We start from the raw sequence: 72,089 nt of genomic DNA, 5'->3' as shown, positions 1-72,089 counted from the left end.
ACCCTTTATCATATAATTTAAAGTAAACGATTGGGAATACAAAATAAACAAAAGTCAGGCCCACCTCACTACTATTATCCTCCCGGTGGGGAATACAAAATAAAATAAAGGTAAATGAGGGGAAGACGCATGGATTTCCATGCGTCTTTGAGGAGACGCTTGGACTCCAATGCGTCTTCAAGAGGTTTCGGTAAATCGCGTCTTCAATGTTTACTGTATCATTTACCCTATTTCACGAAATAATCTATCAAGTGCATTATTCGAGCAAATAATTTTTTCCACTGCATTATTTGATAAATTCAGCTAAATTTCAACAATCTTAAGGACTTACATTCTATTAACACTGTTGATATTCTTATACTTACAACCTTGTATTATAGTTAAAACACATTTTACCATTGCAGTTTGTCGATTTTTATTATTAAATTTTTGTATGTAGTCATAATAAAAAATGAGTTAAAATTTAAAATATTGACATCTAATAATATTAATAGACTTATGTAATTGGAATAATAATAAATGGATGTCCCTTGTTCCCATATGTAATGGGGTAAGGAGAAGGTAAGATAGTAGACTGCCCTCAACACTAGGTTGAAAGCAGTTTCCGTAAGAAGACCTCCGAATTATGAAATGCCCGCCATGAGACTCGATCCCTCGACCTCAAAGTTAAGAATCTTGTGCTCCACCAACTGAGTTGAATGGTCATTTCAATTGGAATAATAATAGCAAGTCTAAATAATTGCGTTACTGATGAGATTAAATAGAAAAAAGCCTCTTCCAATTTTCTCTGATGAATGCTGTTGATTCCCGTCACCAAAAAAAGCAACGCCGGCCTGACGAAGAACTGCCTGGAGCCTAGGCCACCCCTCCTCACTCCTCTGGTCCATCCCTCATGGACTGTGACTTGCGCCCCCCTGATCGTCAACCTCCTTCCTACAAGGATTTGGTCACTGGGAACACCTTTAGTCAACCTGATGCCAAAAGCTTTGATCTTGATGATGAAGATATTTACTCGATGAAGATATTACTATTGGATCCTCCAATGGTCTCACCACTATTGATTTCTCTGACCGAGTCCAACAACTCGCAGTTAAGAGCATGGATCTAACTTTGATAGTGAAAATCCTTGGTCGATGAATTAGCTACAATGCCCTGCATAATCGTATCTATAGCCTCTGGAAACCCTCTCATTCGATCATACAGATAGATATAGAGAACGATTTTTTCTTAGTCAAGTTTAATGATAATGGTGACTATCTCAAAGTCCTTATAGAGGGACCCTGGCAAATCTTTGGTCACTACTTGACAGTGGAGTCATGGTCGATCGATTTTCAACCTTCCCAAGCTTATTCTTGTTGTCTCATGGCTTGGATCCGTCTACCAGGTCTTCCGGTCACTTTGTACAAACGGAGTTTCATTGAAGCAATTAGTAATCAAATAGGCTCGGTGGTCAAAATTGATTATCAAACGGATAATAGATTTCTTGGTAGATTTACCCGGATGACTATTAATATCAACCTTCACAAGCCTCTGTTCTCCAAACTTGTCATCAATGCCCGTATTCAGATAATCGAATATGAATCGTTGCCTACGGTTTGTTTCCACTCTGGTCACTACGGTCATCTCCAAGATATTTGTCCGAAACTTCACAGTCAAGAAGAAGCAAATTCGATCGCGGATTGTCAGCCCCCACAGCCTCAAGTTCCGGTTAATCCGGCACCGGAAGAACCCTTCGGCCCTTGGATGAACGTTGAGCGGAAAAAGCAAAAAATCAAGCCTCAATCAGTGGATCCTCGAGGCTCAAAAAGAAAGGAATTGATTCAGCCTCAATCGAATCCCATTTTTGAAAAGTTGCCGGGGATTCTTTTCCATCCACAATGGGGCCCCTTCAGCAATTATTTCCTATGATTCTGCACCCATTATTTCTCCACCGCCGATTGCTCCCTCAATTCCAGGCACTAGTTCTGGTAAGGAAAAAGCTATTGGTAAAGTGGTCCCCACTATTAAAAAATCTCCAGCAATTAACATGGGCATTAAAAAATCTGGTGCGGTTTGCTCTTCTTCAGGTAAAGCTCGGTTGGAATTGTCTACACGTGGATGCTGCGGTTTGTTCTTCTTCAGGTAAAGGCTCGGTTGGTGGTATCTTCCGTGACCATGCAGGCTCTTGGATCCTTGGTTTCAACAAGGCGATTGGCAACTCTAAACCCCTTCTAGCAGAGCTCTGGGCAATTTTCGTCGGACTCCAAGTTGCTTGGAATCATGGCTTCGAGCCCCTGATGGTTCAAACGGACTCCCTAGAAGCTGCCAAACTCATTAACAATCATGATGCGGCCTCCAGCTCCATCCCTCTTGTTCGTGCAATTGTTAAGCTTCGACAGCGTGCTTGGGCAACGACTCTCCACTGGATTCCTGGGCAAGATAACTCCTCGACAGATGCCATTGCTAAACTCTCAACAGTCTCAAGCCCTCTCACTTATGATCTAAGATTCTTTGAAGACCCCCCCCCCCTTCTGCCATCTCATGTTTACTGGAAAATGACAAACTCAATCTCAGCTTTTCGTAAAAGACAATTTTTTCCACTTCAATTTTTAAAAAAAAAATCTGGTTCCGTTAGTGGCAGACCTGTAATTCCCTTGGTAACGACAGGTCGTCTCTCCATGCATGGCTCACGTAGTCAGGTTAATGCTTCTAAGACTGCAGCCCCTAATAAAGCAGTGATTCTCGAGCCATCAAAGCACCAGGACATCTCTGTTCCTGATGACTCGCACCCGCCCATACCAATCGAAGCTATCAGAGGTCCTACGTCCAGTGAGGGTCCCTCGGATATGAGAGAATGATTTTCCTAGTCGACTGTCTCTCCCATCCGATAGTCTTTCTCATGGATATTAAAATCTTCATGTGGAACGCTCAAGGATGCAGTCATCGGTCCTTCCTCCGTAGTACAAATGAATATTATAGAGACCACCGCCCTGATATCATGGGTTTTGTGGAACCTCGTATCAGCTCTATCAAAGCCGATAAAGTGATCGCTGCCCTTGGTTCCTCTCTCTCCATCCGTGTTAAATCTGATGGATTCTCAGGCGGTATTTGATTATGTTGGACTGATTCGGTCCATATTGAAATTCTCTTCGCCCATTTCCAATTTATTCATTGTCGGGTTTACTCTACCTCCAGAAGAAGCTCGACCCTTGTTACTTTTGTTTATGCAAGTCTGAACTCTTCCCGTCGGAAACACTTATGGAATTATATTGCTTTCTTGGGCAGGAATATTCATGAGTCTTGGTCTGTTTTAGGCGACTTTAACGCCACCCTCTAAAGTGATGACCGTAAAGGTTGCTCCGCCTCTAGCTCTCCGGACCAAGACATTATTGATGCTATTTTCGTCGCTGGTTTGCATGACATGGGTTATCAAGGCCCTGACTTCACTTGGTATAGAGGAAATTGCGCTGTCCTTTTAGACTGTGGCCTTTAAAACGACTCTTGGTTAGAAGTCTTTCCTGACTCTATTATCCTCCACCTGCTCCGTATGAAGTCGGATCATCGGCCCCTTCTCTTCACCATTTGCCCACCAACCTCTCGTCATGCATGCAATCACTTTCGTTATTTCTCTGGTTGGACTTAGCATCTCTACTTTGAGCGCTGTCAACCATTGGAATTCTTCTGTTTTTGGATCTATCACCAAACGGAAAAGGAGTCCTATGGCGCGGCTTAGAGGTGTCCAGTGTCGATTGGATCAACACCGTTCTTCTCATCTTGTCCGCTTGGAATCTTATCTCCAGCTTGAGCTTGAACAAACTCTAGACCAGGAAGAACTCTTATGAAAACATAAAGCTCACTCCGACTGGATTAATCTTGGTGACCGCAATACGCCTATTTCCATAAGAAAGCTACTCTTCGCAAGCGTGCTAACTGTGTCACCTCTCTCAAGCTCAGTTCTGGTAAAGCTCTCTTCGCAATACCGCCTATTTCCATAAGAAAGCTACTCTTCGCAAGTTGGTGTAATGACCAACAAATCTTGCGTGAGGAAGTTTCCTCTTTCTTCCAGCATCTCTTTGAAGTCGAAGGCCCCTCCCCTGGTAAAGCTCCCTTTTCGGGTCTCTTTCCACGCATCGACTATTCGGACATGGAGCCTCTTGAACGTATTCCCGATCCCTCCGAAATCCGAGATGCTCTCTTTTCTATGGCTCCTCTCAAGTCTCCTGACCTCGATGGCCTCCACGCCCACTTCTTCCAAAAGCATTGGCACATTGTTGGTGCTTCTATTTGTAAGATGATTCAAGACAGTTTTCGGAACCAATTTATTGATCCTCAACTCAATGCCACTTCTCTGGTTCTTATACCAAATGTGCCGAGCCCTTCAAGCTTCAAAGATTTCAGGCCTATAAGCCTGTGCTCAGTTCTTTACAAATTGGTAACCAAGATCCTTGTGCGACGAATAAAACCCATTATGCCGTGACTTATTGCTCCCAATCAAACAAGCTTCCTCTCCGGCAGGAATATTTCTAAAAACATAGTTATCAACCAAGAGATTATTAATTCGTTGAAATCAAAGAAAGGGAAGAGTGGTTGGATAGTTCTTAAAATTGATCTCAAAAAGGCCTTTGATCGTTTGCAGTGGGACTTCATAACCGATTCCCTCCAAGAGGCCAACTTCCCACCTATTTTTATCCGGCTGATTCACAATTGCATTTCATCGACAACTATGCAAGTTCAATTCAATGGCATTCTTAGTCGATCTTTCAAACCTTCTAGGGACATTCGTCAAGGTGACCTCATCTCTCCATACCTCTTTGTTCTAACCATGGAGAGGCATGGTCATGCCATCTCAACTGCGGTGGATCGAGGTGCTTGGAAGCCTTTTCGACTTGCTATAGATGAAACTCCCATATCGCACCTATCTTTTTGCCGATGACTTGTTTTATACGCTAGAGCAACCTTTGATCAAGCTATTCTAATTGACTCAATCTTATCCGATTTTGGGAAGTACTCCGGGCACAATGTTAATAAAGCTAAAATCCCAAGTTTTCCTCTCTCCTAATTCAAATGATGCCACCGCCCAAGCCGAAAGCACTAAGCAGGCACCTCGGCTTCCTTAGAGTTGCGGATCTTGGTACCTACTTGGGAGTTCCTGTATATTAGTTGTCATGCAATTTGCGACATCAATAATGGTTCATAGTTGAATAATGCATTGAAAGTTGACAACAATAATGGTTCATAGTTGGCACCAATAATGGTTGAAAAGTGACATAGGAAAGTTGCACATTTTAGTCATTGTACTTTAGGATATTTACAAGATTAGTCCCTAAGCTTCAACTATAAATACTCTAACTCATTTAGCTTCAAAACCATCCCAAAGCATTCTAGCTTTCTCCCAATACTAGAGAATTTAGAGAGTTTCTTGATAGTTGTTTTCTCCTTTTTATCAAAAGAGAAGTTGTAATTCATATTTTCTCATAGTGAAATTCTTCTACATTTGCCCGTGATTTTTACCATATATTATTTAGGGGTTTTCCATGTAAAATTTATGTCTTCTTTATCTTTATTTTTTATTTTCTCAAATTATCAGTTGCGATTTTGCTCTATCCGATAGTCGTATTCCGTAACAATTGATATCAGAACCAGATTAAAGTGTGTAATATCTACTTATTGTCTTTGTGGTTGCTACCAAAAGGTGGATCCTCCAACCTAAGAAAGTAAGAAGGTATTACTCATTCTTTGAAGGTTCTAGAGAACTATTCACGATAGTGAAATAGTGGGAGCTATTTGTATTAGAAGCTATGACAACGAAATTTGATATTAAAAAGTTTAATGGGAAAAATTTCTCATTATGGAAATTGAAGATGAAGGTCATCCTGAGGAAAGATGGTTGTCTAGCAGCTATCAGTGAAAGGCCGATAGATTTCACAGATGACAACAAATGTATAGAAATAGACGAGAATGCTATGACAAACTTTTATATAGCATTAGCAGATGAAGTATTGTCAAGCATCGAGGAGAAGAAGACAACTAAAGAGATATGACATCATCTCACCAAACTGTACGAGGCCACATCTTTGCACAATAAAATTTTCCTTAAGAGGAAATTGTACACTCTCTGTATGCCAGAATCTACTTCAGTGACGGAGCACTTAAACACGCTGAACACTTTATTTTCTCAGCTTACATCCTTAATTTGTAAAATAGGAGAACAAGAATTTGCTGAACTTCTACTTCAAAGTCTACCAGATTCGTATGATCAACTTATTATCAACTTGACAAACAGTAATGTTACCAGTCTAGTCTTCGATGACGTTGCAGTTACTGTTCTACAAGAAGAAAATCGGCGCAAGAACAAGGAAGACGGACAAGTAAATATGCAATAAGCAGAAACGTTGACAACAATGAGAGGGATATCAACAGAACGTGACCAAAGTAGCAGTCATAAACATGGTAGATCAAAGTCGGGAAGCAAGAAGAATTTAAAGTGTTAAAACTGTGGAAAGAATAGTCACTTGAAGAAAGATTATTGGAGTCTAAATGAAAACTCCAATCCACAAGGCAATACCGCAAACACTTCAGATGATGGAGATGTTCTATGTTGTGAAGCGTCAACCACCGTGGAAGGTAGAAAAAGATTTACAGATATATGGCTCATTGATTCAAGAGCAACATATCACATGATCTCAAGAAGAAAATGGTTCCATCATTATGAAACTATCTAAGGAGGATCTGTGTATAGTTGCAATGATCATGCCTTAGAGATTGTTGGTGTGAAAACCATCAAATTGAAGATGTATGATGGAACAATTAAAGTTTTTCGAGATATACGACACGTGAAAGGCCTAAAGAAAAATTTATTATCCTACAGATTGTTGGATAATAATGCAAGCAAGATTGAAACATAGAAAGGAATCATGAAGGTGTTCCGTGGAGCGCTTGTGGTGATGAAAGGCGAAAAGATAGCAACAAACTTGTACATGTTGAAGGGAGAGACTTTTCTAGAAGCAGAAGCCTCTGTTGCCTCATGTAGTTCAGATTCTGCAATGCTATATCATCAGAAACTTGGACACATGTTAGAATAAGGAATGAAAGTCCTTGTGGAGAAAAAACTACTTCCAGGCTTAACAAATGTATCACTTACTTTGTGTGAGCATTGCATAACAAGTAAACAGTACCGGTTGAAATTCAACACGTCAAATTCTAGAGGCAAAAGTGTTCTAGAATTTGTTTATTCTGACGTATGGCAAGCACCAGTTACAACCCTAGGTGGAGCAAAATACTTTGTCTCATTTATTGATGACTACTCCAGGAGATATTGGGTGTATCCTATTAAAAAGAAGTCAGATGTGTTTTCAACTTTCAAAAACTTCAAAGCACGGGTAGAACTTTGATTCTGGAAATAAGATCAAGTGTTTCAGAACAGATAATGGAGGAGAATACACAAGTGAAGAATTTGATGACTTTTGTAAGAAAGAATGCATCAAAAGACAGTTCACAGTGGCGAATACTCCTCAACAAAATGGAGTGGCAGAGCGGATGAACAGAACCTTGTTAAAAAGAACAAGAGCAATGTTGAGGGATGCATGCCTAGAAAAATCATTCTGGGCAGAATCAGTCAATACCGCCTGTTATTTGGTGAATCGAGCTCCATCAACTGCAATGAGCTGAAGACAACAATGGAGACGTGGACTGGTAAACCAGCTAATTATTCAAACCTCCATATATTTGGAGGTATAATGTACGTGATGTACAACTCCCAAGAAATTTCAAAGTTGGATCCAAAATCCAGAAATGCAAATTCTTGGAGTATATTTATGGTGTAAAGGGGTATTGCTTGTGGGATCCCACTCTGCAAAGTGATCATTAGTAGGGATGTTATATTTGTAGAAAATAAACTACAAAGAAAAGAAGACGATGATAGCGTTGAAAAGTCAGAGACTACACATATACATGTGGAAAAGGAGTTGAACAAGGAGATTCTTCTGAAGCTGAACCAGCACATGATGCTTTATTGTGGATGATGGCGATGCAAGAAGAAATTGAAGCCATTCATAAAAATAATACATGGGACCTTGTGCCACTACCACAATGAAGAAAGCCAATTGGTAACAAATGGGTCTTCAAAATCAAGCGAAATGGTGATGATCAAGTGGAGAAGTATCGTGCAAGACTAGTGATCAAAGGATATGCTCAAAAAGAAGGTATTGATTTTAATGAAATCTTTTCTCCTGTGGTTCGACTAACAACAGTTCGAGTAGTTTTGACAATGTGTGCTACATTGAACTTACATTTAGAGCATCTAGATGTTAAAACAACTTTTCTTTATGAAAATCTTGAAGAAGAGATTTGTATGCTCCAGCTTGAAGGTTTTGAAGAAAATGAAAAGAAGAATTTGGTTTGCAGGTTGAACAAATCTCTGTACGGTCAAAAGCAGGCGTCGAGGTGTTGGTATAAGAGATTTGATTCCTTCATTATGTGTCTTGGATACAACAGACTTAATGCAGACTCTTGTGCTTATTTCAAGAGGTCTGGTGATAACGATTTGGTTATATTGCTGTTGTATGTGGATGACATGTTGGTTGTAGGACCTAACAAAGATCATATTGAAAATTTGAAGGCAAAACTGGCTAGGGAATTTGAAATGAAAAACTTGGGATCAGCAAACAAGATTCTAGGGATGCAAATTTACCGAGACAGAAGTAATAGGAAGATTTGGCTTTCACAAAAAAATTACTTGAAAAAGATCTTGTCAAGATTCAACATGCAAGATTGTAAGCCAATTTCTACCCCTTTTCCTATTAACTTCAAATTATCCTCCAGTATGAGTCCTGGTAGTAAATAAGAGAGGATGGAGATGTCTCGAGTACCATATACATCAACAGTGGGAAGTTTAATGTTCGTTATGATATGCACAAGACCAGACATTGCACAAGCAGTGGGAGTGGTTAGTCGGTACATGGCGAATCCAGGAAAAGAGTATTGGAATACAGTAAAGAGGATCCTGAGATACATCAAAGGGACCTCAAATGTTGCATTATATTACGAAGGATCAAACTTACTTATCAATGGGTATGTCGATTCTGACTATACAGGGGATTTGGATAAAAGCAAATCTACTACAGGATATGTGTTCAAAGTTGCTGGTGGAGCTGTAAGCTGGGTTTCAAAATTGCAATCAGTTGTGGCTACATCCACAACAGAGGCAGAATATGTAGCAGCTACACAAGCCAGTAAAGAAGCAATCTGGTTGAAGATGCTATTAGAGGAGCTTGGGCACAATCAAGAGTATGTCTCTTTGTTTTGTGACAGTCAAAGCGCCTTGCATTTAACAAGGAATCCAGCATTTCATTCAAGGACAAAGCGCATACGAATTCAGTATCATTTCATTCGTAAAAATGTGGAAGAAAGGACAGTAGATATACAGAAGATCTATACCAAATACAACATAGCAGATTTCATGACGAAAGCGGTCAATGCTGATAAATTTACTTGGTGTCGATCCTCTTATGGCCTGTCAGAGACGTAAACAACATGATGGACAAGGTAGAAAGAATGGTGTGAAGATATGATTGTTCCAATCAAATCTTCAAGTGGGAGATTATTAGTTGTCATGCAATTTGTCAAGCTAGTTGGCATCAATAATGGTTCATAGTTGAATAATGCATTGAAAGTTGGCAACAATAATGGTTCATAGTTGGCACCAATAATGGTTGAAAAGTGACATGGGAAAATTGTACATTTTAGTCATTACACTTTAGGGTATTTACAAGATTAGTCCTTAATCTTCAACTATAAATACCCTAACCTATTTAGCTTCAAAATCATCCCAAAGCATTCTAGCTTTCTCCCAATACTAGAGAATTTAGAGAGTTTATTGATAGTTGTTTTCTCTTTTTTATCAAGAGAGAAGTAATTCCTATTTTCTCATAGTGAAATTCTTCTACATTTGCTCGTGGTTTTTATCCTATATTATTTAGGGGGTTTCACGTAAAATTTGTGTCTTCTTTATTTTTTCAAATTATCAGTTGCGATTTTGCTCTATCCGATAACTGTATTCCGCAACACTGTAATGCATAAGTGAGCCTCCTTTGAATTTTACAATTTCATGGTGGACAAAATCAGTCGGAGACTTGATGGTTGGGACAACCAATCCTTATCTTTTGCCGGAAGAGTTAGTGTTGCAAACTCAGTCTTGTCTGCCATTCCAACGTATTTCATGCAAACATCTCGGCTGCCTTCTCGTATATGTAATGCTATCGAAAGTTTAATCAGGAAATTCATTTGGGGTTATTCCAGCCATTTTCAAGGTATTCCGCTTGTTAATTGGTCCACTATTTCGCAGCCTCGACCTCATGGTGGATTAGGTATCCGCTCCATCGAGAACCACAACACTGCATTTCTAATGAAAGTCTGCAATAGTCTCGTTAATAACACTGATGCTTACTGGATTTCTCTCCTTCGCCAAAAGTATATAATGGTTGATTAATGCCCTACCTCCCTCGACAGACCGAAAAGCTCCCATCTTTGGAGAGCTCTTTCTAATGTTTGGCCAATGTTCTATGGTTTCCTGTCCTGGTCTATCGGAGATGGAGCTAGCGCTCGTTTTTGGCATGATGTCTGGGTGCCTAACTTGGGACCTTTAACTTCTCACAAAGATCCCAATGTTACAGTCAATGATAACTTTCTCGTTTGTGAAGCTCTCTCCACTAATGGTGATTGGAATTGGAACATTCTGAACAATCTCTTGCACCCTCGGCTGTTCTTCACGTTCTAATTATCCCTCCCCCAGCTTCACATTTGGGTCTTGATCGCTTATGCTGGGTCGATGGGCAGAATGAAACCTTCTTCGTTAAATCTGCTTATCGCCGAATTTCCAGCTCTGACTGGAACCCCAAAAACCCAACCTGGTCTTCCTTCTGGAAACCCAGGGTTCCTGAAAGAATACGATACTTCACCTGGCTCGCCTATCGTGACAGATTACTCACTAACGTCAATCGGTGCAAAAGAAATATCGCAAGCAGTCCTCTTTGTGATATCTACGGTACTAGTGATGAAACTACTCTCCATATCCTCCGTGACTGCACTGAAGCAAGAAAGCTCTGGATGTCCATCATCCCCCCCAATGCTGCGAACAGATTCTTTACCCTTTCGTTGGAGCATTGGCTTCTTGATAACATTAGCTTGAATCATCTTCTCCATGGAACCACCATCCCTTGGAAAATAGCCTTTGTTTCTTTGGCTTGGCAACTTTGGAAACGTCGTAACTCTTGTATTTTTAATGGCGAGGGCCCCTCAAATGCAAATCTTAAACGTGAAACTAACTCTGTGGCTCACAATCTTGCTAAATTCGCTTCTCACTCCAATGGGGTTGTCTATGAAAAAGGTGGACTAATATACTGTTAATACGTAGTATTATCGGATATATTAAAAGATATTTGATAAATTTAGTTTAGCGTTACTGGAAATATCGAGTAATAATAATGTAATAGGTGGAAATCATGAAGAAATATTAAAAAATTTGACAACCGGTAAACTTAGCTTGTCGGTTTGTGTTGATACTTTATAAAAATATATTGATCCATAACAATATAACAAGTAAAAAAATGATAAAACCGATTTATAAATGACAAAACAGGTAAAGCGCTACCGGATATATTGAAAGTGTCGATACTTTATAAAAATATATTGATCTATAACAATATAACAAGTAAAAAAATGACAAAACCGGTCTATAAATGAAAAAACAGGTAAAGCGCTATCGGATATATTGAAAGTGTCCATACTTTATAAAAATATATCGATCCATAACAATATAACAGGTAAAAAATGACAAAATCGGTCTATAAATGACAAAACATGTAAAACGCTACCGGATATATTGAAAGTGTCGATACTTTATAAAAATGTATCGATCCATAACAATATAACAGATAAACAAATGACAAAACCGGTCTATAAATGACAAAACAGGTAAAGCGCTACCGAATATGTTGATAGTGTCGATACTTTATTATAAGTATCGACACTTTTAAAATTTAAAAGAGAAGAAGTTATAGCGCTAATAAAGTGTCGATACTTAATAAAGTATCGACACTTTTGGAATTTAAAAAAGAAGAAGTTATAGCGCTAATAAAGTGTCGATACTTTATAAAAATGTATCGAACCATAACAATATAACAAGTAAAAATATGACAAAACCGGTCTAGAAATGACAAAATCGATAAAGCGCTACCGGATATGTTGAAAGTGTCGATACTTTATTATAAGTATCGATACTTTTAGAATTTAAAAGAAAAGAAGTTATACCGCCAATAAAGTGTCGATACTTTATAAAAATGTATCGATCCAACAATATAGCAGGTAAAAATATGACAAAACCGGTCTCGAAATGACAAAACGGATAAAGAGCTACCGAATATGTTGAAAGTGTCGATACTTTATTATAAGTATCGACACTTTTGTAATTTAAAAGAGAAGAAGTTATAGCGCCAATAAAGTGTCGATACTTTATAAATTATATCGACATGTAAAAATATGACAAAATCAGTCTCGAAATGACAAAACCGGTAGTAAAATTGTGTGCATGTGTGGTCATATTTATTTCAGATTTTTTATTTTTTAATACAAAAAGTTGTATATTTTAAGCAAAACCCAATAAGAAATCCACCATGTTATAAGTTTCTCAAAGAACAAAAACCCAGAAACCGACATCTCTTAACTCAAACTTATGTTATACTTTTATTATCTCAATAGGATAAAGTTAGGTCAGTTTTAGTTTTATTTTTTTGGTTAGGATTTTGTGTCATTGAAACTGTTGATTGAAGAACTCAAACTGGTACACGCATAAGTGTCTATGCATTTATAAAAAGTATCGATCCAAAAAACATCGAAATCGATAATTATTATATAACAGGTAAATTTATAATATAACCGGTAAAAATATACTGGTTAATTAGCAAATAGGTTTACATTATGTATCGACACTCTTTAAATATGTGTCGATATTTTTTTCCCAAAATGAAAACACAACGAAATGCACGCATAAAGTGTCGATACATTTAAAATTGTATTAATCACAAAAACATCAAAATCGATAATTATAATGTAATAGGTAAATTTACAATGTTACCGATTTAAATATATCTGTTTAGTTAGAAAATAGGTCAATATAAACGCTACCTATTACATTATATAAGCGCTACCTAATATATTATTATACTTGATAATATTTTCGATTAAATGATATAATATAACTAATTTAAATTTTAATCAATCATTTATTTAACAGATCACACTATTTTCAACCTTTTTTTTAAATGTCACACAGCATAAGTTCCCTCCTATGGATCTGTTCACACACTTCAAGATTTACCATCCTCGATTTCCAGTCTGCTCTATCGTGACACTCACGGCCCTCCCTACTTAAGCGCCATCGCAACTGCCATGTAAAGGCTCTGTCTCCTTTATTAAAAAAAAGATTATAGAGGTCACTAGTGATTTATTCTTTTTTTTATTTAGACAAATAATCGTAATGGGTGAAAAATGAATTTTGGCTGATGTTAAAGAATTTTGTTGTATTTTAAAAAAATAGGTAAAGGGTGACTTTCTAATATAGAGATAAGGTATACCTAAGGCTTAATTAAAATTTATAGAAGATTTTACAGAATATCTACCAAAAGTGATGGTGGTGTGATTTAAATTTAACCTTATAAACTTAAATTTCTGAATCTATATCACTTGTACCAACATTAATTGACAATAACTTTACTCTATGACAAGATAGAACATAACAAAATTAAGGTAATAACAGAGTTATGATGAAATGGTTCCATTAAGGTTACATCCGGTCTCTCATTATAATAAAATTAATACAAATTTTAAAAGCTATTAATATTATTTTAAAATAATTAATATTACAATTTTTTTTATCTTCAACACTAATGTTAGGTACAATCAATATGATATAATATATTTTCGCGTATAATGTTTGTAGGATATTGGTGAAGTGGGTATAATAACACGATTTCATGGGTTAAGAAAGATAATTATAAAATATTATTCGTTAAATTTTTTTAATTATTTTATAATATATATTCAAACATTATTTTAGATAATATATTCAAATTTATCTAAAAATAATAATCATTCTTTTTAATTGTCTGAGTGCTTGGTGCGTATTAATATAATAATTAATGTTATATAAGTTCTAATATTTTATGTACATTATATCTTTATTATATTTTTACTGTATAATCATGTATTTAGAAAAAGAATAGGAAAAGAAAAGCATCATTGAAGTTGGGTGAAGTGCGGTCCCTTCAAGTTATTAATCACTAGTGGAGCTTCCACTAATGCCACTTTCCGAGAAAAAAGAAAATTGTTGTGTAACACTATAAAGTGCACTGCTAAACAACCATAGGCTAAATCCACCATCATGAAATCTTCACCTCTTCTTCCTTGCATTCTGTCGCAACCGTCTTTCGATTGAGTCCTGAAATTAAGCTTCGACTTGAAAAATATAGATTGGAGTCACCACCGATTATTTATTTAAAACAAATGAGTTGATCGGATACCCTATTTCTTACCTGATCTGCGTCTTTCCAAAGATGTGTCGGGTTCGGGAGTCGATTACGGTCAAGGAATGATTAACACCCTTGAACCATCCTTTCGGTACTACGTAATTTCCAGTTGTCTTTGATTAAAAAAATTACAAGTTAAATTAAAAAGGTAAAATTTGATCCAAATTACTTACTCTTAATGAGTTTACAGAAATACCTTTAAAAAATAAAATTTTAAAAGAAAATAATAATAATAAAAGAAAGTAACAAAACTAAAGAGTAAACTAAGGAAATAAATGAAACCAATAATAATAAACATAAAATAATTGGATAAAAAAATGAAATTGAATAAAATAAAATAAATGAAAATAAAATATATATACAAAAAGAATAAAAAAAGTAAAGTATTTTTTTAAAAAAGAAAAATAATAATAAGAGCAAAGAAACTAAAAATATAATGAAAATAAATAAATAATATAAATAAAATAATAGAAAAAATATATATAAAAATATAAAAATGTATGTATAATATAATAAAGTACTAAATAGTAATAATAATAATAAATAAATAAAAAATAAATAAATATACATATAATATTAACTAAAAAAATAGTAATCATAGAAATATAAAATAAAATAAAGTAAGAATATATATATATAACGTTAGGAAAATATAGTAAAAAACATAGTAAATAAGTAAACATAGATAAAAAAATATATAATATATATATATATATAATAATAGGAAAATAATATAATATAACGCAAAGAAAAATAAAAAAAAATTATAATAAATAAATAAAATATAATTAAATATATACATATATACATATAAATAATAAGGGTTAAATTAAAATAAAAAATGAATTAGAGGTCAAAATTAAAAGCAAATCGAAGAAAAAAACGACAAAACACGCGGATCCACACGACTCGTTTATAAAAATCCGAATAGTTTTTCAAAAACACAAGCCTCGAGGACTAGATCTACAAAAATAGATCTCGAAAACACCCCCGTTCATCGGCCAAAAACACTTCTCTCAATTTTGTTTCGAAATTAAAACACAACAAGGGTAAGGAAAAATAACATGCGAAGGTATGAACTTTACCTTTCAAAATATAAATGCTTCGAAAAATGGCTACGAGTTGCTTGTAATTTTTTGCTTGGTATTTCGTATATCCTCCTCCGAATGTGTTACAATGACTATTTATAATGCTTGTGGATCCTATCTTTAGGAGTTTAAATAATAGTATAACTCTATCCTATTTTTAGGAGTTTGAATCCTAGCAAAATTTTATCCTATTTTTAGGAGTTTGAATCCTAGTAGGACGAAAAGGTGTGTTGACAGCTGCCCCTCTTTGCCCATAGTCGTGTAACGGGGATAGAACAAATATTAAAAGACACACTTTTCGTTCAGTGGAGTTGAAAATTGACTCTGATGTTTCAATAACTCCCTATCGAATTGAGTTACGGATGACTCCTCCATTGTGAAGTCGAGTTCATCTGGAAATGATATGAAATTGAAGCCGTAGTTCGGAATTTGAATCAGCACGTGGCTTCCCGTTGCCCTTCGGACTTCTTCTCGGTTTAAAGACCTTGGATCGGAATCAAACTCAAAAATCTTCATTGACAGATAGCTTTTTCTTGACTTAAGCTATGCTGCTTAAAAATGGTTGCTTGTCACTCAGGCACGGCTAACCCAGGTCCTCTTCTCGGCTTGAAAACCTCGACTGCAACCGGAAAGTAGTGCGATTGATGTGTCATTGAGCTGAATGGAATCGAACTCGATAATTTTGATGGCAGATAACCCTTCTAGCCTTGAGTTATGCTGTAAATGATGTGCCTTGGAGTTGAGCGTAGTCGAACTCGAAGGTCTTTGTTGACAGATAATCCTTCTTTGAGTTAGATATCCCTCGTCGTGAAGTTGAAATCCAATCTAAAGATGGATGATGCTTGTGTGCACGATTCCCTTCGTCGTGAAGTTGAAACCGCGGGTGACCCATTCGTCATGAAGTTGAGCCTGGAATTGGATATCCTTCGTCGTGAAGTTGAAATCCAAGTAAGTAGCATTGTACCGAGTCCAATATCCTCCGTCGTGAAGTTGAAATTGGCTCTGGAATCAGGAAATTGTTTGTTGACAACCAACCGTCCCTTCGTTGTGAAGTTGAACTTGTGTTGTCTCGAGTCCAATATCTTTTGTTGTGAAGTTGAAATTGGCTCCAAAATCGGGAAATTGTTTGTTGACAACCAGCGGTCCCTTCATCATGAAGTTGAACTTGCGTTGTCTCGAGTCCAATATCCTTCGCTGTGAAGTTGAAATTGGCTCTGAAATTGGGAAGTTGTTTGTTGACAACCAGCGGTCCCTTCGTCGTGAAGTTGAACTTGCGTTGTCTGGAGTCCAATATCCTTCGTTGTGAAGTTGAAATTAGCTCTGAAATTGAGAAGTTGTTTGTTGACAACCAGCGGTCACTTCGTTGTGAAGTTGAACTTGCGTTGTCTGGAGTCCAATATCCTTCGCTGTGAAGTTGAAATTGGCTCCGAAATTGGGAAATTGTTTGTTGACAACCAGCGGTCCCTTCGTTGTGAAGTTGAACTTGTATTGTCTGGAGTACAATATCTTTCGCTGTGAAGTTGAAATTGGCTCCAAAATTGGGAAATTGTTTGTTGACAACCAGCGGTCTCTTCGTCGTGAAGTTGAACTTGCGTTGTCTCGAGTCCAATATCCTTCAATGTGAAGTTGAAATTGACTCTAAAATTGGGAAGTTGTTTGTTGACAACCAGCGGTCCCTTCGTCGTGAAGTTGAACTTGCGTTGTTTGGAGTCCAATATCCTTCGTTGTGAAGTTGAAATTGGCTCTGAAATTGAGAAGTTGTTTGTTGACAACCAGCGGTCCCTTCATCGTGAAGTTGAACTTGTGTTGTTTGGAGTCCAATATCCTTCGTTGTGAAGTTAAAATTGGCTCTGAAATTGGGAAGTTGTTTATTGACAACCAGTGGTCCCTTCGTCATGAAGTTGAACTTGCATTGTCTTGAGTCCAATATCCTTCTCTGTGAAGTTGAAATTGGCTCTGAAATTGGTAAATTGTTTATTGACAACCAGCGGTCCCTTCGTCGTGAAGTTGAACTTGCGTTGTCTGGAGTCCAATATCCTTCGTCATGAAGTTGAAATTGGCTCTGAAATTGAGAAGTTGTTTGTTGACAACCAGCGGTCCCTTCATCGTGAAGTTGAACTTACGTTGTCTGGAGTCCAATATCCTTCGCTGTGAAGTTGAAATTGGCTCTGAAATTAAGAAGTTGTTTGTTGACAACCAGCCATCCCTTCGTTGTGAAGTTGAACTTGTGTTGTCTCGAGTGGCACGATATCCTCCATCGTGGAGTTGAAATCACGGATGGCCACTTCGTTGTGAAGTTGAGCCTTGACTTGAATATCATTCGTCGTGAAGTTGAAATCCAAGTATTGTATGTTGTGGGTGGACACAATTCCCTTCGCCGTGAAGTTGAAACCGTGGAGACCCCTTTATTGTAAAGTTTGACTTCGAGCTAGATATCCTTCGTTGTGAAGTTGAAATCCACTCTCGAACAAATTGTGTTGTTTTGAGATAAACTTTCAATCTGTCGAGTTGGTCGAAGTGTAGCTTCTTGCTGCTGAGTTAAACAACCAACATGAATCTTTAAAGGTGCTTTTGAATCGAGTATCCTTCGTCTTGAAGTTGAAACTTGACTCTAAAAGCTATAAAAAATTATGTATGTGGAAAATGATAAATATGATGCTCTAAAATGTATGCATAAGATGCATGTAACATGAATTGATTATATTTTATCTCCTGAAAAAGGTCTGATAATTTGCATTAGGATGTTGAATCCCCAAATAATGCCCCAATATCCAAAAATGTCCTAATATTTGATGTTGAATCTCTAAAGATGCCCCAAATGTTCCTCATTTCTTGCTTCAGCATTGATTCTGAGCATGAGTTTTGTGTTTAAGAGTCACATGTCATTTACCAAGATCCACTCTAGAGAGACTGTCTTGTTTGAAAAAAAATGTTTTTCTTTCTCTTTTATTTTCAAAGTTCTGAAAATATCAATAAAGAGTTTCGAAAAATGTTTAATCAAAATTTTTGAAAATATTGTCTCTTTCACGGTTTTACAATTGAGACGAATCATAAAACTAGAGTTCATTGGATATCAAATGTTTAATTACAATGTTAATTCTTCAATAAATTATAGCTATTTGACAAGTGCTAAGATCAAAGCTATCTTTGGGAAATGGTTAAGTAAGGAAAGGATAAAAAGGTCTCAGGTTATTGTGTTTGGTCAAAGGTTTGGCATTTGATGCTCAAAGGCTTGATGGGGTAGCTTGCATGCTCCTCTACTGGAAGTGTTCTCCGACTCCCAGCTTTCATAGTCACATTTGGATTGTGCGATGCCTTATCAAGGAATTTGTGTGATCGCCTCAGTTGCACAATTTTTATATTCGAGCCACCTTTTCAGGTTTTCAACTCGAATCCTCCTTTGGTTTCAAGACATTATTCAGGATTTACGTCTTGAACCCCCATTTGTTATTTTTCTCTTCCATGCATCAATTACATTGTTTTTTGCAAACAAAGATTAATCCTGATGGGGGGGATGAAATATGAAGATATTCTCTTCTGTTTAGAAATCCATGTATGATTAGAAGGGACTTTTAAGGCACGTAATGTAGGTCAGGGTTCATGGTTATGAAAGAAAAGGATAAATAGTCTCAAACAAGTGTTTCAGGGTATTGAACCAAAGATCAATTCATTCTGATACCTTCAATCTTGCTCAAAATGTTTCTCTCTCTTGATGCTTTATAATCTTCGAGTGAAGTGATTCAGTGATTCGGGAATGATTGTGCTTGATCAATCTCATAGTTTGAAGCTTGATGTACCAGTCGTCTTTAGGGAATCTTTGCATATGATTTTTTGTCCATTTTTCTTTTTGATTTTTGTTCTTTTTTTTGTTTTCTTCTTTTTTGCTTCTTTTCTTTTTTGTTTTTGCCCTTTTTGTTCTGATTGAATATTCGCACTTGGCATTTGGTTCACCTTTTGGTATCTCATCTGAATTAATGTCTTCGCTCATGTGAGCATATTTCTTCCACCTTGCCCCCCCGTGTGGAGGGTGATCCTTGGTTAGGGTTGAATCAAGGGATATATTTTTTCTCCTGTTGTGAAGGGATAAAGAAAGAAAGCCGTTCATAATTTCATACATGTAAATCTTCATACAAGAGGTATCCCCAGGGGATAGATTTTCAAGATTAATTATATTCACATGAAAACAGTGTAATTAATGTATGATAAAATTATTTCGAATGAATTCTTATTCTTTTTCCCAGATGTCTCAATGTTCAGGCTCCCCGTGAGATACCCCAAGTTGGTTTAATGGTAAAAAAGGTTATTTTTGAGTCAAAAAAAGACAGTGGTGTGATCTTATTGACTCAAAGAAAGGTATGAGTGTATCAAAAAGATAAAGCCAATGTTCAAGAATTTCAAAAGGAGGTAATGTCAAAATTTCATCTTTTGATAATGACCATGAGTTGTTTTGGGCAAAGAATCAAGGTATTTTATTATGGGGTTTGAGACAAGGTAAGAAAGGTCTAATCTTTCCATATGTCAAAAATCTATAATTCTTGAAGAATTAAAAGAATCATTAATTCATTTAATATTCGAAGAACTAAAGATTAAAATTTATTCAATTGCTCCACCTTAGAAAGTAGCATAAATTCAATCATTTAAAAGATTAAGCAAACATGAAAGATCAAAGACGTGTTCAAACAAAACAATCCTCTAAGTGCAAATGGTATATGCCATGCCCCCTTCTTCGGCAAGCGTCTTACAGTTTTTAGAGGAATGTTTGGGGATTCTTATGTGGTAAGAGCTAACAGCTTCAACATCGTAGCCCTTAGGATATGGGGATTCTTTTCTTAGATCATCTTGGCAGGCTTTGTCCTACAATCAGCTGATCAGGCTCCCACTGTATTGTTTTCAGTTTTTTTCTTTTGATGTTACAATCTTGCTTCCATGTGGTGTCATGTGGTTAAAAAACTTCATCGAATCCTCCATGAAGAAATTTCATGTTTATGAAAATGCTTAAAAATGAAATGTAGATGCACAACACAAAATGAAAAAAATGCATGAAATGTTCGAGGCATTGATCCAGAAAAGTGTCCATTATTATAAATAATCCTTATTTCGACAAAAATATTTTATCTTGTAAAAGACATAAAATAATTAAAGGTACATTCGGACTAAATCCTCTAGACCCCGAACAGCTTCCAGCAGGTTGACAAGTCTTCTGTTTTCATCTGTCACTGGTTGTATGCCTTGTTGGACCACTCCAGCTTCCCTTGCCAGGCAGTGTAGATGGCGAGCTGCCTTCTGTACTTGATCTAGGAAGTCTCGGATGACTGCGTCTCTGGCCTTCACCCTTTGTTGTGCTTGCTCCCAATGGAAAAGCCACTGTAAACCTCTGTCGAAGAGCACTATCTAAAGCTCGCTCACTTTCTTCTTGAACCCATCTACAATAGCTTCTAACTCAGCTATTGTTTTGTCATCTCTCTCATGTTGTTTCTCCAGATTAGCCATCTGGATTCTCAAGCATTGGTTTTGATGCTGACTGTCTGCTAAGCGCCTCTGGGCAATCTTCATCTGTTCCTTCCAAGCTCTCTCATCAGGCCCTTTGAACTTTCTTTTCAGGCTATGAGCTTCTTCTTTCTAGTATTCAGAAGCCACTTTCAACTTGGAGTTATCCTTAACTTTATCTTGATACCCATTTCTCAAGTCTTCGAGCTCAAAACAAACTTTTTTCTATTCTTTTTCAAGTTTAACTGCTCGATCTTTCTGAGAGTCGGTATCTAGCTTCCACTGATAGCGCTCAGCTTCAAGTTCCTTTACCCTCTGCTTCAGCTCATTATTCACAGCTTCAAACTCTATCTTAGCTATCTCGAGTTCAAAAAAGACAGGCCTGAGATGTTCTTCCAGGGTTCAGGTGTCCTCACAGTCTGGCACCGGGATATTGTCATTTTTTCTCAATCTTCGCCACTCCACATAGTCCGGAGTAAGCATGTTTCTGGCAGCTACAACATCCATCCGGAATACTTTCTTCCATGAATCGACTGCTTCTTTGATCATCTTCTTATAGTTGTCATTGTGATACTCAAACTTTGATTTAGCTAGTCCGCATTTTGCTGGGACAAATTGACGTGCCCTATAATGTCTAAGTGCTAACAATGGAGCATACCCAACTGTATCCCAAAGTTCAGGTAAGGTCATAGTGTCAGAGTCCCCACATTGGAAAAGAACGTCACTGAGGAACAACCAGGGGGCTCTCCAAGTAATATATCGGTCTTGATAAATGAGTGAAGACTTTCATCTACTTCTCTTTTGAAGTTCCTTCATGCCATTTCATGGTGATGAACTCTCTCAAAGGTGAATACGTAGTGCTAAATCGGCGGTAGGCAACCCAATTAGTCTTTCAGAAGTGGCTGTGAATCCAGACTTGAAGGAGCTGAACACATCCAATGAATCTACCTCCGTCAGCTCTTCGGCAATGGTTGAGAGACCGAAAGGTCTCGGCTAAGATGGTTGGTGCTGGGTTGACTCGTTTCGGAAGTTGCTCAAACAGTTCCACCACGGTTGCGTCAATGTATCCCAAAATCTTCGGAAAGATGATCAAGCCATACAGACCTAGTGCAAAAAAGGTCTATAGTCTTCCATTCATCAGAGTGATCATTCATTAGTTTCCTTATGTGGATCCACTAAATTCTTTGCCCGTTACCTTTGTTTCGGAGTTGGTCAGTCACCCACTTTTCATCAACTCCTGCAATCTTAGCCAATATGTTCTTGAAAGGCTGACTCTTGATGTGTTTGATGTAGGCTTGCTCCAGTTTAATGCTTTCACAGTGCAATAGTGTATTATACTCCTCGATGGTAGGTACCATGTCCTCTTGGTTAAAAGTGAAGCAACTGTATCTCGGGTTCCAAAATTGAACCAAGGCTCTGATTAGGGGCTCACCGGTCTTAACATGAAGCAAAAGTGCAATGTCACCATACCGCTGACTAAACTTCTGTTTTCGATCATTCTTCCAACTGTCCCAGATGTCTCGAAGTTCTTGCAAATTGTTCTGTTTTAGGCTGATAGAGGCATAGCTAACAAGCTCTGACACATAACTTCCTTAAAGACTGTCTCCCTTTTCTTTCTGAGTCTTCTCGGACCATAGTCGTATATCGGGGTTTTTAATCTCCTGTATTACAACACCTTTGTCCATTAATGCAGATTATTTATGGTTAACGAACACGTTTTCTTGGTGGATCAACACCTCTTTTGAATGATACAGATGATGGAAATAAAATAAAAGAGAGGAAAAAATGAAAAGAGTTAGTAAGGTAAAGATAATAATCAAAGCAATCATGAAAATAAAAGTCCTACCCCACATGATATCTACCCCACATGCTTATTATTCCTACCCGGACATGATCTCTATCCCGCAAGTTGATTTTGAACAAGTCCTAACCCCATAAATTTCTAGTTCACATGTTTTGAACAGAAAGTAAAGCAGAAAATAATTTTGGCATCCTAGGGTTTAAAACGAGGATTTAGGGTGGGGCCTAACTCCTTGTAGTCTCCGGGTTTAGGTTCTAAAAAAAGGTACTCGAGTTCTCCTTACCGGTGCCCCCTTGGGCTTACCAGACCCTTAGTCCTAAACCCATCACAGGCTTGTGTGGACTAAGTTAAACTCGAGAGGAAACATTCTCTTATGCCCATACGGAGAATAAATTCACACGAAGGCATAAGGTATATGAATCCCGAAGGTTACTTGCTAGGCCCATACGATGAATAAATTCACACGAAGACATCGCTTTCACCCCTACTTAAAACGGGTTCGGAGCTCAGGTATAGAGCCTTTGGATGAAAAATCTTTAAGGGATGAAATCATTAAAAAACGGCCAGTACAACTATTTACTCGAAAATATAATCAAAAGTAAGTAATAAGGATCGAAATGTTACCTTAAAATTTAAACTTACCCTTTTCATTAAAAAAATAACTGGAAATTACCTTAGCCTGACTCACTTACTTGTGTCCCCAGTGGAGTCGCCAAGCTGTCGCAACTGTCTTTCGGTTGGGCCCCAAAATTGGGCTTCGACTTAAAATATGGATTGGAGTCGCCACCGATCATTTATTTAAAAGAAATGGGTTGATCGGATACCATATTTCTTACCTGATCTGCGTCTTTCCAAAGATGTGTCGGGTTTGGGAGTCGGTTACGGTCAATGAAGGATTAGCACCCTGGAACCGTCCTTTCGGTACTACGTAATTTCCAGTTGTCTTTGATTAAGAAAATTGTAAGTTAAATTAAAAAGGTAAAATTTGATCCGAATTACTTACCCTTAATGAGTTTACAGAAATACCCTTAAAAATAAGATTTTAAAAGAAAATAATAATAATAAAAGAAAGTAACAAAACTAAAGAGTAAACCAAGGAAATAAATGAAACCAATAATAATAAACATAAAATAATTGGATGAAAAAAAAATGAAATTGAATAAAATAAAATAAATGAAGATAAAATATATATACAAAAAGAATAAAAAAGGTAAAATGTTTTTTTTAAAAAGAAAAATAATAATAAGAGCAAAAAAACTAAAAATATAATGAAAATAAATAAATAGTATAAATAAAATAATAAAAAATATATATATAAAAATATAAAAATGTATGTATAATATAATAAAATACTAAATAGTAATAATAATAAATAAATGAAAAATAAATATACATATAATATTAACTAAAAAAATAGTAATCATAGAAATATAAAATAAAATAAAGTAAGAATATATATATATAACGTTAGGAAAATATAGTAAAAAACATAGTAAATAAGTAAACATAGATAAAAAATAATAATAATATATATATATATATATATAATAATAATAAGAAAATAATATAATATAACGTAAAGAAAAATGAAAAAAAAATTATAATAAATAAATAAATAAAATATAATTAAATATATACATATATACATATAAATAATAACGGTTAAATTAAAATAAAAAATGAATTAGAGGTCAAAATTAAAAGTCAATCGAAGAAAAAACGATAAAACACGCGGATCTACACGATCCGTTTATAAAAATCCGACTAATTTTTCAAAAACACAAGCCTCGGGGACTAGATCTACAAAAATAGATTTTGAAAACGTCCCCGTTCATCGGCCAAAAACACTTCTCTCAGTTTTATTTCGAAATCAAAACACATCAAAGGTAAAGAAAAATAACATGCGAATGTATGAACTTTACCTTTCAAAATATAAATGCTTCGAAAAATGGCTACGAATTGCTTGTAATTTTTTACTTGATATTTCGTATATCATCCTCTAAATGTGTTATAATAGTGAGTTACAATGACTATTTATAATGCTTGTGGATTTTATCTTTAGGAATTTAAATGATAGTAGAATTCTATTTTTTTTTTAGGAGTTCGAATCTTAGAAAAATTTTATCCTATTTTTAAGAGTTTGAATCAGGACGAAAATGTGTGTTGACACATTCTTCTTCACCCTAATCTGTTTCTGCAACGGTGAATTCATGCACTGCAATGGATCCATCGGAGACTGCGATGAAGCCGACGAGATGTTAATGGAATCAGAAACAAGCCGAAGGTTTCTCGAACAGAAGAGGTATATATCTCCCGGCGCTTTGAAAAGAGATCAGCCGGTTTGCCCCGCCGCCTCCGGCGGCTGCCTTCCTCAACCCTCCAACCCTTATAATCGAGGCTGCTCCAAGTACTATCGTTGTAGGTCTGATTCGTGACCGACCGCTTGTTAGACCGGTTATACCGAAAACAGATCCAATTTGAGATTTTCATGTATACCGCTATGTATAATTTGTTTTTTGTTTTTTTTATCATTATAAATATCAACTAATTCTTAAAATAGCTTTACATATTTTGTATGACATGAAATCATCATTCTTGAACTACTCAGCGTTAAACATTCAAGAAAGAAAGTAACTGGGTAGTTTATTGAAGCGCAAAATTAGGGTTGTTAATGAGACTAAATAAATCGTGATTTATTCGAGATCGATTCGGTTAAGGTTCGATAAATATCCGGATCGAATGAATTCGACTCAAGCTCGACTCGAATTCTTAATGAGTCGAAATGAGCAATTTGATACTCGACTCGAAAAGTTCGTGAGCAGCTCGAAAATATAATATATTAAGATTTTATTTTTTTATAAATAAATTATTAATAATATTAATATTTATGTGTTGATTTTTTTTAAATACAATAAGGTTTCTATGTATTTAAGGTTTATGTTCGAGTTTGATGATTCAATCTTTTTAAGTTTAAGAATTTTTTTTTTCATTTCGAGCCTTTTCGAGCTGTTTACGAGCTTCAGTTCTGGATTTTAAGTTCGAGTCGAGTTTAAAAATTTTAAGCTCGCGATTTTTCGAGTCGAGCTCAGTAATACTCGAACTCGACTCGGCTCGTTTACACCCCTACACAAAACTAAGGGAAAGTCTCGGTTGCCACAACCTTAATATATAGGCTAAGAGAATACGCTATCGGAAATATTATTTTTTTAACATATTCAGTAAAAAATTATCTAAACTATTATTATTTCTATCGAAAATATTATTGTTGGACGTTTTATCAAAAATATTTAATATATCCGATAAAACGTTACCTAAAATATTATTTTTCTATAAAAAATATTAATATTTGACAATTTGTCAAAAATATTAAAAAATATTAAAATTTTAGATAAAAATAATATTTTTTAAAATAATATTTTATCAAAAATATTAAAAAAATATTAATATTTTTAAAAACACTTTAATTAACGGTATATTAAATACGTTTACTATAACTATCCTAAATCGATATCACAACTCAGTGCAAGCACTGTTTTTAACCACACAAAAACAGTTCCAGCTGACTAACAGCCAGCCCTAGAGGTCTAACAACCCAACTACTCAATCGAGTAAGCCACACAAACACGTGCCTCGAAACCATGCACGCCAGCTATGCACGTTATACGTTTAATATTCACCCTGCTTTCTTCAACTTCTACAGACTTCCTCCAAATCAAAAACACACAGCTTGTTTCTCAGACCTTTAAACCTGCTGACTGCAAGAGGCTTGGTTAGCACATCTACAACCTGGCTGTCCGTTGGAACGTAGTTTACTTGAACCTCACACGCTGCAACCTTTTCAAGCACAAGATGCAAATCTAACACAATATGCTTGCTCTTAGCATGCAATATAAGATTTACTGCCATAGTTATAGCATTGGTATTGTCACATCAGACTTTGGGAGCTTCAGTAAGGTTAACTGTCATTTCTGGTAATACCGACTTTACCCAGACAACCTCAGAGGTTGCATCAGCTAAGCTCCTGTGCTCAGCTTCAGCTATCGAGCGTGAAACAGCACGTTGCTTCCTCGAGCCCTAAGCGAGAAGATGACTCAAATTGTGAATGCAATAGCCGAACATAGAACGCCTGTCATGCACATCACCTCCCCAGTCCGAGTTAGCAAAGGCATTGATATTCATCATTCCTGGAACCTAGGCGCGTGGAGGTACTGAGCAGCCTTGTTGACAGAGAATGCAATGTCAGGACGTGTATGGCAAGCATACTGAAAATCACCAACTATCCTTCGATACTGTTGTGGCTCGCTTAGTACCTGACCCTCAAATTTGCTTAACTTAGTTATTGTTGCCATGTGAGCAGTTGCAGGATTGATATCGAATAGATGATTCTTAGCTAAGAGTTTGACAAGAAACAGCCTTTCACTAAGAAATAGGCCTTGCTCCGTTCGATGTACCTCTATTCCCAGAAAGAATTTAAGCTGACCAAGGTCTTTAAGAGAAAACTTCTCATGAAATTGCTGTATAACTTGATTAACCTTTAATTGCTAACTTCCAGTCACCAAAATGTCATCTACATAGATTGCCACATACGTAATCAGCCCTTGACCGGTCTGCAGAAATAGAGAGTAGTCAACATGGGATGACTCAAATCCAACGCCAACTAAAAACTCCTGAAGCTTGAGAAACCAATTTCTTGGGGCTTGACGCAGGCCATACAAGGCCTTTTGAAGCTTGCAAACCAACACTTTTCCATCGGGTGAAGCTTCTTCAAAACCTGGGATTTGTTTCATGTACACATCCTCATTCAATTCGCCTTTTAAGAAGGCGTTGTTTACGTCTACCTGACACACTTGCCAACCATAGGTAACACGTAACAGCCAAGAAAAGTAGGATATTGACTGTAGAGAATCGAACCACAGGACTGAAAGTGTCCATGAAGTCAAAACCAGGTATATGAGAATATCCTTTGGCGACCAGCCTAGCCTTCAATAGTTCAACGGACCCATCAGCATTCTTCTTAACCTTGAAGAGCCACTTACACCCAATAGCCTTCCTGTCAGCTGGTAGGTCAACCAGCTTCCAAGTGTTGTTATTAACTAGGGCATTAAACTCGGCAAGAACAGCCACTCTCCAGTCTGGGTCTTCAAGTGCAACATGAATAGCAGGAGGTAGGTCTTTACATTGTGAAGCATAGATCTTTGGCTTGAAGATGCCAAGCTTGCCCCGTGTGACCATAGTGTGCTCGTTCCTTAATCCTTACCTCCCTTCTATGTGCATGCTGCTGATTCGTAGAATAGAACCAACCCGTGAAAAATTCTCGATTTGCGTATCACCAGGCACGTGAGTATCCTGCACCTCAGCAGACAAGGAGTTTGGTTCATGTGAAGTAGAACCTGATCCCATAAAAGAACCAGCAGGTTCAATAGGTGAACCGTTTATTTCATTAGTGGGCAAAACTCCAACATCTAGGGGCCAATATTTATTGGATCCGCATTTATGGTCTTGGTATTAATGTTGATAGTTGATGTGTCAGGCGATGCAGGTGGGGTTAACTCAACCAGATTGGTCACAACACGCAAAGGAGCTGATTGGGTGCCTTGAACTCTTCTCGTGACAGACGCCTTATTAATCTTAGCAAAAGGAAACATGTGCTCATTAAACACCACACTTCGAGAAACAAATACCCTACCCATTTCGTCCATGCACTGATAGCCATGGTGCATTGGTGAACAGCCCAGAAACACACGGGAAACATTCACAGCTAAAGACTTTGAGAAAGCTATAATCTGGAACCTTCCCATACAACTTTTGATGAGGTGAAATGTTACCCAAAAGCTTGATTGGCATCCTATTAATAAGATACAAGGCACTTAGAACAGCATTCGACCAGTAGCTCAAGGGAAGAGATGCATGAGCTAGCAAGGCAAGGGCAGTCTCAACTGTATGCCTGTGCTTTCTTTCCACAATCCCATTTTCCTGGGAAGTATGTGGGCAAGACTTCCTCAATTGAATATCAAGAACCTGTGTAGTTGCTTCCAAAAAACGAAATTCACCCACTCCATCGGTTTGTAATGCAAGAATGTTGGAAGAGAATTGGTTCTTAACAAGTGCAGCAAACATCTTAAAAACAAGAAGAACTTCACTTTTATTTTTTAAGAGATACACCCAACTGTTTCTTGCATTCAAATCAACAAAGCACACAAAGAATCTAAAACCATTTGAGCTTACAGGGACAGGACCCCATACATCAATTTCTTCCAGCTCAAATGGACGTGAATACACAGTACGTGAAGGGAAGAAATGAAGTACATGACTTTTGCCCATTTGACAGGCAGAACAGACATTAGCTTGATCAGAAGATGTAGAAACATTCGCGACGGTCTTGACAATATCCACAAATGGGTGCCCAAGCCTTTGATGCTATTTCCAAAACTCTGAATCGTCCTTCACTGAAACAGTACACACAGCCACGGAATCACCTGCAACTTTGCAGTCAAAGCTATAGAGGCATTCATCAAGGATACCCCTCAACAACACAGATCCCGTACATTCATCCTTAATACAACAAGAACGAGCGTGAAACTCAAAATAAACTGAATTGTCAGTAGCAAATTTTGCAACTGACATAAGATTCTTTGTTATGCGATGAACACAAAGAGTTTGATCAAGCACAAGATTTCGAGACTCAGAGGAAATAATTTGCTTACCAATATGATAGATGCCTATAGGCGAGCCATCACCCAGATGAACTTTGCCCGAGCCAACATAGGATTTCACTGATGCAAGGGCCGAGATATTTCCAGTCACATGGTGGGTGGCTCCCGAATCTGGAAACCATTTGGAGTGATGTAGTGGCCCATCAACGGTTAAGGCATTGATTTGAGCATTCTCGGGATCGATAGACTCCTCTTGACCCACCGTGTTACAAAAGGAGAATAGGTAGAGTCTGAACCAACTTGAGCATCAGAACCATTCTGCTGAGTTGGAATACTCTTAAAAGACTGGTCATATCTATGCCAATAACGGTCAACGAGGTGACAAGCTTCCCACAAAGCTGGCACTGTTGCCGAGAACGCCCTTTGTATTTAGAACCATTGTGTGTATGTTGTGTTCCCCCATATTTCTTGTTGCCATGGTTCTGAAATGCTTGAGTGTTGTTGGCATACCTTGTAAAGTTCAGACCAACAGAAAAACGGGAAGCATCTTCGAGTCTACTCTCGGCATCAATGAGCACGGATACATTGTTTAACGAGAAAGGTTATTGACTTACCGTAATAGCTGCTATAGTGGGCTCATATTCCACTGACAACCCATTCAAGATCATAGCAATGTGATCTATCTCTGAAATGGGACTGCCACAGGTTGCCAACAAATCACAAAGCTCCTTTATCACCATCGTATAATCTCGCATAGACTGATTGGTCTTCTTCATAGACCTCAGTCGACAATGGAGATTCATAAGCTTCGTTGTGGACAACTTGGAATATAGTTTAGTAACACCATTCCAGACGGCTGACGTTGTATCAACACCCACTAGTTGAGGGAGAATATTCGGGCTTACGGTGGAGAGCAACAAAGATGCTAGGGAGATGTCCTGCTTGACGTAACGGAGGTAGGCAGCGTTCACAACAAACTGACCATGAGCATTGAGAACCAGTTTTTCTGGAACTGGCATGGATCCATCGAGATACCCTTCAAGGCCGAGCCCTCGAAACGTGAGAACAACTTGTTCCTTCCAAATGAAATAGTTAGAGTTACCAACAAGAAACGCACAGCAAGAAGCCGAACAAACTCCAGAATCGAGATAGGCGAGAGATACCATGTTAAACATTCAAGGAATGAAGTAACTGTGTAGTTTATTGAAGCACAAAACCGATTATTACAACTCACTGAACTCAGTGCAAACACTGTTTTTACTTTTTAAACACACAAAAACAGTTTCAGTTGACTAGAGGCTAGGCTTAGAGATCTAACAACCCAACCACTCAACACGTGATTAATCCACAGAAACAAGTGTCTCGAAAACCACGCACGCCAGCCATGCGCGTTATATGTAACACTCAGTACCATGCGCTTCTCTTTGCTGTTACCTGTTTATTGTTTAGGACTTGAGTTTGAGCCCAATTTAATGATAACTGTAGATCTCACTGATTTTGATTCTATTTATTTAACTTAAGAGTTAATATCAACTCGAACAGGATGATTTAAATATAATTTAAATTTTAAAATAAATATAAATATTGATTTGAAATTCATAGTAAATAAAATATTAAATTGAATAAGTGTGTAATATCAAGAATAAAAAGTATATTAAGTCTTATTAATAAGGTTTGATGTTTATCAATAATAGGTTGATGAGATATTAAATTTTTTAAGTAATATTAGAGATTCGAATTTTGACATTAGTAAATAAAACAAACTGGATTGAAAATGTCACCCTCACTTATATTGTACTTGAATTGTATTAGTCGAATAATGAATTTCGTCCTGCCTCTATAGTATTTAAATTGTATTAATTTATTAATGAATTGAATATCAATAGTTAGATTGACGTTTGAACCATTGGTATTTATATGTGTATATATAATGTACAACACCAATAAGCCAAATGTATTTTTTCATTAAATATATCTAATATTCACTTTATACTAGATAAGTGTACGGACAAAAAACAAAACAAAAATCATTAAATCCGCTGATCCAACTGATGGACAGGAAACAAAAAAATTGTTGGGTTCGACCTTTAACCTATTTTTTAATATTATTTTATATTCTCTATAATATAATAATATAATCTCTATGGGCAGAAAATGAAAAAAAAATTGATCATTTCAACCTTCAAGATTTATGTCCAAATATATTAAAACATAAATATAAAAATACAACATTTTAAATATATGATTTTATATATAAAAAAGACTTATCTCAGATGTATATACCGATTCTCAAGTCTGAGACATCAGTAGCAATCACTAATAATTAACTTGTTGATGAAGTGAAAGCCAGCTAGCACGCATTGAAATTATAAGACATAAAAATATATTATTAATAAAAAATATTTACATTATTATAAAGTTTTAAAATTCATAAATAAACCATCGTTTCAACTTTCAATCCATCCCTATCCACATCAGCTTTGTCGTTGCAAGCTATCAACCAAAGAAATACTGTAATCCAGGGAGGCAGGGACTGAATTTTCTTTTAAAATATTAATAGTTAACATGGACGAAAAGAGAGGTGTTTTTACTTAAAAATCATTCCAATATTCTTAAAAATCATTCCAATATTATAATATTATCTGTTAAGTATTATTTTTTTAAATATTATCGATCTAACACCCTTTATAATAAAGAGCATCTCGTGCGCCTTCCAAGAGAAATATTGACATGACACCAAGTGAGAAGACATGTTTGAAGAGGCATGTCTTTTAGAGTTTTATTACCACTTCAGATTCTTTAAAAACATTTAAAAAATATGTTTTAAAAAATTGAAAAAAATATAAGGATTAACATCGTAATTTAATACATATTAATTCCATGAGTTGAAAAAACTTAATAAAGTTAGTTTATATAGGCATATTGAAGTGTTTATGTTATGTTTATTAACGATGTATGATAAAAGCTAAAATGTGTATTTCTTAACTTTTTTTCTAAATATCTAATGAATCTACTTATATATTATTGTTAAATTACATTAGATTAATATTTATTATTAAGGATTATAATAATTAAAATTAAATATTTTTGATATATTAATATATTTAAACACTTATTTTTAATTATGAGTTCAAAAAATTTATATAACACAAATTAAAAATATTAATAGGAAGGAAATGTAGGAAGAAAGAAGGTAAGAGATCATCATTTTCTATTCTAATGTATTAAAATAACTTTTTTGAAGTGTTTAGACAAGAGAAATATGAAAAAGTTAAAACTAAATTTACATTTCATAACGTTCGTATGTTACGGTTCAAATATGCATACTATGCGAATCTATAACAAAAACTTAGTTAAAGTACAAATGGTACAATGACTATAGGATAGCATTTTATTGAGTTCATTAACTATTAAAAGTTACAAAATGATTTATCGGCCATTGAAAGTTGCTTTGTTGAGTCCATCGACTATTAGAAATTACAAAACGGTCACCCAACTATTAATCATATTTCAAACTCGTTATTTTTAATTAAAATCTTGATGACTATCTGAGGTATACGTTAACCTACTAATTGTGATATGATAAAATTTAATCTCATAATCTCAAATGTCATTATATTACAGTTACTATGTTAATGTCAAACTCAGATGATCATTAAATTTTTAACGAAAAATAATTAGTTTAGAACATAATGAATAGTCGAAGGTCAATTTTGTAACATTTAATACTTGAGGAACTCAACAAAACAACTCCCTACAGTCGATGGATTATTTTGTAACTTTCGATGGTACATGGACTCAAATAAAGCATTATCTCATAGTCTGGAGACCATCGGTATACTTTATACTAAAACAATTTATTAAACTCGATATTACCGCCTTAGTATCGATATTCAACTTTAAGTGTCAATATCATTATAAAAGGATGGATTTCTAGTGTGTCAATTTACTAGTATTGATACCATGGGATTGAATATCGACATCTCTCGATGGGTTGAGAATTGATACCACCACATGGATCGATGCCTAAGAATAAGATTAACAAGAGACTTTTCTAACTAAAAATATATATAACGAGTTAAGCAATTATAGCTATGTGAATGGACATCGAATGCTTTACGTTCTAAAATTGACTACAAAACCTATTTTAACTTGAGTGAAAAAAGGTACTATCAATTTTGACATGTTTAATTTACATATTGTTCTAACTTGCAACAAATGATACCAAGATATTCATAACGTTAAAGCATTGTAGCACACTCAATATGAGGATCAACTTATACAAAAGCTTCCATACCTCCCGTAAATTAGAGGAACCATCAGCAACTTCAGTAACAATAGTTGCAGCCATAACACCTGTACGGCCAAAAACAGCCACTTAATCAGCATCTAGCGACCCGTGTATCATATACATGAACCGCCTCACGAATTGAATGAAATGCTGCAGTTGAAGCGCATCCTCCATGAAAATATGTTACCCAGGAACTTGGCATACATTTTTTTCAGGAAATAAACATGCATACGAGTAAATTGCCAAAAACATTTTGGGGGTTTACGGTCTAAGGTAGCGGGAGAGTGGCTTAAAGGTTAAAAGGAATAAAACTTTAACTGAAAAAGATTTTGACCGGGGAAAATTTCGCTAAGATTGAATAAGTAGCTAGCTTGCCTGACCAAACATGATTGTTTGAGAAGCTAGCCTGACCAAACATTCCTCCAAGACTCCACCGAGAACATGAAGAACTAGAACGCAAACATTATAATATAAAGTTTAAGGCTATAAGATGATTAATAAAAAAAAGTTCAATTCGTTTTGGCGTTGCTCCTTTACAGCAAAGAGAAACTTCAGATACTCCCAACACTGAAGACTAAAGAACATAAAAGGAGGAGAAACTAATGAATCATCAACCATAAGTTCTCCGAGAACGCCACAAAATAGACCCATTCCAGTAAAATACAAAATTACCAAACTACCCCTTGAAACAATAACCCCAAAAAGAAATTTTCTAATGAACTAACAATGGAGACTCAGAGAACAATTCCCCTCCAGCCAAAATGGCATCTTTGATGGACTGATGTCCTAGAATTTCTTTAATAATACATTTCCCATTAGAAAGGTCTTTGCAAAACACTCGAACCATGTTAAACACCTATAAAGTGCATGAGAAATATACATAAAAGAAATGAAAAGGATCAGCTTACCTTCTTTCTGAAGCATAGAAAGAAATTGACGTGTTCCCCCTCCTACACCAAAATAATGTTTCTTTCCAGCCATGTATACAACTCCATGTGGGCGGATAATGCACTGCAAATTAACAATGCTCAAAGCTAAGTAAGAATTTACAATTAACAGAAATGGTAGAATTACTCAATAAAATAATACCTTCTTTATAAGTCCATAGAGATTCCTTTGAGCAGAGATCGAGTAAATCGTCTCAGCCATTAGAATAACATCATAACCAGTATCTTGACCATGCTCTGCGTTAATTTCACTTTCATTAGCATGAGGAAGTAATTGATGAATCTCACCCCAGTCACCAGTAAAGAAGCGAGCTTTGGATGCGGTGGCTGGTTGAGACTTGTCCAAAAGATTTGCATTTACATTTGGGATGGTGAGACACCGGAGTACCTCAGCATTGAAGTCCTGAAAATGCACTTCAGCTGAACCCTGAAGACAGATAAAAATGATGATGAAATTTTACCAAATACTCACGTCAAAACATAGTTTAGTCAAGCATGCATGAATTTACCTTGAGACATGAAAATATCCCAGGAATCCGTGGCCACATCCAAGCTGAAAACAATTAGATGAAACTCAGCAAAAAGGACAAGCCAAGATATTAATGAAATCTATCTAGATCTATATTCACAGATTCAATATTTCAAGTCACTATTATTAGAAGTCAAATCTATTATCTATAAGAAGGAAAATGGCAGTTTCTTCAAGTCAAATTGTCCAGGTGATAAGAAACCAGAAACCAAAGCTGAATACTATGTATGCTAGAAATATTAGAATGTCAATAATGTATTAATATGCCACTCTAGTAATATGTAAGTACAATTGAGGGACCTGAATAAGAACAGCTATAAAGCATAAGCTACACTGTTTTAGGCAGAAAATCATCAAACAACAAAACCAGTACAAAAGAAAATTTCCCATGAACAACGTATGGGTGTTGGCCAGTATCCACAGTAACACATAAGTCAACTAATCGAGCTATTAGTGTGTCAAAAAAAGGTTGGAAGTAAAAACCAATGACTTTGTGCAGGCTTGAATTATGGTTCCACTTTGTTTTTTAAGAATATTCAGTAAATACATAGCAACATGGCATTACATTAGGGACCCTAATAATAACACAAACAATCTATCAAGTCGGTGAGGATGACAAACAAGATTTCAGAAGTGAAGCCAATATCTTGGAGTGCCATTTTTGAGCAATATACAATCAGTTGGAATAAGGAGCCCACCTCTAACACTAGTTTTCCCTCAAGTGATAGATGGTCATTTTGAATCTCAGATTGCAGAGCTTTAACAAGGTCTAATGAGCCTTCCCATAGCTTAAGTCCCCCTATACACCCAAGAAAAGCGGAAAAGGAAAAGCAATCATCACCACGTTTTCGTTATTTAAAAAGATCCTCAAAATGCATTCATCAGAAAAAGAAAATCAATATGAAAGCTAAAAATGAAGTACAATAAAAAGATAAAAGAGGAACATCATTACAAACCTTCATAGATTCCAGGGACTAAATCAGAGTTAGGCAATCCAAGAACCTCATTAGTACTCACCCTTCCCTAAAGAATGGAAAACTTAGAGTTTAGCATTTTCGAATTTATAAAGACAATATCTATCTACAAGAGAACTTTGATAAATCTTATGAATTATTATTCATTTCTAAAACTACCTCAATACAAGCTTCATTCTTTTGTTCTCTTTAATAAACAGAGGTTAAAAGGTTCACCTTGAGTAAAGTAAGCCACCTAAATTGACAGGCTCCACAGTGTATTTCACAGAAGAAGAAATCTACTTCAACTACGAAATCAACCAATCAAAAAAAAAGTTAACTCAAAAATCAAAGACAAAAGTAAGTTTAGAAATGGGAACCTCCGAGGATAGGACTTCGATGGAGGGAGGAGGAGGTGGCAGCGGCGGCTCCAACGACTCCAAGAATCCTAAACCCAAACTAGGTTTACCTTCAGCAGAATAAAACAGTTGAAATTTACCGTTGGTTGTCATCTGTTACCTTCAAATAAACACAGTTGCAGACCAACAATGGCGGCCGAACCGCGAAGACGAGAACTTCTGTACTTCTTTTAGTACGTGGGTTACTACTTCAGGTCCTCGATATTGGACAATGGCCCATTACACTAAATCCGTAGATAGGGGAAAGTGAAATTAATGGATAAAAAAATAATGGTATTTAAAGTCCTCAAACTTTTATAGAAAAATCGATGTGGTTCTTAAACTTATTTTACATTTAATGCGCTATTTTTTTACCAGCCCGAAACCACAAAAAATATTCATTGTAGAGCTTTTAAAAAAAACATTTCCTCAACACATAATTTCTTTCTGGGTAAATTATAAATTGTATCATTGTACTTTATCCTATCTTTAAAAGTTTTCAATTTTCTCATTAGACTTATGCATCGATTTTTTTTGTCACTGATCTTTACTTTCTTTCCTATTTTGCTCAATCATTCGTTTAAAAAAAATAAAATTTTCACCAAAACCATGTTGTTTTGCATCTATATAACATCTTATTTTAACGCAGTTAACTGTTTAACAGTCAAGTGACAAAAAAACCCCTAATCTTTTAATTTCAGTGAGAAATTGAAAATATTTAAAATACAATGATTGAAATAAGAGAGAGTAAATTTTAATTACCAAATTTGTAATTTACCATTTCTTTTTTCATTGTCATATTCAACTTCTAATGTCTATTGCACAAACCAAATGACTTTAATAGTCAAGGGAGTAGTTGTTATCGTCAACACACATTTTTCGTCCTACTAGGATTCAAACTCCTAAAAATATGATAGAATTTTAGGATTCAAACTCCTAAAGATATGATAGAATTTTGCTAGGATTCAAAAAATATGATGGAATTTTATGATTTAAACTCCTAAAGATAGGATCCACAAGCACTATAAATAGCCATTGTAACTCACCATTGTAAGACACGATTTTACACACAAAACACAGAGGAAAGCACGGAAAATACAAAGGCAAAGTTGTTGTAAACGATTCGAAAAGGAAATAAAAGGTAGCATCTTTTTTTACATTGGTTCGTTCATTTCTCGCATGTGCATGTTATTTTTCTTGAGATTTGGTTCGAATAACCCAAAACGTGGGTTGCGCCGATGACTAAAAAGGGGTGGGATTTCGAAGTTTCGAACCTAGATCCACCCCGAGGCGTGTTTATTTTTTAAAATATTTAATTCTCCCCCTAAATCATTTTTTCCTACTTTATTATTCTTGTTATATATGCATATTACTTTCTATTAATTTTATTATATATGTTTTTTTATTAGTGTTATTATATATATATTTATATATTTCCTATTTTGCATGTATATATGTATATTACTTTGATTTTCTTTTTTTTATTATTATTTTACTTATATATATATGCTTTTACTTTTTTATATATTTTACTCATTTATTTATCTATTTTTATATTTATCCTATTTTTATGTTTTTATTCTTTTACTTGTTTTATTTATTATTTGCATTATCATTTTATTTTATTTAGTTGTTTGCTATGCATATATTAGTGTTATTGTTTTTTTATTTTATATATTCTATTCATTTTATATTTACTTATTTCTTTCTTAATCTCCTTATTTATTTGTTTTACTTTATTTATCATTTATTCATCTCTTCTAACCCATATTTTGACTTTTAAAGGGTATATTTGTAAATCCGTCAAAGGTAAGTAATTTTGGATCATTATTTTATCTTTTAATTTAACTTGTTATTTTTCTTAATTAAGACAACTGTAAATTACGTAGTACCGAAAGGGCGGTTCAAGGGTGCTAATCCTTCCTTGACCGTAACCGACTCCCGAGGCCGACATATTTCTGGTAAGACGCAGATCAGGTAAGAAATAGGGTATCCGATCAACCCATTTATCTTTAAATAAATGATCGGTGGCGACTCCAATCCACATTTTTCAAGTCGAATCCCAATTTCGGGGCCCAACCGAAAGACGGTTGCGACAGCTTGGCGACTCCGTTGGGGACACAGGTAAGTGAGTCAGGCTAAGGTAATTTCCAATTGTCTTTTTAATGAAAATGGTAAGTTTAAATTTTAAGGTAACATTTCAATCCTTATTACTTACTTTTGATTATATTTTCGGTAATTAGTTGTACTAACCGTTTTCTCAATGATTTCAGCCCTTAAAGTCTTTTTTCATCTAAGGCTCTAAACCCGAGCTCCGAACCCGTTTTAAGTGGGGGTGAAAGCGACGCATTCGTGTGAATTTATTCACCGCATATGCCTAGCAAGTAGCCTTCGGGATTCATATACCTTATGTCTTCGTGTGAATTTATTCTCCGCATAGACATAAGGGAATGTGTCCTCTCGAGTTTAACTTAGTCCACACAAACCTGTGATGGGTTTAGGACTAAGGGTCTGACAAGCCCAAAGGGGCACCAGCAAGGAGAACTCGAGTACCGTTTTTTTTAGAACCTAAACCGGGAGACTATGAAGAATTAGAGCCCACCCCAAAACCTCACTTCAAACCTAGGCTGTTTTATTTCATGCTTTACTTTCTGTTCAAGCATGCGAACTAGACAAATATGCGGTTAGGATTTGTTTGAAATTAGCATGCAAGATAGAGATCATGTCCGGGTAGGAATAATAAGCATGTGGGGTAGATCATGTGGGTAGGACTTTCATTTTTATGATCGTTTTTGATTATTTTTCACCTCACTAACTCTTTTCATCTTTATTTTATTTTATTTTCATCACTTGCATCATTAAAAAGAGGTCATTGATCCACTAAAACGTGTTTGTTAAAACTCGAATAATATGAATCCATGGACAAAGGTGTTGTACAAGAGATGAAAATACAGAGGATAGTCTACAGGCGACTATGTATCATATTCAATCCAGAAGACGTGGTGCCACAATTGAAGAGTATATCACTCTGCTGCATTATAAAAGACCCAAAATGAACCGGGTCTACATCAAGCACAATGAAAGCTTATCTTTGAAGAACTGACTGGCAGAGGTTGCAGGGGCAAGATGAAGGTTATGTATCTCGGAAGTCCCTTTGAACACAACAATGGTAAATGATAGCTGAAATTGGAGACCATTGCCGGCGAATTCAAAACAGATTAATGAACTTCACATAGTTCCTATCAATTAAGGGCTCCAATGACGAATTCGTTGGGAACAGGCTCAACAAAAGTAAATGCTCGAGATGCGATCATTCGAGACTTCTTGGACCAGTACAAAAAACAACTCAATATTTTACGGTTCATCCAGAGAGGCCGGAGCGGTTCGACAGGTTATTCAACCGGTGAAAGACGAAAGCAGAAGACTAGTCAACATGTCAGAAGCTGTCAGGATATTTTTTTCTCTTAAAAGATAAACATTTTTGTCCCCAATAAGGATTATTCATAATAACAGTCACATTTCTTGGATCAATGCCTCGAACATTTCATGCATTCTTGCATTCTTGCATTTTTGCATCTTCATCTACATTTTTAAGCATTTTCATAAACATGAAATTAAATCACGGAGGATTCGATGAAGTGGTCTTAACCACATTACACCACATGAAAGCCAGATTTTAACAATTAAAGAAAAACTGAAATCAGTACAGGGGGAGCTAGATCAGCTGATTGTAGGACTAAGCCTGCCATGATGATCTGAGAAAAGAGTACCCATCTCCTAAGGGCTACGATGTTGAAGTTGTTGCCACATAAGGATTCCCAAACATTCTTCTGAAAACTGTAAGGCGCTTGCCGAAGAAGGGGGCATGGCATATACCATTTGCAGTTAGAGGATTATTTTGTTTGAACACATCTTTTAAACGATTGAATTCATGTTACTTTCTAAGGTGGAGCAATTGAACAAATTTTAATCTTTAGTTCTTTGAATATTAAATGAATTGAGGATTCTTTTAATTCTTCAAGAATTATAGATTTTTGACATATGACAAGATTAAACCTTTCTTACCCTGTCTCAAACCCTAGAATAAAACACCTTGATTCTTTACCCAAAATAACTCATTGTCATTATCAAAAACCAAATTTTGACATTACCTCCATTTGAAATTCTTGAACATTACCTTTATCTTTTTGATACACCCACACCTTTCTTTGAGTCAATAAGATCACACAACTGTCTTTTTAGACTCAAAATTAACCTTTTTACCATTAAAACCCAAGCATGAGTTGTTCATTTGAACATGAGCATTCTTCCAAGATACAGTTTGGGGCATCTCGCCAGGAGCCTGAACATTGAGACATGTTGGGAGCAAGGAGCAGAAAAAACAATTCATTCGAAATAATTCTATCACGCATTAACTACACTATTTTCATGTGAATGAAATTAATCCTGAAAATCTATCCCCCTAGGGATACCTCTTCTGTGAGGACTTCCATGTATGAAATGATGAACGACTTTCTTTCTTTATCCCTTTACAACAGGATAAATATATATCCTTGTGTCCCCTTTGAGCCTGTAGTATTTTTCTTCTGATTCAACCCTAACCAAGGATCACCCTCCACATTGGGGGGCAAGGTGGAAGAAATCTACTCACATGAGTGAAGACATCAATCAAAAGGAGACACCAAAAGGTGGACCAAATGGCAAGTGCGAAGATCCAATCAAGAACAAAAGAAAAAAAGAGCAAAAATCAAAAAGAAAAAGGGACAAAAAGCACATGCAAAGATTCCCTAAAGACAAATGGCACATCAAGCTTCAAACTATGAGATTGATCAAGCACAATCATTCCCGAATCTCTGAATCACTTCACTCGAAGATCATGGAACATCCAGAGAAAATCCAGAGAAACACATATGAGCAGATCCAAATTGAGCAAGACAGGATTGAAGGCATCAGAATGAATTGATCCTTGGTTCAACACCCTGAAACACTTGTTTGGGCCTATTTATCCTTTCTTTCATAACCATGAGCCTTGGCCTACATTACGTGCCTTAAAAGTCCCTTCTAATCATACATGGATTTCTAAACAGAAGATACTATCTTCAGATTTCATCCCGCCCATCAGGATTAATCTTTGTTTGCAAAAAAACAATGTAATTAATGCTTGGTAGAAAAAATAACAAAGGGGGGTTCAAGACGTAAATCCTGAATAATGTCTTGAAACCAAAGGAGGGTTCGAGTTGAAAACCTGAAAAGGCGGCTCGAATATAAAAATTGTGCAACTGAGGTGATCACGTAAATTCCTTGATAAGGCATCGCACAATCCGAGTGTGACAACAAAGGTTGGGAGTCAGAGAACACTTCCAGCAGAGGAGCATGCAAGCTACCCCATCAATCTTTTGAGCATCCAATGTCAAACCTTTGAGCATCAAATGCCAAACCTTTGACCAAACACAATAACCTGAGACTTTTTATCCTTTCCTTACTTGACTATCTCCCAAAGATAGCTTGGATCTTGACAGTTGTCAAATAGCTATAATTTATTGAAGGATTAACATTGTAATTAATTCTTTGATATCCAATGAACTCTAGTTTTATGATTCGTCTCAATTGTAAAACCGTGAAAGGGGCAATATTTTTAAACTTGGGATTAAACATTTTTGAAACTCTTTTAATTGATATTAAAAGAGAAAGAAAAACATTTTTTTCAACAAGACAGTCTCTCTAGAGTGGATCTTGGTAAATGACATGTGACTCTTAGACACAAAACTCATGCTCAGAATCAATGCTGAAGCAAGAAATGAGGAACATTTGGGGCATCTTTGAAGATTCAACATGAAATATTGGGGCATTTTTTTGGTCATCTTTGGGGATTCAACATCCTAATGCGAATTATCAGGCCTTTTTCAAGAGATAAAATATAACCAATTCATGTTATATGCATCTTATGCATACATTTTAGAGCATCATTTTTTCCCACATACATAATTTTTGCAGCTTTTAAAGTCAAGTTTCGACTTCAAGACGAATGATACTCGAATCAAAAGCACCTTTAAAGATTGATGTTGGTTGCTTAACTCAGCAGCAAGAAGCTACACTTCAACTAATTGACATATTGAAAGATCGACAGATCTTAGAATCAACTTCAGACGAGTTCGAGAGATAATTCAGAACCGATCCAGTTCGCATTTTCAAGTTGGATTTCAACTTCACGACGAAGGATATCCAATTCCTGGCTCAACTTCACGACGAAGGGGCCACCCACGATTTCAACTTCACGAAGGGAATCGTGCTCACCATTGTCTCTCTTGAGACAGTTTCCCTTGAAACAAACTTGTCTCTCTTGAGACAGTTTCCCTTGAAACAAAATTTTTTCTCCCTTGAGACAGTTTCTCTTGAAACATAAACATTGAAAACATTTCCTTGAAATGAGTTTTGTCTCTCTTGAGATAGTTTCCCTTGAAACAAAATTTTTCTCCCTTGAGACAGTTTCTCTTGAAACATAAACATTGGAAACATTTCCCTTGAAATGAATTTTGTCTCTCTTGAGATAGTTTCCCTTGAAACAAAATTTTGTCTCCCTTGAGACAGTTTCTCCTGAAACATAAACATTGAAACATTTCCCTTGAAATGAATTTCGTCTCTCTTGAGATAATTCCCTTGAAACAAATTTGTCTCCCTTGAGACAGTTTCTCTTAAAACACAAAACCTTTGAGATTGTTTCCCTCGAAACAAATTTTGTCTCCCACGAGACAGTTTCTCTTGAAACACAAAATCTTTGAATTTATCTCCCTTAAAACAAAATTCGTTTCTCATGAAACAACAGATATCTTTGAAATCGTTTCCCTTGAAACGAATTATGTCGCTTTTGAGGCAATTTCTCTTGAAGCATCATCTTTGAATATGTTTTCCTTGGAACTAATTCATCTCCCGTGAGACAATTTCTTTTGGAACTAAGTTTTGTCTCTCTGAGACAGTTTTTCTTAAAACAAAATTTTGTCTCCCTTAAGACCGTTTCCCTTGAAAGCAACAAATATCTTTGAGATCGTTTCCCTTGAAACGAGTTCTGTCTCTTTTGAGACAATTTCTCTTGAAGCATCATCTGAATCGTTACACTCAGCTCAGGCACATATTTGGGATAGCATTTCTCAAATCAAAAATAGAATGTGCACATCAGATTTGAACATTTGAAGAATTTGAGACCAGGATCAGAACTTGAAGATTCCAGAGCCAAGATTCCAGAAAAACAACCGGAGATCGAGATTTCTCTCCTGAGCCCAAAAATAACATATGTTGCATATGCATTTTAGGCATACCTAAGAGTATTGCATCCATAGCATCACATATATGCATAACTTTTTCAGGTTTTAGCTAGAGTCAATTTCAACTTCGCGGCGAATGATATTGAACTCAAAGCGACACAATTTGCTCGAGAGTGGATTTCAACTTCACGACGAAGGATATCTAGCTCGAAGCTAAACTTCACAATAAAGGGGTCTCCACGGTTTCAACTTCACGGCGAAGGGAATTGTGTCCACCCGCAACATACAATACTTGGATTTCAACTTCACGACGAAGGATATTCAAGTCAAGGCTCAACTTCACAACGAAGGGGCCATCTGCGATTTCAACTCCACGACGGAGGATATCGTGGCACTCGAGACAACACAAGTTCAACTTCACAACGAAGGGACGACTGGTTTTCAACAAACAACTTCTCAATTTCAGAGCCAATTTCAACTTCACAACGAAGAATATTGGACTCCAGACAACGCAAGTTCAACTTCACGGCGAAGGGACCGCTGCCTGTCAACAACAACTTCTCAATTTCAGAGCCAATTTCAACTTCACAACGAAGGATATTGGACTCCAGACAACGCAAGTTCAACTTCACGACGAAGGGACCGTGCTTTCAACAATAACTTCTTAATTTCAGAGCCAATTTCAACTTCACAACAAAGGATATTGACTTCAGACTTCACAGACAATTTCAACAAGTAAGAAGGGGACTTCAAGTCAAATTGTCCGGTGATAAGAAACCAGAAACCAAAGCTGAATACTATGTATGCTAGAAATATTAGAATGTCAATAATGTATTAATATGCCACTCTAGTAATATGTAAGTACACTTGCCACATTCAAACCATTGAGGGACCTGAATAAGAACAGCTATAAAGCATAAGCTACACTGTTTTAGGCAGAAAATCATCAAACAACAAAACCAGTACAAAAGAAAATTTCCCATGACAACGTATGGGTGTTGGCCAGTATCCACAGTAACACATAAGTCAACTAATCGAGCTATTAGTGTGTCAAAAAAAGGTTGGAAGTAAAAACCAATGACTTTGTGCAGGCTTGAATTATGGTTCCACTTTGTTTTTTAAGAATATTCAGTAAATACATAGCAACATGGCATTACATTAGGGACCCTAATAATAACACAAACAATCTATCAAGTCGGTGAGGATGACAAACAAGATTTCAGAAGTGAAGCAATATCTTGGAGTGCCATTTTTGAGCAATATACAATCAGTGGAATAAGGAGCCCACCTCTAACACTAGTTTTCCCCAAGTGATAGATGGTCATTTTGAATCTCAGATTGCAGAGCTTTAACAAGGTCTAATGAGCCTTCCCATAGCTTAAGTCCCCCTATACACCCAAGAAAAGCGGAAAAGGAAAAGCAATCATCACCACGTTTTCGTTATTTAAAAAGATCCTCAAAATGCATTCATCAGAAAAAGAAAATCAATATGAAAGCTAAAATGAAGTACAATAAAAAGATAAAAGAGGAAAACATCATTACAAACCTTCATAGATTCCAGGGACTAAATCAGAGTTAGGCAATCCAAGAACCTCATTAGTACTCACCCTTCCCTAAAGAATGGAAAACTTAGAGTTTAGCATTTTCGAATTTATAAAGACAATACTATCTACAAGAGAACTTTGATAAATCTTATGAATTATTATTCATTCTAAAACTACCTCAATACAAGCTTCTTCTTTTGTTCTCTTTAAAAACAGAGGTTAAAAGGTTCACCTTGAGTAAAGTAAGGCTACCTAAATTGACAGGCTCCACAGTGTATTTCACAGAAGAAGAAATCTACTTCAACTACGAAATCAACCAATCAAAAAAAAAGTTAACTCAAAAATCAAAGACAAAAGTAAGTTTAGAAATGGGAACCTCCGAGGATAGGACTTCGATGGAGGGAGGAGGAGGTGGCAGCGGCGGCTCCAACGACTCCAAGAATCCTAAACCCAAACTAGGTTTACCTTCAGCAGAATAAAACAGTTGAAATTTACCGTTGGTTGTCTCGTTACCTTCAAATAAACACAGTTGCAGACCAACAATGGCGGCCGAACCGCGAAGACGAGAACTTCTGTACTTCTTTTAGTACGTGGGTTACTACTTCAGGTCCTCGATATTGGACAATGGCCCATTACACTAAATCCGTAGATAGGGGAAAGTGAAATTAATGGATAAAAAAATAATGGTATTTAAAGTCCTCAAACTTTATAGAAAAATCGATGTGGTTCTTAAAACTATTTTACATTTAATGCGCTATTTTTTTACCAGCCCAAACCACAAAAAATATTCATTGTAGAGCTTTTAAAAAAAACATTCCTCAACACATAATTCTTTCTGGGTAAATTATAAATTGTTCATGTACTTTATCTATCTTAAAAGTTTTCAATTTTCATTAGACTTATGCATCGGTTTTTTTGTCACTGATCTTTACTTTCTTTCCTATTTTGCTCAATCATTCGTTTAAAAAAAATAAAATTTTCACCAAAACCATGTTGTTTTGCATCTATATAACATCTTATTTTAACGCAGTTAACTGTTTAACAGTCAAGTGACAAAAAAACCCCTAATCTTTTAATTTCAGTGAGAAATTGAAAATATTTAAAATACAATGATTGAAATAAGAGAGAGTAAATTTTAATTACCAAATTTGTAATTTACCATTTCTTTTTTCATTGTCATATTCAACTTCTAATGTCTATTGCACAAACCAAATGACTTTAATAGTCAAGGGAGTAGTTGTTATCTTTTGAGAACTTGAGTTTAAACATCTTTAATGCTAGGATATTAGCGTTCATTATTAAAAAATTAAAAAATATTTGAATAGATATCACTTTGTATTCACCACAATTTATAAAAAAAAGATAAATTACAAATTTCATCACTAAACTTTACTCTCTCTCATATTTTACTCACTGAACTTTAAAAATTTTCAATTTCCTCATTGAACTTAATACATTGGGTTTTTTTGTCACTTCGCCATTAAATAGTTAACGGTGTTAAAATAACACTGTTTAAAAAAAATTCACCAAAACATCGTTTGCATCTATATAAAAGCTCATTTATAATGTTGTTAGTGAGGAAACAACTGAATGACCGAAAAGCACAATGTACTAAATTCAATGAGAAAATTGAAAAGATTTAAATTACAGTGAGCGAAATAAGAGATAAAGTAAAATTCGATTATCAAATTTGTAATTTACCCTAAAAAAAAATTTGTAATGATTATTTTATTTTTTTTATTTATCAAAACGCACACTTCATAAAAAAATGTGATTTTCCTGAGAATTTTTTGTAGTTATTAATATTTAATTATCAATCGATTAATTTAGAATTTAGTTATGAATATTATAAAGGTTCATCATGAGGCAATCTTTTTAATTTAATTTATTTCATATTATGATTGAGCCTTGAATCGTACTTAAAATACTTAATTTTATATCAATTAAGAGAACACGTATTTGAATCTCATAAAACATAGTTACCGAGATTATTTAACTCGAACGCTACAATCCCCCATTTTTTGAGCAAATCTTTATAGATCTAAAGGTCCCATTCACTGTAACAACCATGGCATGACAAGTCCCTTTCAAAGTGTCGGCAGCAACCTCCAAACTTCACCTTATCACCATCTTCTCAGTCGCCTTTTTGGTCAAAAGTTGAGCGCTGAAAAAACCTTAATTTACTAGTCCATATAAAACAATTATTATGAACACTAAAATCATTCTAGTCTCTTGACCCGGTAAAAATTCCAGGCTTAAATTAAGGAGAAATGGAAGATCTGATTTCACCCTTTGAGATCCCCTAAACTAGATTACCCCAATTAAAACTCAAAAGAAGGTACAAACCTAGTTAGCTCCTACCCCCACCTAGTTGACGATCTCGGTGGTTAAAATAAGTATTATTATTCTTAGAAATTTCGAGTTCGAAATGTACATGTATACCATTGTGAAGCAATTAAGAAAATTTTAAACATATATTACCAGCTAAACACCCCACTATTCAAAAAAAGAATTTATGTTGATGCAGAAAACTAAATCCCCAAAAGCAAAAAAATCAAGACCAAATTTCAACATCATGGAGAAGCTCAATGCTTCCCCCATCACTACTAATTCATATTCTTATCGGACAGGTACATTCATTGAGATAGAGCTGCAGCACAAATGAAATGGTATACCCATACCTATGAATATTATATATTTATATCCTCTTGCTTCAACTGAAAGTAAAACAGCATTACCGATGATTTGATCCCAGCAAATCTGGGATTTGATCCCGACATTTGCGACGTTTTTTTCTATTCTCGAACTATGATCTTCATTGTCGGAAAAAACCAACATCACCAATGATTTTTCAATTTTAATAAATTCAAATGCCATCACCATAAGGAGGAAATGTATACTTATAGTCATCCGCATCTGCAAATCCGATACTAGGATCCTTCCCTTCTCTAATCATACCCCTAACACCCTCTATTCTTTCAAGAACTCCTTTAACTGCTAAATCGAATGAATCCTCGAGAGTCTCCGATCGAGATCTTGAACCTGCATAAACCACTCTTGGAATCAGCTTTATAACTTCCTCTCTCAAGGCCGATATTCTGTCTTCTGGAATCCGAAGCAATGTTTCGTTGAGGTTGATTTTCCATTCACTTAAATCCTTTACTGGTATATACACCGAGTATTGAGTATGATTCTTTGGTAAATGCCATATGTATTGAGCATATGCAGTACCTGGATGGAAAAACACCGGAATGCACCCTGCTAAAATCGAGTCGAAAATTGATCTCCTCGTGTATGAATCCCCAGGGGGCTGCAAGCAAAAGACCGAGCTACTGAATACCCTCATTACATTAACCGGGTTATCACAGTTTGTAGCACCATAATTACAATCCAGCAACTTGCACCGATTCTTTGAAGCTAAGCATTGATCGATAATCTTGCCTCGGATCGAATTCTGATATTCAGGCCTAGGGGCGCCAGCGAAAGAGAAGAGATACCTCCGTTTTTGCCTTCTCATTCGATCCTGCCACTGGAAAATCTCGCTGTCATTTGACGGATGGAAACATGTTGGATATGGAATTGCATAATCATTGTTCCAGGAGCTTGATTCTATCGACAACATCGACATGTTCTTGGACTCAGGCAAGAATCTAAGCTTGCTGCCCCAGTCGGATTCGTTATCGCTTTGTCTCCGGAAATCCCAAGCAATCCTTCCGGCAACCAAGAAATGATCCCTACCCCACATTCTTTTCCACTCAGGCTTCTCAGATAACCACTTAACAAGAGCAAGAGATGCAGAATCTCTCACAGTAATGTTGAAACCCCATAGATACAAGCTCATATCAAGACCGGCATAAAACGGCACAAAAACCGCCGATGCAATCGATGAATCGTTGGTTAAGCATTCATAACTTTTCATCCTGTTGTGAAAAATGACTTCCAATAAGAACTGATTTGTTAAAAACCAGCTATTGTTCAGCAAAACATCTTCAGGGTTATCGATTTCAGGACCGAAACCCAAGTTGTCCAAGTACGGACACATGTTCTTATCAGTTCCTCTAGTAAGCAACCGACAATTCTTAACCAAATCCTCATTAAATCTACTAGGAAGATCATGAACATATACATATCTACCCAAACAAGAATCAACCTCGGTTACCACTTTCAGCTCCTCATCTCCGTCGGCCATTTTTACAGATTCATCAGTTTTGGGCAATTGAGATATACTATTATTGGAAGTTTTAGTGAAATCGTGGGGTAAATAACTTTGGGTATCGACTAGAGTTCCATGAGAACCGTCCAAAACAGAGACAGCCCCAGATTTTTTAGCAGTAAAACCAGAGTAATCAAACCAAAGCAACTCGAGACAGAAAACAAAAAAGACTAGTAAGACAAACCAGGGCTGATTGGTGCAGCATTTTGCAGTGATGGGGTTTTCCATCTTCTCCAAGAAGGCTTTACTTCCTCTGGAACTGGTTGAAAACTAGAAGGGGAGATGATTGGAGCTGTTTTGAGAAGTGCATAAAATAGAAAGAAAAAGAGAAAGTAACGGACTTGATTTGTGGTGAGGTGAATCCAGTGACATTTAATGCTTGCATTGGTAGTTGGAGAAAGGGAGCTTCGACTTGTCTGGATTCGTGCTGAAAAGCATAGACCGAGGGAAGCGACCGGCAAGTCCGTTACTTTGTCGGCTGGGGTCACTCCTCTTTTGTTTTCTCTCGTCGTATCTAAAAAGGTGTTGGAGCAATGAATACTATTCGTTTGGCAACCATGGTTAAAAGAAAAATAAGGGTAAACTATTATTTTCATAATTATTATTGTATTTTTATTTTAATCATCAAACATTTTTATCAAAATGATCATTAATATTATTTTTCCCATTTTAGTGTTTGATTATCGAATTTAACATATTAAAATATTTGTGTAAGATAAGTAGATTTTAATCCCTAAATATTTTATTATGTGAGTATATATACTTAAGTAATTGACAAATAGACACGATATCTTTAAATTGTAATGTCACTTGTGCACATGATAATATACCTCACGTAAATACCTCTTGGAAAGGTTTTTGGTTTCATTGATATGTTCATATAACCGTGAATATCTTCTGCTTCTATAAGAGGTTTAGAGAATTATACCCTGATTTTCAATTTGAAGAAGTTCCCTACACTTATATTGCTCGGCTTACCGAAATACATAATGACCATTAAAAATATTACTTAACGCTTTTCACATTTTAATCACGTGTTTTTATCATAGAAATGAACTTGAGACAATAATCACCACAACGACCTCACAAAGTAGATTCTATTTCAACCTTGATATTGGGATCTCTAGTAAATTAGGTTGAGTTTTCTTTCACATAGTGCCTTAAATATTTATGGGCTTCAGTCTCATTTCTTTTAATGTTCTATCGACCTAGTCTTAGTTTAATCATTTGGTTAGCAGATTTGTAATGTTATCTTTCAATTTTTATAAAAATCAATAGAGATAACTCTAATTGAGATCATCTAAGAGTATTGTGTCAATGACACATCTGTATTAACTTTTCATTATATATATATATTACATTTTATTCTCTACCAATTATTGTTTGGTTATCACAATATAGATATATTGTCTAAAACTACACACTTAAATTTGATTCTTGATTTAGCTATAATCGTTTGTTTTAAGAATTTTCATGACATAATTCCTTCCTTAATATGAAAATATTTTCATTGTGCCTTTATTGTCTTAAATATCAGATATTCAACTGGTATTAGATAATTCTTCTAACATAGCATAATACATATAATAGTGTAATTCATAGTCATGAGTAAAGATATCTCAATACCATCACATCCATTTTCTCATGTCTTTTTTGATTTATCTATGAATCTTCTTAAATTACTCACAATATAAGTAATATTTGATCGAGTAAAACTCATAAGGCAGGACACATGATTCTCTATAACTCTTACATATTTTACTTGACCTACACTTTTACTTTTGTTTTTTAACAAATGTTAATTTTATCTATTAGAATTCTACTTACATCAAAATTATTATTGCTATTTTTTTAATTATTCACATAGTGTGATTAAGTCAATATGAGACATTCATATGACATTTTGATTTATATTCTCAAAATACATCAAATAATCACATATATTTTATGTTAAATTTTGAATTTAACATATCTATGGTACATTTGACCATTTCATCATTGCTCTTAAATTCATTTTGAAAATTTATCTTAACATATGAATACATGATTACGTATCTAATGAAAAAAATTTTGACATATAAAATTTTATCACATTCATTATTATTAAATTCATTTATCATCATAATACCATTATATTTTTCAAACTATTGCTTTGATGCTTGCGTAAGTCCATATAAAGACTTTATCCGTTTACAAACTCACGTACCATAGATTCTAAGGATAATACAATGGGCAATGAACTAATAAAAAAGGGTAAATGACAATTAACGATGATTTGATCTGAAATTGTAAAGTACATATTTGAAATAATCTGTTTTGAAAATAAAGGAACATATTTGAAATGGCACAGTCAATTTCGATTACCTACTTTTTATTCTGAAAAGTTCTGGTTTCGATATTGAATCTACAATTTAAAGTACATTTTTTCAGTATATAAAAATGATTTTATTACTTGCATCTGATCAGTATATGTTTTAAATTTAATAATTTTTTCATACGATACTATCTGTTTTATACATTAAATATTTTTTATTTATATTACTTGGTTGCCTCACTAAGTGAAAAGTTAATGTGTAATTGTTCACACGTAGGTACAAGTGAGTGAGCAAAGTACGGAGAGCGTCAACATCATTTTCGAGGAATCAGTTCTACCACCAAAATTAGTAAGTAAGGACATCCTGTTTGTTAATTTATTTATTTGTGGCATGTATATAAAAAAGTTTCTAGCTGCTCAGATTCGAATCTGTTTAATTTTTTTTTGGTTTAAGTTATGAAGGTTTAGTTTTAAAAAGGAGATTATTACTTATGAACAATAGTTTATTAAATCATAATTATTTATGATCGAAACGATTTTCAAATCAAACAGTTTTCTAGTAGTTTTGATTTATTATATGTTGCAATACAAAACTGCCTAAATGCTATCTGAATTGGATTCAATTTTGACATTTAAATATTAAATTATGATTTTATGTGATTATTAGTTTTAAAATAAATAAATGCACTTTAAAATTTTGAAGAAACAAAATTTTACTAATTTTCAAATAGCAAAGGTTTTATAAGACTGATGTGACATCTCTGACCCATATACGAGGACGTAAAAGGGAAAAGGGTGTTACATATAACTTCATTATTTATTTGAAGTTTGATTTCTAATATATAATTTAGAAGATTCAATTTAAAGGATTTTTCACTTCTATACTCTATCTCATTTTTAGCCTCTTGTTCGATAATTTAACTATCTTCATCGATAATATCTGAAGTCCATTTTAACAAACTTAAATCAATATTTCTAGTCCTACAAATATAATATGTTTTCAAAGAATGAGACATTCTTATATTCCAATATCATGTTTTTATAAATATTAGGATTCTTTGATTTATGTACAAGAAACTATTATAGTGTACATAACCAATGAAAATATAATATATTGTTTTAGAACCTATTTTCATTTTTTTGATAAAGGAGTCGTTACTTTTGCAAGATACTCTTACACTTTCAATTAGTTATAAGAAGTTTTTATGTTATTTCTTAACTTATATGATGTCTTATAATTTTTCTTACAAGACACCTTATTCAAAATGTTATTAGTTGATAGAACAACTTTCCTCCATATGTTATTTGATAACTTGAAGGTTTTCTAGCATTGTGTTGAAAACATTTTGATATTTCGATATAACAAATAAGTTAAATGAATTTTAAGATTTTCCAAATGATTTTCTAAGTATATTCGATAGAATTATTCGAATATCAAAACATTACTCTAAACCTTTCAAAGATTATTTTTAATCCTTACTCAAAGTGTAAAATTAAGTTTTAATATTAAAACAATTTCAAAATAATTTTACAAAGTATTTTCGAACCATTTCAAAACCAAAAATTCCAGATTGCTTAGAGGGAACCGATTCCCTCCCTAAGGGGGTACCGATTCCCCCTAAATGGTTTGGCTCTAGAATTCCAGTATGCTCGGAGGGAACCGATTCCCCCCCAGGGGGTACCGATTCCCCCCTTGTATAACGGTCGAAATATTTGAATTTTACACTTAGGGAATCGATTCCCCATAGGGGGTACCGATTCCCCCCACGCTCCAAACTGTTTTATTAATTGTTTTCACACTAAAACAACTATATTATTTTCTCTAATTATCCCCAACGTTCAAAGTGATTCAAGGTGTATTTAAGCAAGCTTAGAAACCATTAATCAATAACAAGAAACATCAAGCAATTAGAATCAAGAGAGAATCAAAGAGAAAGCATCAAACCTCAAGTTTGAGCATTTCAAGCCTATTTTTCATTCAATATTCATTTTACTTTCAAGAACACTTATTGTGCTCAATTGTATTTATTCTTGAGTGTTCTTTCTTTGTTCTAGAATTGTGCAAACATATTTGCCTTGTGAGGTTTTTCTTGTAAGTTTACAAATTTGTATTTCTCTTTGAGAAAAGAGTGTTCTCAAGAATTAGGGTATATTCTTGAGGGAGTTGTAAGGTTATCTATTTGGCCTCAAAAGAAAGAAAAAATTAGTGAATTTGTTGGAAAATCCTTAGTGTGGATAGCTAAGGTAGTGGACGTAGACTTTGGTTGATAAAGTCGAACCACTCTAAATCGCTGTGCAATTTCTTTCAATTTTCTGCAAAAGCTTCCACCAAAATTTTTATTGCCAATTCACCTCCCTCTTGGCAGTCAATCGATTAACTCAACAATTGGCATCAGAGCCTAACTCATTTGAAGGTTTAATCACCTCTTGAGTCGATTCGGGAATAGTTATATCGATAATCAAAGTCATCAATGGCCTCCGCTTCAAACTTCGACTCCGGTCTCGACTCGATGCCCGTCAACAAGCCTCCTTTCTTCAATGGAGCTAACTATGCCTATTGGAAGAATAGAATGATGTACTTCATTCAAGCAAGTGACATAGGAGCATGGAATGTTGTAGAAGAAGGATACATCAAACCTCTCACTCATCCAAGGTTGTGGAGTGAAGGAGAGACAAGAATGTTCCAGCTCAACTCCAAAGCCATCCATATCATTTTTTGTGCTCTTGGACCAGATGAATACGGAAGAGTTTCATCGTGTACAACCGCCAAAGAAATATGGGACAAACTTCAAGTCACTCATGAAGGTACCGATGAGGTAAAGAAATCTAAAATTAGTATTCTAACGCATAGCTATGAAAATTCCAGGATGAAACCAAATGAAGATATCAAAGCTATGACGGATAGATTTTCAACGATTGTCAATGGTCTCAAATCATATGGAGAGATCATTTCAAATCAAAAGCTTGTGAGGAAGTTCGTCTACTCCCTCCCAAAATCGTGGCAATCAAAGAAGACGACAATCATCAAGTCTAAGGACTTAACGTCCTTAACTCTTGAAGAGTTAATTGGGTCACTCCTCACTCATGAAATGATGATCGAAGATGAGGTGGACCTCGACAAGATTGACGAGACACCAAAGGAGAAGGAGAAGAAGAAAAACATTGGAGTTGCTCTCAAATCCACAAAAGATGAGAGTGATTCGAATAACGATGACGATGACGAGGAAATGGCATTGTTTGCCAAACGGTTCAGAAAAATAATGAGACCTTATCGAGGAAGAAAATTCAAACGAAATGAAGGCCTCAAAAATGAACCGAAAGAGAAGGACCCAATCATTTGCTACGAATGCAAAAAGCCAGGGCATGTCAAATATGATTGCCCACAATTGAAGAAAAAAGGGTCAATCAAAGAATAAGCACAAGGCTCATGTGGCTACATGGAGCGATGAAGAAAGTTCCGATAAAGAGGAACAAGAAGTAGCTAACTTGTTCTTGATGGCATTTGGGGAAGATTATAAGGTAACCTCTAACTCATCCGATTTTGATGATTTATCCTATGATGAGTTATTAGAGGAATATAATGGGTTGGCTTCGGATTATGAGAAATTATTTTTAAAATATAAAAATGATGTTTCAAAATTGAAAATTGAAAACAAACTCATATCCAAAACCAACAACGATCTTGAAAGTAAAATCAAAGATTTGCAAATCAAACTATAAGAGTTTGAAAAGAAAAATTTAGATTTGCAAAATTTACTTTCAAAGATCAATGATGATCATCAAAAGAAAATTGATGATCTTAAAACTTCTTTTGATAAATTTGGAACAAAACATTTTGAAAAAGGTGGAAATTCAAAATCCAACTTTGTTAGAAAAAGTTTTAGAAACTACAATCATAGAGGTCCCCAAACAACCTCTAATGGAAAAATCGTTAGAAGTATGTGGGTTCCTAAAGAACTCATTACTACTAAAGATAAAAATATCCTACACAAATGGATACCTAAGGGGACTAGGATTTTGGAAACTAATGAATATGGACCCAAAAGAATTTGGGTACCAAAAATCAAAATTAATCTATGTTTGTAGGGAAAGGAGCATTGCTACAAGGCACGGGAACAAATTCAAATTCATGGTACCTTGATAGTGGATGCTCAAGACACATGACCGGAGACAAAAGTCGGTTCATTGAGCTTAACGCCAAAAATGGAGGAGAAGTGACTTTTGGAGACAATTCAAAAGGTCACATTGAAGGTATTGGTACAATAGGTAATACCTCTTCCATACAAATTAAAAATGTTTTATATGTGAATGGATTAAATCATAATCTATTGAGTATTAGTCAATTATGCGATAAAGGATTCAATGTCTTATTTGAAATTAATGGTTGTAAAGTCATTGACATTGCATCTAATCGGATTATGCTTGTTGGTCATAGAATAGGAAACATATACATGGTGTATTTAGATTCTTTGATATGAATAATTTATGCCTAGTTGTTAAGGATGAACATGATAGTTGGTTATGGCATAGGAGGCTAGGACATGCTAGTATGAGTGTTTTGCAACTGTTAATTCAAGGAGACCTAGTAAGAGGGTTGCCTAAGCTTAAATTTGACAATGATAAAATCTGTGATGCTTGTGCTAAAGGAAAACAAAAGCGAGTTTCTTTTAAATCCATTAATGATGTATCAACTAGTAGAGTTTTACAATTGATCCATTTAGATCTTTTTGGGCCAGCTAGAACTACTAGCTTGGGTGGAAAACAATATGCATTTGTCTTGGTAAATAACTATTCTAGATATACTTGGGTTCTATTTTTAAATACTAAAGATGAAGCATTAGAACAATTCATCACGTTTTCAAAAGTAATCAAAAATGAAAAAGGTTACTCTATAACTAGTGTTAGGAGTGATCATGGAACTGAATTTGAAAATCTTGGATTTACTGAATTTTGTAACTCTAATGGTATTAGCCATAATTTTTCAGCACCTAGAACCCCTCAACAAAATGGAGTTGTTGAGAGGAAAAATCGAACTTTAGAAGAAATGGCTAGAACCATGCTTTGTGAAAATAATTTGCCAAAATATTTTTGGGCGGAAGCCACAAATACCGCTTGTTATGTTGTAAATTGAGTAATGATTAGGCCAATTTTAAAGAAAACTCCATATGAAATTTTCAAAAATAAAAAGCCTAACATTAGTTATTTTCATCCTTTTGGATGTAAATGTTTTGTTTTAAACAACGATAAAGAAAACCTTGGCAAATTTTATGCTAAAAGTGATGAAGGAATTTTTCTGGGTTATTCCTTAAATTCTAAAGCCTATCATGTATTTAATAAAAGAACTTTAGTTGTAGAAGAGTCTATACATGTTGTTTTCGATGATAATCCCCTTCCGAGGAAGGATTCTTGTGTGAATGATGATGTAGGTGTTATAAATACAAATGACGTTAGACATGACGTTGGAGAACCATCATCAAAGGAAGAAATGAAAAATGAGGAAACTCATGATCCTCTTGAGAATCCAACCATTAAAGAAAGGGAAGTATCTTATCCAAGAGAGTACAACTATGTCAAGGATGGTGAAATTAATAGGTGATCCATCCAAAGGGGTAACAACTCGATCTTCTCTTAGAAATATTTGTAATTATGTTGCATTTATCTCATGCATAGAGCCTAAGAATATTAAAGAAGCATTAAATGATGAACATTGGATTATGGCTATGCAAGAAGAGTTAAATCAATTTGAGAGAAGTAAAGTATAGACATTAGTTGAAAGGCCTAGTAATAAATCTACTGTAGGTACTAGATGGGTATTTAGGAATAAGCTTGATGAGAGTGGTAATATAATGAGAAACAAGGCTAGACTTGTTGCTCAAGGGTATACTCAAGAAGAGGGCATAGACTATGATGAAACATACGCTCCCGTAGCTAGGATGGAAGCAATTAGAATGTTATTAGCATTTGCATGTTTCAATGAATTTAAATTATATCAAATGGATGTTAAAAGTGCATTTTAAATGGTTTTATAAAAGAAGAAGTGTATGTGGAACAACCTCCAGGTTTTGAAAATTCAAATTTTCCGGATCATGTTTTAAAATTGACAAAAGCTCTTTATGGTTTAAAGCAAGCTCCTAGAGCTTGGTATGAAAGATTGTCAAATTTTTTAATTGAAAAATATTTTTTTAAAAGGGAAGGTTGACACTACATTATTTTTGAAGCATAAAGGTAAAGATTTATTAGTAGTTCAAATTTATGTTGATGATATAATATTTGGTTCTACTAATGATGTTCTTTGCCAAGAATTTTCTAAGCTAATGCAAAGTGAGTTTGAGATGAGCATGATGAGGGAGCTCTCATTTTTCTTGGGACTCCAAATCAAGCAAAAAAAAAGATGGCATCTTCATCAATCAAGCTAAGTACGTCAAAGATATGCTCAAGAAGTTTGGACTAGAAAATGAGAAACCTCATGACACTCCAATGAGCTCTTCAACAAAGCTTGACTTAGATGAAGGAGGTAAATGTGTAGATGTCAAATTATATAGGTCAATGATTGGATCTCTACTTTATCTAACTGCAAGTAGACCGGATATTATGTTTAGTGTTTGCTTATGTGCTAGATTTCAATCATGTCCTAAGGATCACATTTACTAGCTGTTAAGAGAATCTTTAGATACCTTAAAGACACTCCTAGTCTAGGACTTTGGTATCCTAGAGACTCTAGCTTTAGCTTGCATGCTTTTTCTGATGCGGATTATGGAGGATGTAAATTAGATAGGAAAAGCACCTCCGGTACTTGCCAATTCCTTGGAAATATGCTAATTTCTTGGTTTTCAAAGAAACAAAATTGTGTTGCATTATCTACCACTGAAGCCGAATACATTTCAACTGGTAGTTGCTGTGCACAAGTTTTATGGATGAAACAACAACTTTTTGATTATGGAATTGAAGTAGGTACCATTCCTATCAAGTGTGACAATACTAGTGATATTTGTCTCACTAAAAATCCCATCCAACACTCTAGAACTAAGCACATTGAAATAAGACATCACTTCATTAGAGACCATGTCACTAAGGAAGATGTAGTTCTAGAATTTGTTGATACTTTGCACCAATTAGCGGATATCTTTACAAAACCTTTAGACAAGGAACAATTTTGGACACTTAGGAGAGAATTAGGTTTGACCAATCTATCTTCACTAAGTGTTTAAAATAATTTTAGCACTTTTAATAATAAATGAAAAATGCTTATAATAGCAATTTTTGATTGCATTCATTGCTATTAGTTAGGGGGAGTTTATGATTCGTGATGAAAAATTAATTTTATGTTCAAATATCGTTTAAAGATTAATTGAATTGTTTGAACATGATTAATTTTCAATATATGAGTTGCCAATACCACTAGAGGAAATTAATTTAGCATTTTGGGTGTTTAAAATCGGATTTTAGCATTTTGGTGTAGTGGAATCGATCCCCCTTAAGGGAACCGATTCCCCCTTTGAAGGGGAACCGATTCCCCCCCCACAGGGGAATCGATACCCCCCTGGGGTTCTGGTTAAACACGGGCAGAACCCTTATTTTGTTCAAAACCCTTCTTCCTTCTGTCGTTTCTCTCCTTCTAAGCACTCAAATCTTCATTTTTGCCTCAAATCAACATTTTTAATCAGAATTCACTTCAAATATCATCCTCTAAACCTGTTGGAATCATCAAAAACATGCAAACTTCATCTAATCTCACTCAAATCCGAAATCATTCAAGGTATTTTTCCAAAACTTATTTTTTATCAATTTATGAACATAAAACTAGTTTTAATTAGTTCTAGGTTGAATATTTGATCGGGCATTGATTATTTAGTGATTAGAAACTAGATATTACAACTAATTTCATCAAAAACACAAGATTTTTCCAAAATTTTCTAAATTTTTGAAATAAAAAAAATTAATTAATTTTCAAATTATTGTATTTTGATTAAATTATGTTGTTATGAAAACTATATATATATTGTTTCTCAAAACCATATTTTTCAAAAGTTTTTCAAAAACTTTTCCCATTAAGATTGATTTAGAGAACCTTGAAATATTGAGGACTCAATTGAGTTTTGGGATTGATTGAATTGCATACATGTTTTTTCTAAATTGCAGGTTATCAATTCTATTCCGATTTCCTAAACCATTTCCAATCCTAAACGTGCTAGGTCATCATCTAGTCGTTCACACCGTCAACCAAATCCACCTCCAAATCCTCCTCCTATTCCAATTTCTAATCCTAATCCCATTGATCCTAACTTGACTATCCAAAATTCGTGTTTCAATCATCCTGGTCCTAGAAATCATCATTTTTGGTATTATCAATATTTTTGACTCTTACAAAATCCGGGAAGAACGTATTCCTTCTCATCAAGCTATGTTAGCAATCAATTTTAAATATCTTCCTCTTTTACAAGAGTAGAAATTTGATAAACTCTTTGACCTTGAACCCATCGTTTACCATCAACTTGTTCGTATTTTCTATTCTAATACCGTTTGTGTTAAAAACCAAACAGAAACCGAAACCATAGGAATTCGTTCCTACCTTTTAGGAAAATTCTTATATATTGACTCGGCTTACATAGCCAATATATTCGGATTAGATAATGATGGTATTTCAAATGAAAAACAGGTTTTAGGATCTTGTTATAAAAGAAGGGATAGTGCAAGTGTCTTAGACCTTCATGAACGTTTTCTTCATCTAATGATTTCTTGGTGGTTTCGACCATCCGGAGGTCATTATTCTACTCTTAGAGCCTTAGATTTGGTGGTTACATTGTTTCGAAAACAATATTAAAATTAACCTACCTCAGATTTTTGCTGAAATTGTTGAAACCGTAAATCTTGTTCATAACAAGAAACTCTGTTCATCTCTTGTTTACGGTTGCATTTTGAGTAATCTGTTTTCCAAAGCTGGGCTTAGAGTCGGTCTAGATGTCGTTTTTCCCCTTAAGAAATAAATTAACCTTCTTTCCTTAACGAGAGAGGGATTATAACATCCCAAACTATGGGTTAGTGACTAAATGGTAAGTTTCAGAATTTAGTGGTTAAAATAGAATGGATTAGTTTAATGATTTATCTGGAGATAAATCCTAAAAGTTTTAGTAATTATTGAATGAATTAAAGGGCAAAATGGTCTTTTTATCTAAAAGATAATTATCTTATCTCTTTATTAAGAGATAAGCATGTAGGGATCTCCAGAACTTCTTCTCCTTCTTCTTCCTCTCCTCCCGTATCTCCAAGCTCAAAGGTGAGTCTTCTACATAGTTAATTATTTGTTAATTTTAAGATTTGGGTTTTGATCATTATATGATAACTAAGCTAAAGGAAAGCTTAAGTTATCTTAACATTAAAGGATGATGGAGTTAGGAGAGATTTAAGATTTGAAGTTCTTAAATGAAATCTTGGAATAGAGTTCATAACTAGAATTGAAAGTTAAATTTGACTTGTCATCAATCTAGTTAAGATATATGAAGTGTTAAAAGTGGAATTCAAACATGTTGGATTATTGATGTAATTCTTGAATTTCATATGAATGATAGGATTTGAAGGTTAAAGATGAAATAAATGAGTATAAATTGGTTTAAGGATGTGTACTATAGTTAAGAATGAAAAAGGGGATGAAACATGAAGGATTTAATCTAAAATGAATGAACTTTCGGGTTCAAAAAGAGGATTCTGGATAGAGTGCACCGATGCACATTCATAGTGCATCGATGCATCAAGGTTAAAACCCAGAAATTGTTTGAATGTGCACCGATGCATTGGTAGTGCATCGATGCACTCTTTTAAAATAAAGACATCGAATGCAATTCATGCATCGATGCATAAGTAGTGCATCGATGCATCCCATTAATAATGAAACATCGAATGCAATCGGTGCATCGATGCATAAGGAGTGCATCGATGCATCCCAGCAATAATACTAAATCAAATACCTTTTATGCACCGATGCATCAGTAGTGCATCGATGCATACCTTCATTAAAAGATGAAATTGACTTTTCTCTTAGTCTAAAGAGTGAACCATTAGAGTATATTAGTTATAATACTGATATAGATCCATGTGTGATTATGTAGATACTAAAATTAAGCTTATTCCGGAACGATCAAAGGATTAGAATCGAATCAAAGCAAAGCTAAGGTAAGTGCATACTATATGTATAGTATAATGGAATAAGACTTGTGATAAGTCTAATCCTTATGTTGATTTTTATAATACAATGATTGTGAACATGCATACATGATAATTATGGTGATATGATATGAGAACATGATATGAATTAAGTGATATGAGCTACATGATCTACGTGAATGTATGCACTTGTGATACATGTGATATGATATGAAATATATAATTACACATACATGTGGTATGTGACAGAAGAGAAAGAACAAGTGATATGAAAGGTATAAGAATAATGCCCATAGTATACGATATGAGAACTATAGGTGTAGTTGGCAGGCCAAGAGTCGAGGGTTTACATATGTTTAAAGGAACATATGAATAGTTTACATATATTTAAAGGCACATATGAACAATTTACATATGTTTAAAGGCACATATGAACAGTTTACATATGTTTAAAGGCACATATGAACAATTTACATATGTTTAAAGGCACATATAAACAGTTTACATATGTTTAAAGGCACATATGAACAGTTTATATATGTTTAAAGGCACATATGAACAATTTACATATGTTTAAAGGCACATATGAACAGTTTATATTGTGACCTCTGGATCGTGGTCCTTCGGGACGAATACTGAACTAAGGTTCGGTGCCCCATGAGGGAATTGATACGAGCTGTGGTGACAGCATTAGTGCACAACCTCAATGCACTCACATACCTCTGTTCTCAATAATATACATGGGCAATGCAATTGAAATACCGAATTAAAGTGAAAGTGATACAAGAAGGTAAGTTTCGTATGAGTATTATATGATTATATATGTTATCGTGTGATAGATACATGCATCTTGAAATGTCATGATCCAATGGTAAGTATGAACATTCATAAGTTTATTGTTGTATATTCATTTATTGCCTCACTAAGTCTATGACTTAGCGTGTAAGTGTTTTACACGTAGGTACAAAGAATCAGGAAAAGTGGAAATAGAAGTAGCACGGACTGCAATACTACTAAGAGATCAGATCAGAAGTAATTGACAAAGTATGTACTTGGTTATGTATAGAATGTGGGTATGTAATAAGTGTTAATTATGAATACTCTTATCGATTTTGTATTTTATGGTTTTAATTAAATTAATGTATTTCGTTTTAATGAAAGTTTTAAAAATTCCCGTGATTTTCTATAAGAGTCAAAGTTTGAAAAGTCAATGTGACACCTCGGACTTGTATTCAGGTCGGATATGAGTTAAGGGTGTTACATTTAATGGTATCAGAGCTACGGTTTAGTCGATTCTCGACATAAACCGAAGTCTAGAGTATCTTATAAGGTATACATGCCAATAAAATAGTGGAAACTTCTGATCTGATAGAATAGTAAGTATGTTGTTTTGCTAATATAACTATATGGTTGTATTTTTATAGATGTCCAGACAAAGTAGATCTAGAAATGAAGCGGGAGATGATAGACCCGCTGAAAGCATTGATTCACCCGCCCTGGCCAGGCAGAGTGAAGAACAGACACTCTCTGGAATACCTGTGAATGATCAAGATGTATTCTTTATAACGTTAAACGCGGTATTAACGCGTTTCCAATCTCCTGTTACTTCAACTCCGAAAATGAATGTTGCGAAAGAGTTAAAGAGATTAGGAGCTCCTAAATTCAAAGGTGAAGCTGAGGAAGGTCCTGTTACTGCAGACCTTTGGCTCAATGATGTGAAAATTATGTTAAATGGACTTCACTGTTCTGATGAGGAGAAATTAAATGGAGTGGTCTCCTTGCTTCGTGGGCAAGCGAGAATTTGGTGGACGAACGTCACTCTGAGAATGACAAGTGACCAAGTGACATGGTCTTTGTTATTAAAAGAGTTCAAAAACAAGTATATAGGAGATCAGTTTATTAGGCAAATGAAGCAAGAATTCTTAAATCTGAAGCAATGGGATTTCACTGTATATGAATATGAGTGTGAATTTAACAAGTTAAGTCATTTTGCGGCCGAGTTAATTCCGACAGAGAATGATTCATGCGAGTGGTTTTTTGAGGGTTTGCACCCAATGTTAAAGGAGATGCTAATAGTGTTGAACTTGTCCTCGTTTCAAGAGGTAGTAAATCGTGCTAAAGCTCTAGAGAGAGCTCAAAATGAAAGGCATGGGAATCAAAGAACTCAACCATCTAAAAGAACTGGGGCTTCATCAAGTTTTGCACCACCTAAGAGAGATAGAGATTCTAGTTTCTGATATCAAGCACAATCAGAGTCGATGACATCCGTTCCAAGGGAACCAAATCAGGTGAGAGCTAAACAGACTCAATCTGTCGGGTCCGGTGATGGGAGAACACAACATATTCAAGTTAGACAATGTCAGATTTGTGGAAGAACTCATAGCGGGATATGCAGAGTTAAAACAGTGGCTTGTTTCCGATGTGGGGAAACATGACATTTCAAGAGAGATTGTCCTTTGAGGGCCGGAGAACTGGTTCTTCCGGAGAGATCTGTTTCAATATCTCAGAGGGGACGAGGTAGAGAAAGAAACAGAAGTCAACCTGAATCCTCTACTCAACAGGAAATACGCTCTACTGCTCGAATATATAATCTCAAGACAAATGAAGATTTTGATGATCTGGAGATAATAGCAGGTACCGTTTACTGTATAATAAATGAGTTGAATAATAAAATGGTATGATAGTAAGAGTAATTAAGTTAAAAGAATGTGAGAGCATAAAGGAAAAAGGTAAAGGAATGATTAAAGTAATGAAGTGAAGTTGTGATGGCACGAAAGAATTATTGAAGAGGTAACATGGGAAAAGAAATAATGGATGTATAGGCAGTATCTTATCTTCTTGTGCAATGAAAATTCGAGGACAAATTTTCTTAAGGGAGGGAGAGTTGTAACATCCCAAACTATGGGTTAGTGACTAAATAGTAAAGTTTCATAATTTAGTGGTTAAAATAGAAGAATGGATTAGTTTAATGATTTATCTGTAGATAAATCCTAAAAGTTTTAGTAATTATTGAATGAATTAAAGGGCAAAATGGTCTTTTTATCTAAAAGATAATTATCTTATCTCTTTATTAAGAGATAAGCATGTAGGGATCTCTAGAACTTCTTCTCCTTCTTCTTCCTCTCCTCCCGTATCTCCAAGCTCAAAGGTGAGTCTTCTACTTAGTTAATTATTTGTTAATTTTAAGATTTGGGTTTTGATCATTAGATGATAACTAAGCTAAAGGAAAGCTTAAGTTATCTTAACATCAAAGGATGATGGAGTTAGGAGAGATTTAAGATTTGAAGTTCTTAAATGAAATCTTGGAATAGAGTTCATAACTAGAATTGAAAGTTAAATTTGACTTGTCATCAATCTAGTTAAGATATATGAAGTGTTAAAAGTGGAATTCAAACATGTTGGATTATTGATGTAATTCTTGAATTTCATATGAAGGATAAGATTTGAAGGTTAAAGATGAAATAAATAAGTATAAATTGGTTTAAGGATGTTTACTAGAGTTAAGAATGAAAAAGTGGATGAAACATGAAGGATTTAATCTAAAATGAATGAACTTTTAGGCTCAAAAAGAGGATTCTGGGTAGAGTGCACCGATGCACATTCATAGTGCATCGATGCATCAAGGTTAAAACCCAGAAATTATTTGAATGTGCACCGATGCATTGATAGTGCATCGATGCACTCTTTTAAAATAAAGACATCGAATGCAATTCGTGCATCGATGCATAAGTAGTGCATCGATGCATCCCATTAATAATGAAACATCGAATGCAATCGGTGCATCGATACATAAGGAGTGCATCGATGCATCCCAGCAATAATACTAAATCGAATACCTTTTATGCACCGATGCATCAGTAGTGCATCGATGCATACCTTCATTAAAAGATGAAATTGACTTTTCTCTTAGTCTAAAGAGTGAACCATTAGAGTATATTAGTTATAATACTGATATAGATCCATGTGTGATTATGTAGATACTAAAAGTAAGCTTATTCCGGAACGATCAAAGGATTAGAATCGAAACAAAGCAAAGCTAAGGTAAGTGCATACTATATGTATAGTATAATGGAATAAGACTTGTGATAAGTCTAATCCTTATGTTGATTTTTATAATACAATGATTGTGAACATGCATACATGATAATTATGGTGATATGATATGTGATATGAGAACATGATATGAATTAAGTGATATGAGCTACATGATCTACGTGAATGTATGCACTTGTGATACATGTGATATGTTATGAAATATATAATTACACATACATGTGGTATGTGACAGAAGAGAAAGAACAAGTGATATGAAAGGTATAAGAATAATGCCCATAGTATACGATATGAGAACTATAGGTGTAGTTGGCAGGCCAAGAGTCGAGGGTTTACATATGTTTAAAGGCACATATGAACAGTTTACATATGTTTAAAGGAACATATGAACAGTTTACATATGTTTAAAGGCACATATGAACAGTTTACATATGTTTAAAGGCACATATGAACAGTTTACATATGTTTAAAGGCACATATAAACAGTTTACATATGTTTAAAGGCACATATGAACAGTTTATATATGTTTAAAGGCACATATAAACAGTTTACATATGTTTAAAGGCACATATGAATAGTTTATATTGTGACCTCTGGATCGTGGTCCTTCGGGACGAATACTGAACTAAGGTTCGGTGCCCCATGAGGGAATTGATACGAGCTGTGGTGACAGCATTAGTGCACAACCTCAATGCACTCACATACCTCTGTTCTCAATAATATACATGGGCAATACAATTGAAATACCGAATTAAAGTGAAAGTGATACAAGAAGGTAAGTTTCGTATGTGTATTATATGATTATATATGTTATCGTGTGATAGATACATGCATCTTGAAATGTCATGATCCAATGGTAAGTATGAACATTCATAAGTTTATTGTTGCATATTCATTTATTGCCTCACTAAGTCTATGACTTAGCGTGTAAGTGATTTACACGTAGGTACAAAGAATCAGGAAAAGTGGAAATAGAAGTAGCACGGACAACAATACTACTAAGAGATCAGATCAGAAGTAATTGACAAAGTATGTACTTGGTTATGTATAGAATGTGGGCATGTAATAAGTGTTAATTACGAATACTCTGATCGATTTTGTATTTTATGGTTTTATGTAAATTAATGTATTTCGTTTTAATGAAAGTTTTAAAAATTCCCGTGATTTTCTATAAGAGTCAAAGTTTGAAAAGTCAATGTGACACCTCGGACTTGTATTCGGGTCGGATATGAGTTAAGGGTGTTACAGGGATGGATTAAGGATAAGGAAACCGGTGAATGGGTTCGATCTTCTGCAAATACTCCGGGAGCTAGTTCCTCCCAATCTCCACCCGAAGCTGACGAGATCTCGAGCTTGAGCAATTAATGCGAGACATCGATGAAGCCGAAGATGAGCCTGAGCAGCCCGAGGAGCAGCCCGAAGAGAAAGCACAACAAACGCATCAAATGCCTCCATATTTCCAATCCTTTATGGAGACATTCGATTTCCGATAATCTATCATGGATTCACGCTTTTCTTCTATAGAGTCCCACTTATCCACAATGGGAGCTCAACAATTAGAAATTCTTCGGGAGATGCGTGCAAACAATGAAGCAACCAACGCGCGTATTAATGACCTCACTCACGAAATGGCCGCTATGCGAGCTCGTTTTCCTCCTCCTGATCCGGATATGTGATTCTATGTTTTGCTTTAAACTCCAAACTTATTGTTTTAACATTTTGAATATTTTTGAATGTTTGAATTTGTGGATTGATTGACTTTGAATTTGTTTTTATGAATGTTTAGAAATTATCTATTTGGATTACATCATTTACTTCATGATTAGATAAATGACCAATTTTGCCATTTCACATTATTAATGAATATTGATTATGAAATTAATGGCTAACGTTTCTCTTGCTTGTGATCTTAGTAGCTTATATTATATATAATCAATTGGCTAAATGATTTCAAAACCTTGTTTAAATTCTTTAAAATGTCTTTTTGATTTAACAAAAAGGGGGAGAAGTGTTAGTGTTAAAGTAAGGGGGAGTAATTTCAAAACTTGATTTCAAAATCTTAAAATTACTAAAATGTTTTGTTATATTAAAAATGGGGAAATTGTTGAAAACATTTTGATATTTCGATATAACAAATTAAGTTAAATGAATTTTAAGATTTTCCAAATGATTTTCTAAGTATATTCGATAGAATTATTCGAATATCAAAACATTACTCTAAATCTTTCAAAGATCATTTTTAATCCTTAGTCAAAGTGTAAAATTAAGTTTTAATCTTAAAACAATTTCAAAATAATTTTACAAAGTATTTTCGAACCATTTCAAAACCAAAAATTCCAGATTGCTCAGAGGGAACCGATTCCCTCCCTAAGGGGGTACCGATTCCCCCTGAATGGTTTGGCTCCGAGAATTCCAGTATGCTCGGAGGGAACTGATCCCCCCCCAGGGGGTACCGATTCCCCCTTGTATAACGGTCGAAATATTTGAATTTTACACTCAGGGAACCGATTCCCCATAGGGGGTACCGATTCCCCCCACGCTCCAAACTGTTTTATTAATTGTTTTCACACTAAAACGGCTATATTATTTTCTCTAATTATCCCCAACGTTCAAAAGTGATTCAAGGTGTATTTAAGCAAGCTTAGAAGCCATTGATCAATAACAAGAAACATCAAGCAATTAGAATCAAGAGAGAATCAAAGAGAAAGCATCAAACCTTAAGTTTGAGCATTTCAAGCCTATTTTTCATTCAATATTCATTTTGCTTTCAAGAACACTTATTGTGCTCAATTGTATTTATTCTTGAGTGTTCTTTCTTTGTTCTAGAATTGTGCAAACATATTTGTCTTGTGAGGTTTTTCTTGTAAGTTTGCAAATTTGTATTTCTCTTTGAGAAAAGAGTGTTCTCAAGAATTGGGGTATATTCTTGAGGGAGTTGTAAGGTTATCTCTTTGGCCTCAAAAGAAAGAACAAATTAGTGAATTTGTTGGAAAATCCTTAGTGTGGATAGCTAAGGTAGTGGACGTAGACTTTGGTTGATAAAGTCGAACCACTCTAAATCGCTGTGCAATTTCTTTCAATTTTCTGCAAAAGCTTCCACCAAAATTTTTATTGCCAATTCACCTCCCTCTTGGCCAATTCAGTCAATCGATTAACTCAACACATTGCACTCATTATTTTCTTTAAAATTCGATTTTTCTACTACGCTGTTTCATTTGATTAAAGAGGGTATGGTGTTGTCACCTCATAAATAATACCATGTTGTATATAATATTCATCAAATGATTTAACGTATTCATCATCATAATCATTTTTCACCATTTTAATATTTTTGTTAAGTTTCTACTACCATCTTATAAATATCAAATTTTCTATATCTTTATTTTTTTACTTCTAAGTAGATATATGTAACAATATTTTGTGTTATCATCAATAAATATAATAAAATAATTTTTTGGATAAGTCAGAATTTTATTACCCAAAGTAAAGTTTAAGTACAACCAATCAACAGTAAAAAAAATCAAAAGAAATCGACCTATACAAAAAGATTGGTTAGACTATACATCAAACATCACAAAGCTTAAGATTAGTACTATCAAGTCTATTAATATTAGTACCCCTAGGACGAATTCCAACAACGTCTTTAACTTCCTTGAGCAAGCATTCCACCGTTCTATGACGTCCCAAGAAGATTCTTTGATTTCTTTCCTGCCAGATGAAGTAAAGAAATGCAGTCCAAGAAATTTTCAAAATGGTGGTAAGGAGTGACCTTCCTTTCCATGTAGAAGAAGCCTTTGAAACCGTTTCAACCCATGTCATGGAAGATGAATTCATCCCATTAAGCTTCAGAATGGTATTCCAGAGAGCTGCTGCCAGTGGGCATTGCATGGAGAGGTGGTCCCTTGACTCCAAATTAGTGCTGTAGTTTACACAGTGGAGATCAGTGCAAATTCCCATTGTATTGAGTCGGTCTCTGGTTGGCAACCGGTTGAGTATTATCATCCAGGCAATCAAACTTAACTTTGGAATGTGTAATGGGAACCAAATTAATTTGTGCCAAATTACTTTCTGTTCTTTGAATCGGATCAGGTCCCATATGTCCCTTGTTTGCACAGGATCTACTGAAATAATTGGAGAAGCTTCTGTCCGCAATTTTAAAAGCCTTCTTATGCTCCAACTAACGTTTACACCAGCTTGAAACTGCCAGAACAAAATATTTATTCTCTTATGTAGTTTGAATAAAATTTTAGTAATACATGTTACTATGTATTAGAGTAAGTGATTTTTGTGTTTATTTCAATAGACGAAAAGAAAATCTTGTTAATTTCGTTTCAACACAGATTTCATATTTATAATTATAATTAAGAAATGAATGAGTGGTCTCTAAATTAATTAATTTACGTAGAATATCATAATTTACGAAATAGTTTTATAATATCCTTCGAACCATCTAAGAGGATTCGTCAAGGTGGTCCAGTCTTATCATGTTTATTTGTTCTATGAATAGAAAGGCTCGTTCAAGCTATTCAATGTGCAGTTGCTAGTGGAACATGCAAACCAATTAAGGGTCTGTTTGTTTCCCGTAATTCGAATTACGGAATTGGTTTTCCCCGAATTTCAGTGTTTGTTTCACGTAATTCGTTTTTCGGAAAATATTTTCCCGTGTTTGTTTCACGTAATTCGTTTTCCGGAAAACGTTTTCCTGTGTTTGTTTCACGTAATTCGTTTTCCGGAATGTAATTCATTTTCCTAGTAACAAGATTTCCTTTGTGTTTTCTGTAAAATGACTTACGGATTCATTTTCCGTAAGTCATTTTCCGAACTTTTCACTTCAAAGCAAAAATACTCAAAATAATTTTATTTTATGAATTTAATATTAATAAAATATTCTAATATCTTTTTCATCAAAATATTAATTATTAAAATATTTAAAATATATTTATTAATATTTATAATAATATTATATTATATTTTTAATATTATATAAAATAATCAATTATATTATAATAATATAAGATATTTTATTTTATTTTAATAATATATAATAAATTTTTTATATATTTAATAATGAATAATATTATTTATATAATAATATAATATTATTTTTTATATATTTTATTTTATTTTATTTTAATAATATTATATTATATTTTAATATTATATAATATTATTTTATTTATATTTAAAATATTTCATTTTCATTATTATTATTTAATAATGAATATATTATTTATATTATAATAATATAAGATATTTTATTTTATTTTAATAATATATAATAAATTTTTTATATATTTAATAATGAAATTTTTTTATATATTTATTAATGAATAATATTATTATTTTATTTTATTTGAAGTGAAAAGTTCGGAAAATGACTTACGGAAAATCAGACCATAAGTCATTTTCCAGAAAACACAAAGGAAATTCTGTTGACCAGGAAAATGAATTACGTTGACCAACCAATTTTCCTCCAACCAAACACTGGAAAATATTTTCCAAAAAACGAATTACGTGAAACAAACACGAAAAAACATTTTCCGGAAAACGAATTATATAAAGCAAACATGAGATTTCGGGGAAAACCAATTCCGTAATTCATTTTACGGCAAACAAACAGACCCTTATATTAATATGTACTCAAATATAGTATAATATTATATTTTTAAGTTAGTAATATATAATAAATAATTAATATTATCTATTATTTTTATAAATATAATATTATAAAATTATTAATAATGATGATATTAATTTATATTTATATTAATATAATAATTTAGTATTATGTTAATAAAATACTAATAATTAAAATTAATGGTGTTCAAATGATTAATTCAGC

At 34.7% G+C, this 72,089-nt stretch overlaps 4 protein-coding genes and 1 long non-coding RNA gene across 5 annotated transcripts; 1 reads left to right on the top strand and 4 right to left on the bottom strand.

The window, feature by feature from the left end:
• The first annotated feature begins 25,090 nt into the window (after positions 1–25,090).
• LOC120201961 (protein RALF-like 32) lies at positions 25,091–25,369 on the top strand. Its single transcript, XM_039202467.1, has one exon. The coding sequence runs from the start codon at positions 25,091–25,093 to the stop codon at positions 25,367–25,369; it is 279 nt and encodes a 92-aa protein (XP_039058398.1).
• An 8,422-nt stretch (positions 25,370–33,791) lies between these two features.
• Positions 33,792–36,559, bottom strand: LOC120201959 (histidine protein methyltransferase 1 homolog). Its single transcript, XM_039202466.1, has 7 exons — positions 36,545–36,559; positions 36,311–36,377; positions 36,053–36,153; positions 35,335–35,378; positions 34,968–35,252; positions 34,787–34,889; positions 33,792–33,943 (listed from the first exon to the last, which is right to left on the bottom strand). Exons 4-7 carry the CDS (start codon positions 35,371–35,373, stop codon positions 33,792–33,794), a joined length of 579 nt encoding a protein of 192 aa, XP_039058397.1. The 5' UTR covers positions 35,374–35,378; positions 36,053–36,153; positions 36,311–36,377; positions 36,545–36,559.
• An 8,705-nt stretch (positions 36,560–45,264) lies between these two features.
• LOC120201782 lies at positions 45,265–45,998 on the bottom strand. The gene is made up of 4 exons (XR_005523672.1): positions 45,885–45,998; positions 45,741–45,803; positions 45,511–45,577; positions 45,265–45,352 (listed from the first exon to the last, which is right to left on the bottom strand). It is a non-coding gene; the product is annotated as an uncharacterized LOC120201782 (long non-coding RNA).
• Positions 45,999–48,259: 2,261 nt separating this feature from the next.
• On the bottom strand, positions 48,260–50,213 carry LOC120201907 (probable xyloglucan galactosyltransferase GT14). Its single transcript, XM_039202427.1, has one exon. It carries the CDS (start codon positions 49,947–49,949, stop codon positions 48,375–48,377), a length of 1,575 nt encoding a protein of 524 aa, XP_039058358.1. The 5' UTR covers positions 49,950–50,213; the 3' UTR covers positions 48,260–48,374.
• A 19,598-nt stretch (positions 50,214–69,811) lies between these two features.
• On the bottom strand, positions 69,812–70,204 carry LOC120201958. The gene has a single exon (XM_039202465.1). The coding sequence runs from the start codon at positions 70,202–70,204 to the stop codon at positions 69,812–69,814; it is 393 nt and encodes a 130-aa protein (XP_039058396.1).
• Positions 70,205–72,089: the final 1,885 nt, after the last annotated feature.

The sequence above is a fragment of the Hibiscus syriacus genome, unplaced genomic scaffold (assembly GCF_006381635.1).
Source record: "Hibiscus syriacus cultivar Baekdansim isolate YM2019G1 unplaced genomic scaffold, ASM638163v2 tig00008013_pilon, whole genome shotgun sequence".
NCBI classification, from domain to species: Eukaryota; Viridiplantae; Streptophyta; class Magnoliopsida; order Malvales; family Malvaceae; genus Hibiscus; species Hibiscus syriacus.
The sequence above is the reverse complement of the archived record's forward strand: the minus strand, read 5'-3'. Positions and strand labels throughout refer to the sequence as shown.

Excerpts from the sequence above, each read along its gene's own strand:
- LOC120201961 (XM_039202467.1), top strand. The coding sequence starts at position 25,091 with ATGTGTGTTGACACATTCTTCTTCACCCTAATCTGTTTCTGCAACGGT.
- LOC120201959 (XM_039202466.1), bottom strand. The coding sequence starts at position 35,373 with ATGTGGCCACGGATTCCTGGGATATTTTCATGTCTCAAG. Across the intron at positions 34,890-34,967 it reads TCTATGGACTTATAAAGAAG|TGCATTATCCGCCCACATGG; the intron begins GTATTATTTTAT and ends GTTAATTTGCAG. Across the intron at positions 33,944-34,786 it reads TTCTATGCTTCAGAAAGAAG|GTGTTATGGCTGCAACTATT; the intron begins GTAAGCTGATCC and ends TTGGCCGTACAG.
- LOC120201907 (XM_039202427.1), bottom strand. The coding sequence starts at position 49,949 with ATGGAAAACCCCATCACTGCAAAATGCTGCACCAATCAGCCCTGGTTT.
- LOC120201958 (XM_039202465.1), bottom strand. The coding sequence starts at position 70,204 with ATGGGAATTTGCACTGATCTCCACTGTGTAAACTACAGCACTAATTTG.